This window comes from Schistocerca cancellata, chromosome 3 (assembly GCF_023864275.1).
Source record: "Schistocerca cancellata isolate TAMUIC-IGC-003103 chromosome 3, iqSchCanc2.1, whole genome shotgun sequence".
NCBI classification, from domain to species: Eukaryota; Metazoa; Arthropoda; class Insecta; order Orthoptera; family Acrididae; genus Schistocerca; species Schistocerca cancellata.
The window spans coordinates 635,870,090-635,942,178 of NC_064628.1; positions in this window are offsets into that span (position 1 = coordinate 635,870,090).

A 72,089-nucleotide genomic window follows, 5' to 3' on the forward strand; every position below is an offset into this window, starting at 1 on the left:
TCCTCATTTCAAAAATTGTTTTATTTGAGGCAATTAATAGTGAATCTATTACAGAATAGATGATATCGAGAAAACCACTGCTGTTATGAATCTGTACCATATGGGAGTTATGAGGAAAAGCCCAAATGAAATTTGTTCATTCTTATATAATTTCTTGTGAGATGTGTCAGGTGAAGTATAAGAGCTATATATATATATACACTACTGGCTATTAAAATTGCTACACCAAGAAGAAAACCACCTCTGGCTGTAATAACGGCCTTGATACACCTGGGCACTGAGTCATACAAAGCTTGGATGGCATGTACAGGTACAGCTGCCCATGCAACTTCAACACAATACCACAGTTCATCAAGAGTAGTGCCTGGCGTATTGTGACGAACCAGTTGCTCGGCCACCATTGACCAGACGCTTTCAGTTGGTGAGAGATCTGGAGAATGTGGTGGCCAGGGCAGCAGCCGAACATTTTCTGTATCCAGAAAGGCCCTTACAGGAACTGCAACATGCGGTCATGCATTATCCTGCTGAAATACAGGGTTTCGCAGGGATCGAATGAAGGGTGGAGCCAGGGGTCGTAACACATCTGAAATGTAAAGTTCACTGTTCAAAGTGCCGTCAATGCGAACAAGAGGTGACCGAGATGTGTAACCAATGGCACCCCATACCATCATGCCAGGTGATACGCCAGTATCGCGATGACGAATACACGCTTTCAATGTGCGTTCACCGCGATGTTGCCAAACACAGATGCGACCATCATGATGCTGTAAACAGAACTTGGATTCATCCGAAAAAAATGACATTTTGTCATTCGTGCACCCAGGTTCATCGTTGAGTACACCATCATAGGCACTCCTGTCTGTGATGCAACGTCAAGGGTAACCGTAGCCATGGTCTCTGAGCTGATAGTCCATGCTGCTGCAAACACGTCGTCGAACTGTTCATGCACATGGTTGTTGTCTTGCAAATGTCCCCATCTGTTGACTCAGGGATCGAGAAGTGGCTGCACGATCCGTTACAGCCATGCAGATAAGATGCCTGTCACCTCGACTGCTAGTGACATGAGGCCGTTGGGATCCAGCACGGCATTCCGTATTACCCTCCTGAACCCACCGATTCCATATTCTGCTAACAGTCATTGGATCTCGACCAAGGCGAGCAGCAATGTCGCGATACAATAAACCACAATCATGATAGGCTACAATCCAACCTTCATCAAAGTCGGAAACATGATGTACACATTTCTCCTCCTTACACGAGGCATCACAACAACGTTTCACCAGGCAATGCCGGTCATCTGCTGTTTGTGTATGAGAAATTGGTTGGAAACTTTCCTCATGTCAGCACTTTGTGGGTGTCCCACCAGCGCCAACCTTGTGTGAATGCTCTGAAAAGCTAATCATTTGCACATCACAGCATCTTCTTCCTGTCGGGTAATTTTTTTTTTTTTTTTTCAGTTAGTTGTCAGAATAGTGGTGTCAGAATAAATTCAACATTTTTATTAGATTCTTCTCAGCATTAACACAGACAGGGCAATTTAAGAGAACTCGACATGTCTTTGCAATATGTAGAAATTGTTATATGTCCTGGGGGACTTCAGTACAATTAAGGGAGTCTCGAAAAAAATGGCTCTAAAGTGTTCATAAAATAATAGAACTTATTAATAGTACAAAAAACAAATCCACCATAATGAAATGTATTATTCAACAGCAGTCACAGATTATGGAACTTGGTGGTTGGAATATTATAAGAAAAATTTCGTTTTTGAAGAAACTAACAAAAAAACCAATGCCTCAAGAGAATAAAGTTAAGTACCTCATCTAATCATTTCCCATTTCAATTACAGGCCAGACCTTCGAGGTGTGTGGTAGCTCTGTCATACATTAATGGTTTGTTTCAGCATATTTTCTTACTGGCTCATTGTCGACATGATTCAGTATTGCCAACAGTGACTACTTACCTTCTGAGAAAGGTCAATGATGAGTGAAACAGAGATAATAAAAAATGTTCTCATGATGTAAAAGAAATGAAATAATAATTAAATTAACATTTTTCTTGTTTCAAATAAATTTATGTTTCTTTTACAATAATAATATGAGAATAAGTGAGACTCTTTCAAAAGGGTGTAGAACCTTGAATTTAGGCATCAATCACACTTTTTATAAAATATTTTTGATTCATGTTTATATACTTTACGAATGTAATAAGACTACATCATTAAAAAAATGCTATAATTGAGATTTGGTAGCATAGAACAGTTTTTTTCAAGTTTTCTCAAAACTATGTTTATTGGACTACGGGCCTTTTGAAAAAGAGTGACTCAAATGCTAACTCAGTTACACTACATAGAGAAAATTTACAGAAAGAAAAATGGAAAGAAGTTTATCGAGGGCACACAGTAAATGAAAAATTTGAAGTTTTCTTTAAAAGCATTCTTACAACATTAGAAAGCCAGTTTTCCTTCGCAGCAAGTGAGAAAAACTTAAGGTGGAAGTCAAGAAAAAGGGTATCTAACATTTGCGATCAAAATTCATTTGCTACAAAGAGATAGTTTCATTTAATGCAGAGCGCTAGCTCTAATCAAAACTAATAAGTAAACTGTACTCAGTACTGCAGTGTTCTTCAGTGTGTTAACAAGAAGGCAAAAAATGTATACTATGTACAAGAAGATGACTAGCAGGAAACAAAGTCAGTAAGGTGAACTCCCAGATGGCAGTAGCAGTGAAATGAATTATATAAATTCTAAAACTCATTAGGTCTGCTGGCAGCATGCATGCACTGTCAGATCATGAGGCGCTAGCTTCGAGAGCGACAAAGTTCATTGTCCACCGAACCTGGACCCTGAAGCTGAGTGATCAGTTAACCTGTTATGAAACCTCAACTATTCTGACATTTCTTCATTCATTTGCGGTTGTTACTCCCTGGGCCATTTGGACTAGCAGCAACGTATGATGTGTTGGAGTCAGTGTAATCTTGCAGCCATCTTCCTATACTGTGGTTAATTATTAAATTCACTGTTACTTGCCAGTGAAGTGCACAAGTGGTATTTTCTGCCCTGTGGCTGTTAACGCTCCAGTCACCTGCCCTGGTCGTTAGTGTAGTTTTCCGGTAGTGTGCCTTTCCTCATTGTGTTGATGCTGTCCGGCATGGCATGTAGTTCGACAGCCTTTTAAGTTGTTTGGTGCATGCACCGCGGAGACTTCCAGAGTTGCTCCATCCCAACCAACTGACCACCACACACACCACCACGACCACTCAGAAATACTAGCGGTCACACCACAGATAGTACAACAGTACCAGTATCGATAAGTGCTGCTGTTGCCACTCAAGGAGGCAAGCCAGCAACTTTGTTACACCAGTAAGTAAGGACGAAACAAGACACCACTCGATGTGGCAAAATGCCAAAGAACAAATGGCATGAATGTGAGCCGCACACGGCTCGACATCTTTATGAGAGTAAGTCAAAAATTAGTTATCTGGACTTTTCATAAAATACTTTATTTGCTTCAAAGTACAGTTTGATTTACACTTTATTTTTCAATATAGTCTCCCTTCTTTGAAATGCACTTGGTTCAGCAGTCAATAAGCTTGTGTATTCCTGCCAAAAAGGTTTCCAGTTGGTTGCAAAGCCCCTGATGCAACGCTTCATGTACCTCTGTGTCTGAGGTAAATCAGTGACCTCATAAAGTGTCTTTCAGGGGTCAAACAATTGAAAGTCTGATGGAGCAAGATCTGAACTGTACAATGGATGTTACAGCAACTCAAAAGCCAATTTCTGGATGGTTTCAAGCGTGAGTTGAGCTGTGCAAGGATGGGTGTTATCGTGAAACAGCAGTACTTTTCATGACAAAAGACCTCACTGTTTGCTGTGAATTGCTGGTTTAAGTTTGCTAGTCAACAATGCACAGTAATAGTCTTTGTTCACGGCTTTCCCCTTCTCCATGTAATCTTTTCTTTCAGTATAGGCCCTTTTGCATCCTTAAACACAGTTAGCATATCATTTCCTGTTGATGCTGCAGACTTGAATTTTTTCCTTCTTTGGTGATCTGGGATGCTTCCACTCCATTGTCTGGCATTTTGATTCTGGCTCGTAGTGATAAGCCCACATTTCAACACAGGTCACTATTCTTTCCAAAAACAACTTGCTTTCTCTGTTGTAAAGGTCAACTAAGCACTGGCAGATCTCAAGATGTTACAGTTTGTGTTCTTCAGTGAATTGTCATGGAACCAATCAAGAGCAAACTTTATGGAAGCCAGGTTCATTATGGATGATGTAATAGTCAGAACCATGACTGATGTTCAATGCAGATGCTACACCATCAATAGTATCTCACCTATTTGTTAAAGTCATCAACTGAGTTCGCTCCATTTTGTCAGTCGTTGTGGATGTTGACAGGTGCCAGGCTTTCTCTTTGTGCATCACATTTCTCTGGACACTTTTGAAATTCACGTTCACTTAAAAACATTTGACCACTGCAATATACTGTTTCCCTACTGTGGTGACAGTCTATGACGAATTTCAAGCCCTTTCACTCCTTCTGACCAAAGAAATCATGTCACTGCGCTTCGTTCTTCCTTGTCCAAACTGCCAGTGGAATGGATATGTTTATGCTGCCACTGCCAGCTCACGTCTGGTGCAGTGAAGGTCAAGTGAGGCACATGGCATCACAGTAGTACCAACTGTAAGCACTCACTCATGGAACACAGTGCAACTACCACAAAAGAGTTTCTAAGAAAGTCTGGGTAATTTTTGACTTACCATCATATCTAGTAAAATATAGAACCTATCTGCAAACCTCAAGTTCTTGTTTAGCTTGCATTTCTCTGGAATTTATTATTCACATTATTGTTTCAGTGCTCTGATTCCATTTATGTTATTAGTTCTCATTAAGACACTGTTAATTAAAATGTACAGTTAATTAATGTTAGCACAGCAGTTGACTACAGGCAAAAGCCTACGAGTCAATGAGGATAATTTCATAAAGTGATCTACATCATTTGAAAGTTTAGCTTTCCAACTTTCCAGTAAAGTAATTCAAATTACAGAGAAATAATTATCTTCTGCAATAATTAAACTGGAAGTTATGAATCAGCCCCTTTTTCCATTACAGATTTCATTAAAACCACTGTTAAATTTTGGACTTTGATGACTTAGTTTTGTTACCTTCATTTTTCCATAAAAACTAACATTCTGCATTAATTAATTAGATCACTAATTAATAAATTCATGTAATCTATCATCATTTTAAATATAGTATGCATTCCTGTAAAGGAGATGGTTCGCATTACAGAAGAAAAGTAGTCTGCTCTTATTTTACGTAACCAGCAACATTTTTTGTAATTCCAGTGATTCTCATAGTTTATCAAAAACTCTGTAATACTGTATACTGTGATACTAATACTGTAATCATCAATGGAGACTTTTATCATCAAACAATTAATTGGGAAAATTACAGTTTTGTTAGCCATGGGCGTCATGAGATGTTCTGTGAAACATTACAAAATATCTTCTCTGAGAACTACTTAGAACAGATACTCAGGAACCTCCCTCATGAAGAAAATATATTGGATCTAATGGCAACAAATATACCAGACCTCTTTGAGGATGTTCACATCAATAGTGGTATCAAAACTGGTGGTTGTGCCAACAATGATTACCGAAGTACAAAGGACAACTGAAACAAGTAGAAATATATATATGTTCAGTAAACTAGATAAAAAATCGGTAGTGTCACATCTCAGTGAGGAACTTGAAACTTTCAGCAAGGGCAGGAGCATATAGAGGAACTATGGATCAAGTTTAAAGGAATAGTTGACCATGCACCAGATAGATATGTACCCAGTAGAACAGTACATTATGGGAGGGAAGCTCCATGCTATACAGTCACTGTAAAGAAACTTCTAAGGTAATGGAGATTACTGCATAACGGGGTAAAACAAAGTTAGGGCTACAGATAGACAGACGCTGAATGAAATTAATTTGGCTGTCAAGAGAGCAATACATGAAATCTTCAATGTCTACCATAACAGAATATTGTCAAATGATATTTCACAAAACCCAAAGAAATTCTTGTGGTATGTAAAGGCTGTTAGTGGCACCAATGTTAAGGTCCAGTCCCTAGCAAATGAGACAGGAACTGAAATTGAGGGTAGCAAAGCAAAAGCTGAAATATTTAACTCCAGACAGGAACTGAAATTGAGGGTAGCAAAGCAAAAGCTGAAATATTTAACTCCATTTTCAAATGTTTCTTTACAAAGGAAAACCCAGGATAATTGGCTCAATTTAATCCTCATACCACTGAAAAACTGAATAAAATTAGTATTAGTGTCAGTGTTGTTCAGAAACAGATGAAATTGTTAAACTGAACAAAGTTCCAGGGCCTGATGGAATCCCCATCAGATTCTACACTGAATTTGTAGCTGAGTTAGCTCCTCTTCTAACTAGAATCTATCATAGATTACTCAAACAAAGAGCTGTACTTAATTCTTGGAAAAAGAACACAGGTCATACCCATCTACAAGATGGGTAGCAAAAGTGATCTACCAAACTACTGACCAATATCCTTGACATTGTTTTGTTGTAGAATCCAAGAACATATTCTGAGCTCAAACATAATGAGGTACCTTGAACCGAATGACCTCCTCAATGCCAACCCACGTGGATTCTGAAAACATCAATCATGTGAAACCCAAATCACACTTTTTTTCTCACATGACATACTGAAAGCTTTGGAATAAAGCAGTCAAGTAGACACAGTATTTCTTGATTTCTCAAAAGCATCAGACTCAGTCCCACACCTATCCTTATTGTAAAAAGTATAATCATATGGGGTATCAAGTGAAATTTGTGACTGGATTGAGGACTTTTTGGTAGCAAGGACATAGCACATTATCATGGATGGAGAGTCATCGTTGGCTATAGAAGTAGCATCAGGTGTACCCCAGGGAAGTGTGTTGGGACCCTTGCTGTGCATGTTGTGTATCTATGACCTTGCAGACAATATCGATAGTAATCTCAGAATTTTTACAGATGATGCAGTTACCTATGGTGAAGTACTGTCTGAAAGAAGCTGCATAAATATTCAGACAGATCTTACTAAGATTTCAAAGTGGTACAAAGATTGGCAACTTGCTTCAAATGTTCAGAAATGTAAAATAATGCAGTTCAATAAATGAAAAACCATAGTATGCTATGACTATAATATCAATGAGTTACTGCTGGAATTGACCAACTCATACAAGTACCTGGACGTAATGCATTGTAGAGATAAGAAATGAATGATCACTTAGGCTCAGTATTGGGTGAAGCAGGTAGCAGACTTTAGTTTATTGGTAAAATAGTGGAGAAGTACAATCAGTCTACAAAGGAGATTGGTTACAAATCATTCGTGCAACCGGTTCTAGAATACTGCTCAAGTGTGAGGGGATACGGAACATATACTGAGAAGGGTAGCATGAATGGTCACAGGTTTGTTTGACACATGGGAGTGTGTCACATAGATACTGAAGGAACTGAACTGGAAGACTCATGAAGACAGACGTAAACTACTTCAGGAAAGTTTGTTAACAAAGTTTCAAGAAATGGCTTTAACAGACGACACAAGGTACATATTACAAGCCCTGACATTTCACTCATATAGGGAGCATGAGGCAAATATCAGAATAATTACCACATTCACAGAGGCATTCAAACAATCATTCTTCCTGCACTCCATACATGAATGGAATGGGAAGAAGCCCTAATAACTGGTACAATGGGCTGTACCCTCTGCCATACAGCTCAGGGTTGCTTGAATGAGTATAGATACAGATGCAGATGTAGAAACAGTAAATTCCAACCTAGCCATTTTTCAAACTATTATGTAGTTTTCTAAATAAGAATTTGTTCTTACATCCATCTATTAGACATCAAAGTAGTCAGTCCACAGTTTGAATGCAAACGAGTAACACCTGTGACGTGTGCACTGTTGTTGCTTGTCCCACACTATAATTATGTCCATCCTGTTCAGGAAAATATCAGCACCTAAAATTGCAAATCTCAGGAACTTTAATAGTTAATTACTTTTGAGTGAATTCAGTATGTAAAATTAATGAATACTCTGCCTGAACTGTGATGTGATCAACAAGTACTGTGTACTATCATTGTCATCAGATTGAGCTATGGTTAGACTTAGTGATTTATGTTTTACACTGATTTAAATGAACTACCAGAGTGTACTTGTCTTTACAGGAGCTGTGATAACTGAGAACCATAACAATTTCATATAAATATGAACTGTTTATTTTGGGCCACAATTAAAAACTTGGCCACTATAATTGTGGATGCTAGCCTAATTAATAAGTGAACTGTGCATGAAATAAAATGTGTGTGTTAATGTCATCAAAAATATGGTGTCATGTACATCAATAACAAACACTATCCCACACTCAGTTAGATTTTTAACTCTACGGTGATCAAAATTGGTGCTACTGAGGACAGACTACAAAATTCAGATCAGTTCCATCACAAAGTCTACAACAGATTGCCCAAGACATGAGGTAGGATATAGAAAATCTTCAAATATTCAAAAGTAAAATGAAGAACACCTTGTTAGTCACTCCTTCTACGATTCATCAGAATACTTGCACAGGCTACTCAGACTCCAAGATGAGAAGGAAGCATCTGTTTTTTTTTTTGTGTGTGTGTGTGTGTGTGTGTGTGTGTGTGTGTGTGTGTGTGCGTGTGTAGCAGTTTATCAGTGGCAATAGTCCACTGCTACACACAGTATTAGTTTCACTGACCTTACTGTAACAATTACCTTATAGTGTAATGACAAAGCTCTGGTGGCAGTGACATGCCTGCAGCTTTGGGACACAGAATTGAAACCCAATTGTTTCTAACTAAGCTGTCTGGGGTACTCACATTCAATATCAGCCAGGGAGCATTTGAAATGAGTTTGGGACGCGTTTCCTCCATTCCTGCTATCTTATGGGGAGTGTATTGTACAGCATGGTTTGTGTGTTGTCATTATGAGGCAAAGGAGAATAATTCTCCTCCAGCCAGTGTATGATTTTGTGTTTTAAGTAAATAAATCATTTATTTTATAATGTAATTCCTTTTTAATAAATATAATTCATCATTTATTTCCAGCAAGTAGATTCCATCTTTTAAGTGTAAGATCTGCAAAATACTGACCACAGTGAGGCACATAATCTTAGTGATTCTTAACTATGTAGTGAAATATCACAATTTGTTGCACTGATTTGTCAGTATGATACCACTATTAAAAAAAATTAACAACACAGGGTGCATCAAAAAGAATCATCTGATTTGGCATGTCTATATTTCTAAAACTAATAAACATATACAATGTATTTTGTTCTTCGATGAATGGTAAGCTCAAAAAGTTTTTTGTCATATCTTTTCATAGGTGTTCAATATTCCCCACTTGATATGCATGGTATAGACCAATGCAGTATTCAAATTGTTCCCAAACTACACAGATTCCACAGCTGCTGTTATGCAATGTCTCAGTACAACTTCATTTGGTTGTTCTGTACCCCATATTTTCATATTATGACGGTTCACCTTTCCATTTAAATAGAATGTTGCCTCATCACTACACACTAAGCATGGAAGAAAACTGTCATCCTCCATCTTGCCAAGAACAAAATTACAGAACTCCATACACTGTTGTCTGTCACCTTCGCAAAGAGCTTGCAGTGGCTGAATTTTGTATGGTTTCAAGTGTAAACGTTGACACATCACACGCTGGATGGACATCAGGGCATGTTGAGCTGTCGAGCTGCATGGCGAACAGATTTCTGCAGACTCCTCATGGAAATATGGCAGATGCATTCAACATCTGTGTCAGACACTCAGGGATGGCCCAGTGATTTGACTTTACGCAAACAACTGTTCTCAGAATTGTTCATGCCATTGTCTAACGCTCTGTGCTGCAGGAGGATCCACACTATACCTAGTACAAAAGTCACACTGAACAGTTACTACTGACCCGCACTGCACAAAATATAGAATACAAAATGCTTTCTGTTGCCTGACACCACTTTTACTAGATCTGAAGTGGGTGCACACTGCTGCTACCTAGCTGCCTAGTGGGAACCAAGTAAAACTTGAGAGTCTGCTCTTTACAACAGTACATTCTTCATGCACATATCTCATATAACATAATTATTATGATTTTCTTAAATCGGATGATTCTTTTAGTTGCACTCTATCGTATGAAAAGGATAGTTGCTACTCATCATATAACAGAGATGCTGAGTCGCAGATGGGCACAACAAAAAGTCTGTAAGAAAGTAAACTTTTGGCCACCAAGACCTTCACCGGAAATAGATGACAGACGCACACACACACACACACACACACACACACACACACACACACAAATAGAACTCACACACACATGACCACAGTCTCTGGCTGCTGAGGCCAGACTGTAAGCAGCAGCACATGATGGGAGAAGCAATCAGGCAGAGCAGGAAAGGAGGAGGCTGGGGTGGGGATGGGGAGAGATAGCAGAGTAAGGGTGAGAGACAGTAGATTAGATTGGGGCAGGGTTGGGGGGGGGGGGGGGGGGAGGGTAGCGGAAAAGCAGAGAAGTAAAAAGACTGTGGGTGTATTGGTGAAAGAGAGGGCTGTATAGTACTGGAATGTGAACAGAGGAGGGGCTAAATGGTTAAGGACAATGACCAACAAAGGTTGATGCCAGTAGGATTACGAGAACAAAGGTTATATTGCAGAGTCCCTACCTGCGCAATTCATGAAAGATGGTGTTGGTGGGAAGGATCCTGGTTACAAAGGCTGCTTCACAGCACAGAACTGGACACATAATATGATCTCTCAGCAATGTAGTTATTAGTTTGTGCCCCAACACCCTTAGAAGCCACAAAATTGTTGCTGTGGTCTTCAGTCCAAAGACTAGTTTGATGCTGCTCTCTATGCTACTCTAACATGTGCAAGCTTCTCAATCTCTGAATAATGACTGCACCTGATATACGTCTCAACCTGGTTATGGTATTCATTCCTTGGTCTCCCACTAGAATTCATATCCCTCACACTTTCCTCTATTATGAAATTGGTGACTATGTGTCCTATCAACCAATCCATCTTTAGTCCAGTTCTGCCAGAAGTATCTTTTTCTCCCATTAGATTCAGTACCTCTACAATAGCTAATCAGTCTAACCTTATAATCTTTGGCCTTCTTCTGCACCACCATATTTCTAAAGCACCTATTCTCTTCTTGGTTCAAGTTTATTATCCATGTTTTGATGTTTCAGTTCTACACAAGGATACACTCCAGACAAATACCTTCAGGAAATACTTCCTAACCATCACTAGTTATTTTGCTGCCAAAATAGCAGAACTCATGTATTAATATTAGTAACTCATTTCCTCATCTAAATCCCTCAGCATTGCTTTATTTAATTTGACTACATTCTATTACTTTTATTTTGCTTTTGTTACACACAAACGTACACCTGTGCACCTACAATGTGCTGGCTGGACAAACAATGTAGAATTAGACTGTCATTATCATCCATCAAAGTTTTATTTCTTCTCCCTGAACTTTAATTCCCTCTTTAAATTTCTCCTTGGTTTCCTTTACTGTTGGCTCAAAGTATGCATTGAATAATGGGAGGGGGTGAGGGGGAGTATAAGGTACAAACTGGTCTCACTTCCTTCTTATACAATGCTTGCCTTTGAAGTCCTTTGTGTCTCATTACAGCAGTCTGCCATCTGTACAAGCTTGTAAATGACCTATAATCGCCGGCCGCGGCTGTCTAGCGGTTCTAGGCGCTCAGTCCGGAACCGCGGGACTGCTACGGTTGCAGGTTCGAATCCTGCCTCGGGCATGGATGTGTGTGATGTCCTTAGGTTAGTTAGGTTTAAGTAGTTCTAAGTTCTAGGGGACTGATGACCACAGATGTTAAGTCCCATAGTGCTCAGAGCCATTTGAATCATTTTGACCTATAATCCCCAAGATTTTATTCCCACTAACTTCAGATTTTCAAAGGGTGCATTCGAGCCATCACTGTCTAAAGCTTTCTCTAAACCTACAAATATAAGTTTTCCTTTCTCTAAATTATCTTCTACAATAAGTCATAGGGTCAGTATGACCTTGCCTGTTCCTTCATTTCTCCAAAACCCAAACTGATCTTCCTATGAGATTGGCTTCTAGCAGTTTTTTTCCATTCTTCTATAAATAATTTGTGTCAGTATTTTGCAAACATAACTTACGAAGTTGACGGTTCATTAGTATTCATATTTGACAGCACCTGCCTTCTCTGAAACTCAGAATATTACTTTCTTCTTAAAGAGTTTGTGTATTCTGCCTGAGCCTCATTATGAACATCCACTAACTTTGGATGAATTTTCACAGTCCAAAACAAAGAAATTTATGATGCCATGATATTACAATTCATCTATGTTAATAAAACACACACAACAGAACACCATTACTTTAGAAAGTGTAACAAACAAAACTATTCTGCAGATAAAATTGAAAACTGATGTACATTATAGCAAAACTTTTACCCTTGGAACACAAACAGAATTTCACTGATATAAATAGTGGGCAGAGACATTTACTTCTTGCCCTCCAATAAACTATGAGTGGGCACAGTCTATCCCACCAACAAAGTAGTAGCCACTAAGATAACAGAGGAAAGGAGAACCATGTTGCCAATTAATTTAACAGTGATGGAATCAGATGATACAATAGAGGTATAGTGTCAAGAGTCATAGGAGAGGATGATCACTTTAATATAAAAGAACAATAAGGAACTGGACTGACACAATATCTGCGCACAGTACGTGAGTGCGCACAGTAAGTGAGTGATGAAAACTGCACTGACTGATGTAGAGACAACAAATTCTGCATTTTAAAAATATACAAATGGGAAGAAATTGATGATGTAACCATTCAGCATGAAAATCACTTAATATGACAATACTAATGAATCATTTGCTTACACAATGAAACTGTCAATTAAGAACCAATGGTTCTTTGGGGAATGAACTTCATCAAAGTCTGAAATTCAAGAACTGCACCAGAAAAGGATGAGCCCAAGCACAATCTGCTAGACTGAAAACTGAGGTATGGTGCTTCTGACAAAAGTGTAATTTGTTTCAACATGAAATATGGAATAAATAGGAAATGAAAATTAAACAACTAATTTCAAAAGCAATTTCTTAAAAAAAAATCAACTTTTCTGAAACATATCTAACAATGATGAGTAACTTGGGGATGCACATTTTCTCCCTTTGTATTAGTTATAAAGTCTAATTTCTCATAATAGCAACAATACACACCTGCTTCATCAAAACTGCAGCAACAGCCCCTTGTATTTGTTGCATTGATGAGTTGTAGCATTGATGATGTAAGGGGGTTGAGTAGCAGGTTACAGCCTACAATCACTGCAGCATCACATGTTCCATCATAAAAGCTGGAGGTAGCTTTTTCTAGTGCATAGATACTGGATGAGCAGGCAGTGTCAAGCATTATGCTTGGACCTGAATGACAGAACATAAAAGAGTTGAGAGTGTTGTTCACCATAATACAAAGTTTTGGACATTTTAAATTTATGTCAAGGAGGAAAGATGTGGACTGATACAGAATTGTTTTGATAGCTTCTGAAGTATCCTAAAATGCTTAAAATAGCAGCTACACTCTTACAAAAACCACTGCTCTGAGAAAAGAAGTATCACTTTGTTAACTTGCACTGAAGTTTGATATCTCTTACTTTTTCAGTTTGTCATCAGTTAGATTTCAAAAGAAAGTTATGGAATCAGGAGAGAGAATTAGAAGGCTCCAAGACCAGTATTTGAAAGATACAAATACAAATACCCTTCTGGCCATTCTTGTATAAATTGTCCACAATTCCCTTAAACTGCATCCGTTGAATGGGACAGCTGATTACTTATACTGTCTTTATCTTAATAAACTAATTAAACAAAATTATATTAACAACAGCAATAATAACAATGAATTATAAAAATATTTCACCATAATCTAGTTCTAAAGTATCACTCCAGTTCTCATAATATTACAAATATTAAACATAAAGCACACTAGAAAATGACCAGTGGTCAACGTATTTGAACCAAGCAATACAAACAGATCACAGAATATCAACAAGCCATTCCGACACAGTGCTCTTAGATAAATAAAGGTACAGTGCATTAATCATTGATAGTTTCAAACAGCAACTTACACTTAAAGTACACAGAGAAAATAAATATTTATCTTGTATTGATTACAGCTTTACAGAGTCAGTATAATGTAATAAAAGCTTCTACGAAACAGGGCAGTCCAGCAAAACTCTGATGTAAATGATAATTAATTGAAATCCTCAGCTGCTGACAGGTGTTGTTGATATACCTCGATGGGGACAGCTGAAAATGTGTGCCCCGACTGGGACCAGAACCCGGGATCTCCTGCTTACATGGCAGACGCTCTATCCATCTGAGCCACCAAGAACACAGATGAATAGCGCGACTGCAGGGTCTTATCCCTTGCATGCTTTCCATGAGACCCACATTCCCAACTGTCCACAATCTACATATATAATGTGCCTAATAGATATTTGCCCATCCACTCATTATTCGCACACACTAAGATGATGACTCCCGTAAAAGTTCAAGCAACCTGTGCGCATTTGCACAGATGAAGGTCAATGGCTGGGTAGCCTTTAACTATATATATGAAGACAGTAACTGTACTCGAAAGAACAGATACCATTGATGACCATGCAGCTTCTCTAGAATAAATGATAATTAATTGAAATCCACAGCTGCCAACAGATGTTGTCATCAACAACACCTGTCGAAGAATGTGAAAACAATCTTAAGCAGATCGGTATCTCAGAGAGAGAAATTCCTGACAAGAACTAATTTAGAAGATTGGTTTTAAAATGGCATCAACATCCAAAAGACACAGAGGACCTTTGTCCGAAGAGTATAAACAGGCATTTCTTGGTGGGCTCAGAAGATACTGGCAGGAAGTCAAAGCTGGAACAAGAACAAGAACAAGACCTAGACACTAAAATAAAATTGGTTGTTACCATGCGGTCCATAGAAGCTCAACTCGTAAAGAAAAAAAATGTAGGCTCTATCTCAAACACTGAACTTGAAGCATAGCTAGCCTATTCCATCAGCGTACTTCTAATTTTCCTTTCTTCTTGTTGTTTGTATTAACGTATTCAAGTATTTTGTCCATATACACAATAACATTTAAATTCCAAAGCCCCTAAAACTCAACATTAGCCAAACATAGATTGATAATTTGTGAGCCTGTTGTTGTTGTTGTGGACTTCACTCCTGAGACTGGTTTGATGCAGCTCTCCATGCTATCCTATCATGTGCAAGCTTCTTCATCTCCCAGTACTTACTGCAACCCACATCCTTCTGAATCTGCTTAGTGTATTCATCTCTTGGTCTCCCTCTATGATTTTTACCCTCCACACTGCCCTCCAATACTAAATTTGTGATCCCTTGATGCGTCAGAACATGTTCTACCAACCGTTCCCTTCTTCTTGTCAAGTTGTGCCACAAACTCATCTTCTTCCCAATTCTATTCAGTACCTCCTCATTAGTTATGTGATCTACCCACCTAATCTTCAGCATTCTTCTGTAGCACCACATTTCGAAAGCTTCTATTCTCTTCTTGTCCAAACTATTTATTGTCCGTGTTTCACTTCCATACATGGCTACACTCCATACAAATACTTTCAGAAATGACTTCCTCACACTTAAATCTATACTTGATGTTAACAAATTTCTCTTCTTCAGAAACGCTTTCCTTGCCATTGCCAGTCTACATTTTATATCTTCTCTATTTCGATCATCATCTGTTATTTTGCTCCCCAAATAGCAAAACTCATTTACTACTTTAAGCATCTCATTTCATAATCTAATAGCCTCAGCATCACCCTTACTTAATTCAACTACATTCCATTATCTTCGTTTTGCTTTTGTTGATGTTCATCTGATATCCTCTTTTCAAGACACTGTCCATTCCGTTCAACTGCTCTTCCAAGTCCTTTGCTGTCTCTGACAGAATTACAATGCCATCAGTGAACCTCAAAGTTTTTATTTCTTCTTGTGAGCCTAATTTATATGAATTATGTAATTTGTTTTATTTGGCCTGAAGTGGTGATTTAATGAACTAACTACAATTCTAAATTTTGATTATTCTAAATACAGCAAAGTTAAGATAGAGGTTCCTGTATACATCTCCTTAATGAGAGTAATTACCTCTGTTTCCATTGTAACAAATAATCCATTATGCAGTTATCAATTTTGGAAAATACTTTCAAATAAGTACGAAAGTCATACCCTCAAAATATAGTCTATGCATTATACTTCTGTACCATGTTTATCAATTTATAAATAAATATGTGATATTCAATGTTTTTACACTTATTATTGCCTCCTGCCAAAATTCCCATTGTCAAAGATGTTGATGGACTGACAGGAGGACCATCCTGACCTGACTATAAGGTAGCAAGAATTCTCTGAAAAGTAGAAATTGTAGCTCAAATATATATTTAAAGAACTAGTCACTATATGCGCGAAAATTTTTATTTGAAGTGCACAAATGTAAATTGAAGACTGTGATGTAAATAGTCCAGTGGAACTGTTATAGTGATTTATGGCTGAAGTGTCACACCAGTTTGGTGTGGCAGGAATACACAGCCGAGGATTACTGTGTTTGTCTTCTGACATTATATAAGTACCAGTTCTGAATGTCTACATATAAACTACAGGGATTGGACTGTATTTAAGTCCGAGTTCAATAACATGTAATGCAAATTATTTTGAGTGTGCAGTCAAGAAGATCTTCCCTGTTAAAGGAAATATGGATATTAACTGTCACTTCCCAATACATTATTCTCTGATGAAATTGCCACAAAAAATATATCGATTTTTCAAAGCAACAGCTCAGTTCATGAAATCAATACTATATGTACAAAGAATCTACAAAAATATTTCAAGTCAGGTGTGGTCCAGAAACGTTTTCATTACTCAGGAACACACATTTTCAATGTGTTTTGATTTTATTTCATGTTCCAGAGGTCCCACTGTGTTGGGCTTGCAAGAACATGAAATGAGACAGTTCTTATATCTACAGTAGAATGTTTACAGCATAATTACTGTCATAGTCAAATAACATCACAGGAATTCAAATTCATAATTATATCACAATTTATATTCTCATAGACACTAAGAAATTATATAGAGCACAAGGAAAATTATATTATTAGTGACCAGAAAACCATAAATAATTTTAAAGTAATACACTCCTGGAAATGGAAAAAAGAACACATTGTCACCGGTGTGTCAGACCCACCATACTTGCTCCGGGCACTGCGAGAGAGCTGTACAAGCAATGAACACACGCACGGCACAGCGGACACACCAGGAACCGCAGTGTTGGCCGTCAAATGGCGCTAGCTGCGCAGCATTTGTGCACCGCCGCCGTCAGTGTCAGCCAGTTTGCCGTGGCATACGGAGCTCCATCGCAGTCTTTAACACTGGTAGCATGCCGCGACAGCGTGGACGTGAACCGTATGCGCAGTTGACGGACTTTGAGCAAGGGCGTATAGTGGGCATGCGGGAGGCCGGGTGGACGTACCACCGAATTGCTCAACACGTGGGGCGTGAGGTCTCCACAGTACATCGATGTTGTCGCCAGTGGTCAGCAGAAGGTGCACATGCCCGTCGACCTGGGACCGGACCGCAGCAACGCACGGATGCACGCCAAGACCGTAGGATCCTACGCAATGCCGTAGGGGACCGCACCGCCACTTCCCAGCAAATTAGGGACACTGTTGCTCCTAGGGTATCGGCGAGGACCATTCGCAACCATCTCCACGAAGCTGGGCTATGGTCCTGCACACCGTTAGGCCATCTTCCGCTCACGCCCCAACATCGTGCAGCCCGCCTCCAGTGGTGTCGTGACAGGCGTGAATGGAGGGACGAATGGAGACGTGTCGTCTTCAGCGATGAGAGTCGCTTCTGCCTTGGTGCCAATGATGGTCGTATGCGTGTTTGGCGCTGTGCAGGTGAGCGCCACAATCAGGACTGCATACGACCGAGGCACACAGGGCCAACACACGGCATCATGGTGTGGGGAGCGATCTCCTACACTGGCCGTACACCACTGGTGATCGTTGAGGGGACACTGAACAGTGCACGGTACATCCAAACCGTCATCGAACCCATCGTTCTACCATTCCTAGACCGGCAAGGGAACTTGCTGTTCCAACAGGACAATGCACGTCCGCATGTATCCCGTGCCACCCAACGTGCTCTAGAAGGTGTAAGTCTACTACCCTGGCCAGCAAGATCTCCGGATGTGTCCCCCATTGAGCATGTTTGGGACTGGATGAAGCGTCGTCTCACGCGGTCTGCACGTCCAGCACGAACGCTGGTCCAACTGAGGCGCCAGGTGGAAATGTCATGGCAAGCCGTTCCACAGGACTACATCCAGCATCTCTACGATCGTCTCCATGGGAGAATAGCAGCCTGCATTGCTGCGAAAGGTGGATATACACTGTACTAGTGCCGACATTGTGCATGCTCTGTTGCCTGTGTCTATGTGCCTGTGGTTCTGTCAGTGTGATCATGTGATGTATCTGACCCCAGGAATGTGTCAATAAAGTTTCCCCTTCCTGGGACAATGAATTCACGGTGTTCTTATTTCAATTTCCAGGAGTGTATAATATTACACTCACATTGTTCAGCTATTTTTTAAGAAATCATGTAAATTATGAAATGCTTTTTTCAGCAAGAATATTTTTGTGAGTTCTTAATTTTGTTGCTAGTATGTGTGTTTATGCGTACAGGAAGACCACTAAAAAACCTTGTTCCAGTGTCGTGCACTAAGCTCAGATTTTTATACTCATTGTGCAGATTATTTCTTCTCCATGTGTTATGTTCATGAAATCTACTGTTCATTTGAACCATCTCTTTATTTTATATAGCTGGTTACCCCACAAAATAATGCCATACTCAACCAGTGTAAGAAAATAACCACACTGCTTTTACAATATTACTTTCTTCACACATAGTGTCAACATGTAAAGCAAAAATAACAGAACTCAGTCTCTTACAGATATCTAAAATATGAAAAGACTAGTTTATTTTCTTATTTATTTGCACTCCATGTAATTGAATCACCTATATCCTTTCTATTGATTGGTTCAAGATATCACATATGTTTATCCGTCTCTTTTTCTGTTTTGTACATAAGTAAATAATAATGATTTTATTAGGATTTAGTGACAAACCATTTGTCTTGTAGCCCAGCCACATGTACTGATGAATCAACTGAAATAATTACACTTGCTTCTGATGAGGTCACTAGCCATGATGCAAAGTAATAACTCTGACGGCACCAGGTCACATGGGTAAACAACAGTAAAAGATTTCAGGACTGTCACAGGCCATTTTGGCTCACTTGTCACAACTTGCTTATGTGTGTTACCTGGTCTCTGGTCAGCCTTTTTACAATGACCTTGTGATACTTGGCTATTTTCTGGACACTGAATTGTACTCTGTTATTTCCAGCCACTAATGTTTGGCTTGTACATGGACAGGTCTATTTTCCTAGTTTGGTGGTAGCTCCATTTTCATTTCAAGCACATGTTGTGCCTACAATGAGTGCACCAACAGCATGTGTATGCACTAAGAGAATGGTTTGTATTAGAGTGCTTCCCAACCTGGCAAAGTTATCATCCTCTGCAACTTATGCTTTGAGTTATTCAGTAAATCTGCAGTGCACTTCAATTGCCAAGAAGTACCCATCTCTATAAATCTTTGTTTCTGTTCAAGAAGAGTCAAGATCTATAATTTAGTATGATTTTTTGTACATCATTAAAGTTCACTGAAACCTGCATTGTTGTAGTAGCAGACATAAAATAGTTGTGATGAAGGTTTTTGGTAACAAAACACTATGCCATGCTGGAACTGGACTTATCAGGGCACTTTGCTGAGTGCTACAACCAAAATGAACAAGCAGTTCACTGTCTCAGTGCATGCACATGCTATTGGTGCACTCATGGTAAGCACATCATATGGCTGGAACAGAGACAGCACCACACTATGAAAACAGACCTGTCTATGTGCAAGCCAAACATTGATTGCCAGGAATAACAGAGCCCAATTTAATGTCAAGAAAATAGTCAAAAATTTCAAGGTCATGATAAATAGGTAGTACATATAAGTGAGTTGGGGCAAGTGAGGCTGAGATGGTACAGCAGCTCTTAAATCTACTGCTGTTGTTTACCCACGTGACATGGTGCCAGGGGGTGTATCACCACGCACTGGCACTAGTGATCTCCTGGCCATATGCATAATTATACATCCAGTGGTATTAGGAGATTCCTCACCCCATGTTCAGTGTAGAGAACAAGGTGTGTGTGGCACTGCCTGCTGTGAAGGCTGGGGTGTTTCTCCAGATGCTGGTGGTAGTGGTAGAGGAGCTGGTTCCGGGTCTGGTTCAAGAGATGCAAGAAATGATGGTACTTCAGACATTTGGTTTGCGACTGATTCCTGTGTGAGCTCTGAGTCTGACATCAGACCTGATTCACATCAGAGGTCATCCTGTGTGTCATCTGAGTCCAGATCCCAACAGGCGTTCAACAGCTGGAGACCCTGGAATGTCAGGTGTCCACCACTTGGGATGTTGTATTGGAACTGTACCCTACATCTGCTTTTGTCTGTCCTTGGAGTAAGTGATGTAGAGAGTCCCCACTAACTTGGCAGTCCTGGTGGCAAAGCGTACCCCAGATGGCACTAATATAGCTGGTTCCACTGCTTGCAAAGAATGCACCTAGGTGTCACCACCAGGACTAGCTGGTGCCCTTACTGTGAAGATGTGGAGCCACATATACAGATAGGCATATGCCAGAATGTGTCTCAGCCAGGGCACCAACCTCAAGAGGCATAAGTTTCTCTACTTCTTTCAATGACAGACACCACAACAAATCTAGAAAAGAATGATGGTGGCATCCTTGCAGAACCTGTGGAAGATTTTGATCTTGTATCATGTTGCCTATAAGAGGATAAAAAGGAGATTGGTGCAGAATCATAGGAGTGGATGTTAAGATTTTTTTCCATCTGCTTCATAAATATTTTTACAGAATGTTATGCAGTGCCATTAGATGCATAGGGTAGGCATAGGTCATAACTGGTAAGTTTGGGATGGTACCAGTTTCTGAGACTGACAACCCTGACAGTTTTGAGCCACTAGTGCAACCTCCTCATCTACAAATGGCCAATACACATACTCTTGGGCAAGATTCATCATTCTGGAAATGCCCCAGTGGGACTGAAGCAGGAGTTACAATGTATAGTAGTGTAGATTCTCAGACTATCCAGAATCACTGCTCAATACTGACTGACATCCTCATTCAATAACAGGCATGCTTGAAAAGATGAAGGGCAAGGCATCATGACAAGGGAAAAAAAATCTGCTGAGATTGCTGAAGGAAGGTCATCTGGCCAGCTGGTGTGCACAATATGGCAAATATGTCTCAATAGTGGATCTTGGAGTGTGGCTGCTGGAAGTGAAAGAAAACTCTTCCACTGACTGTGTTGATTTGAATCAGTAAACAAGCAAACAATTTATTTGTTATCAATTCCTCATCTGCTTTTATAGGGAATCTTGATAGTGCACTGGTATATGCATGCTGAGCTGACATACTTTGATTTATCAAAATATTAGTAATTCAATAAGCAAACAGCCTGGTGTTGTAATCTCTGAGATGTTCACTCAGACAACTTTGACCTAGGGCCAAATGCGGACAAAAATGTTTTATGGTCTGTGACCAGATGTAATTAATTGTAATACAGAAAAATGCAGAACTTCTGAATTCCAAATATAATTGTAAATGTCTCATTTTCTACCTGTGAATAATTTTCTTGTTCTTTCTAAGCATGTTAAAGGTAAACACAATATGCTGTTCCAAACCATCCAAGTAACTGTGCAATAGAGTGACGCCAATGCTATTTGTAATAATATTATGAAAAGGATAGTTGCTACTCACCATATAGTGGAAATGCTAAGTCACAGATAGGCACAACAAAAAGACTGTCACAAAATAAGCTTTCAGTCAACAAGGCCTTTGTCAAAAATAGACAACAGACTTACACACACACACACACACACACACAAATATGCAACTCACACACTCATGACCACAGTCTCGGGCAGCTGAAGCCAGATTATGAGCAGCAGCAGCAGTGCATGATGGGAGAGGCAACTGGGTGGGGGTAAGGAGGAGGATGGAGTGGGGAGGGGGAGGGATAGCAGGGAAGGAGTGGGGGACAGTCAAGTGCTGTTGGGGAGCATGCAGGGATGAGGTGGAGAGAGTGTAGGGCAGCTGGTGCAGTCGGGAGGTTAGGTGGTGCTTGGGGGAGAGAGGAGGAGTGAACAAAAAAGGAGAGAAGTATAAAGACTGAGTTCATTGGTGGAACAGAAGGTTGTGTAGTACTGGAATGGGAACAGGGAAGGGGCTAGATAGTTGAGGACAATGACTAACAAAGGTTGAGGCCAGGAGGGTTATGGGAACATAGGATTTTTGCAGGGAGAATTCCCACCTGCACAATTCAGAAAATCTAGTGTTGGTGGGAAGGATCCATATTGCACAGGCTATGAAGTAGTCATTGAAATTAAGAATGGCATTTTGGGTGGCGTGCTCAGCAACAGGGTGGTCCAGTTGTTTCTTGGACACAGTTTTGGTGGCCACTCAGAGATTACAACACCAGACTGTTTTCTTATCGAAATACTAATATTTTGATAAATCAAAGGATGTCAGCTCAGCATGCATATGCCAAATTGTTGGTTATAGAAGGCAGCACAGTGGTTGTAGCTTAGCTTGCAGTTCACATGACTGGCTTCAGAGGTAGCCCTGCCTTTGATAAGAATGTGATGTTTGTGACCGGACTGGAGTACAGCCGACTGAGCGTTTAACATATTTTTGAAATCCCTACAAAGACATAATGCTCTACCTTGATTGCGAATGATGACTAGACATGATGCCCATTTGCTGTAAGAAAACAGCACTTGTAACCCCTATAAATGACCAAGTTCTTCTTCAACTTTATCCTGCAACACTAAGGGTATTGGGTGGGCTTTGAAAAATTTTCTCACTGTCAACTCTATTAATGCCAGGAGGGCAAAAAAATAGTAGCATTACCCAGGCCTGGAGTAAACATGGGAGTGTACTGGAAAGACAAAGAATCCATTTCTGCACATGGGACAGCATTATGTATTGCTTGCACAGGATGTTGGTTATAAAACACTAATCTTGTATAGGCATCAAAGTGAAAAGGATTTTCCACAGAAGGTTCTGCCACTACAAAGAATGGAAGATTTCAGGTAACTTCCTTACACATTAATTCCAGAGCTATCTGTCCTAGTACCAGGATTTCATGGTACATGCAAGGCCACAGCTTAGTGGAGATCCGAGACGGAGATACATAGGCTGATTAATAATAGAGACTGGAACTCCTGAATCAAAAAGAAATAAAACTGGAGTATCATGAGTCATTGCTGACAGCAGAAGATGGTGTGGTACTATCCTAGAATTTTTGATGCCATTTATTTGCATAGGCACACTCATCCTCTGATGGCTCAATTAAACACCTGCTATTTGACTGTAGCCAAAATGCTGTTGACACAAATCATTATAGTGAGGGATAAAATGTCCAGCATGTAAAGAAAAAAAAATCAAAACAGTTGGTTAGTCCACAAAAATTTCAGTAACTGAACTGAAAAACTGATGGCACAGGGTCTAATGCCTGTCTGGTTAAGTGCAGGCTGCTCCACTTCTACCTGAAATGTGCAACAATTTTGCAGTTTCACAGATAAATAGTCTGGGTCAAACCACATTCGCTGATCAGTATGACAGTTCTGATACATAACATTCTGTGGAAAAGGTAGCCTGAGCTGCTTGTGAAATGTCGAAAGCCCTAGCAACATGCAAAACTTCAGCAAAAGAAGGATCCTACTGCCTTAATGCTTGAGCTCTCACTCGACTGTCTGTTGTTAATGTGCTCATCATGTCATGTATTAATGATTCTGTGTATTATCTTCCACAAGAACACATAAAATTGCATTTTCTCTCAGACCCTGCAGATCAATGATATTGCTCTGTAGTGCTGGAGGAGCTCTAAATGAGTGGCCACCCTCAGCATTGTTGTAACAAAGTGTTCACTTAAAAGAGAGTTAATAGTGGTTAGGAGCAACACTGGTCATTCTGCTAATTGAGGTCATTTTGCTGATTGGCCAATTTTTGCACAATAGAGGTCTGAGTTGCTGATAATAAAAAAACCTCCATGACTCTTGGGGTGCTCGGTGTCACTTTCTTGAAAATGAAATGCTAAACACTTTTAGTATACTTCCCAGTCTTCTTAAACCTCATTAAATGATTGGAAAGCCAGGTTGGACAGAAGTGATTGCAGACATGCCAGATCCAACACCCTCTACATGAGCTTGTGCTCGTGCCAAAGCTAGACTGTGATTCATACATCTACATGATTATTCAGCAATTCACAATTAAGTGCCTGGCAGAGGATTCATCAAACCATCTTTAAGCTACTTCTTTATGGTTCCACACTTGAAACGCACCTGGGAAAAACAAACACTTAAATCTTTCCATGCGAACGCTGATTGCTCTTATTTTACTATGATGGTAGTTTCTCCCTATGTAAGTGGGTGCCAACAACATATTTTCACAGTCTGAGGAGAATGTTGGTAAATGAAACTTCATTAGAAGGTCCTGCTGCAGCAAAGCCACCTTTTTTTTACTGACTGCCACCCCAAATCATGTAGCATATCTGTGGCACTCTCTCCCCTATTTCATGATAATAAAAAATGAGCTGCCCTTCTTTGAACTTCTTTGATGTCCTCCATCAGTTCTATCTGATACAGATTCCACACCATGCAATAATACTCCAGAAGGGGGTGGACAAGTTTAGTATAAGCAGTCTCTTTGGTAGATCCATTACATTTTCTAAGTGTTCTGCCAACAAATTACAGTCTTTGGTTTGCTTTCCCCACGACATTATCTATGTGATTGTTCCAATTTAAGTTATTCATAATTGTAATCCCTAAGTGTTTAGTTGAGTTTACAGACTTTAGATTTGTGTGATTTATTGTGTAACTGAAATTTACTAGATTCTTTTTCACGTCCATGCGGATGACTTCACGCTTTTCATGATTTAGAGTCAATTGCCACTTTTCACATCATACAGATATCTTCTCTAAATCATTTTGCAATTTCTTTTGATCATTTAATGACTTTGCATGACAGTAAATGACATTATCATCTTTAAACAATCTAAGATGACTGCTCAGATTGTCTCCTAAATTGTTTACGTAGATCACAAACAACAGAGGGCCTGTAACACTTCCTTCAGGAATGCCAGATATTACTTCTATTTTGTTCAATGATTCTCTGTCAGTTATTATGGGCTGTCACACAATTGAGATGATACTTCATAAGCACACAATTTAATTAGAAGTTGCTTGTGAGGAACAGCATCAAAAGCCTTCTGGAAAGCAGTGCTTCCCAATCTGGTGAAGTTGAAGTGTTCTCCATCACTAATACATGAGTTTTTCAGTAAATATCTACAGTTCCTTAATTGTCGAGAGGTAACAATCTCTAAAAGTCTTTGCTTCTGTTCAAGAAGAGTTAGAATCTGTTATTTTCTGTGACTTATTTGTATTTCATTGACATGCGATAAAAACTGTGTTGTTGAAGGAACAGACTTAAACAATTTTGACTGAACCAATTAACTACATATGAGAGCATGTCATTAATGAGTTTCTCAAGCCAGCCATTATTAGATACATTAATTATCATATCGTAACATCCATTGCTAATAATTTGGAGTGAGACCAGATACAAGGCTAATGGACTACAAACACAATAAACTGCTGCTCATCCTTTGGATATAAGTGTTTCATCTGTGAGAGTTCTCTCCAGATTCACTCAATAAATTATTAAAATCGGTTGTAACAAAATCAACCAGAAGAAAATGCTAGCTATAATTAAGAAAATAGAACCAAAAGTCTCTGTTAGTTCTGCTAAAATCACTGAGTATAGTCAAGGATATTAGCAGTGCTAATGGAGACTTTCTAAAAGAAGTGTGCACACTTTGCAGCAAATCCCTCATGGCATCTGTAACTGTCCACTGTGAGAAAGTGTCTTGAACAAAACTAGAAATGGCAAAAGTGCAATCCCAATTTGAAAAAGAGATAAAACTGATGTATAGCACTACAAGCTAATATTATTAATATTATAAGAGATTAGCAGAATTCATAAAAAATAATTATTTCTTAGCAACATAACATAGATACCATAAATCTAAATCAACAAAGACTGCCTCATTTGCATTCTTAAATGAAACTTTAACGGTGATAGACAACAAAGAGCTAATTTCTAGCAGGAATAAACTTTTATCCTCCACTGGAATATGTAGTCATAGTTGACCAGCCAATGAGCTGACAAAATAATACTTACAAAAAAGAGAGCAAATAGTTGATCTTGCACTACAAGAAGAAAATAGCATAAGGTCATGCTGCTTGTAAAAGCAGAATATTAAATATGGTGTACCATAAGGCTCCATTCTAGGAAAATTCTATTTACTTTTTGTAAAGTAACAAGAAACAATTAAGCTATTCCAAAATTCATCACATTTGCAGACAATACAAACATGTTAATGAAAGGGAGGACCATAAAAGAGCTGCAGTATACAATGGAAAAGTGCATCACACACCTTATTTCAAGACAGTCAAATCTGTGACCTGCAGTGATACATGCATCCCATGACATTAGTTTTTACACCCCAGCCATATGATCACTAAACATTGTGTTTCCTGTGTAGTCATGGAATTTTAACTATACAGCAGAATTGGTCCTTACACGGCCTACATCTCAACAGGAAAGGGAAGGGGAAACTTGCTGGGGTAATAGCAGGAAATTTAAGGGGGGGAGGCACTGCCATGAATGGTAAAATACCAGTGGTTACAGGTGTTGGAGCAGCACCTTTTTTAGGATAGGTAAGACAGAAAGATGTCAAGTTCTACGAGAGGTCAAGATTGAAACAAATCTTCAGTTTAGGAAAGAAATTAAACAGCACAATTCTAGCACATTGGATCAGCAATCACAGCTGTCAATTATAAATTTTCACCAATCACCAGAAATTTTATCTCCACCAAGTTGTATCTCAGTCCTAGGTAATTGCATTGATGAATTAAAGTCACCCAACCCAGTTGACATAATTTGCCTCTCTGAACACCATGTGACCATTGGTATAGGAACTAGGCCTAAGTACAATGAGAAACTCAGACAGGAGAGTACTGCAAATGTTAGAATAAGGAAAGGTTCTCATAAAAGTATAATTAAAAATAATGTAAGTATATTTCATCAAAATATTGGGAGTTTAAAGAATAAAATAGATGAGCTTCTGGTTTGTTTAGAAGATTTAGAAGCTGAGGATGAAATACATATACTATGCCTGTCTGAGCATCACATTGTTACTGATATGGATAAGGTAAATGTAAGTGGATATAAGCTCTCTGCACATGTAATGAGAGAAAATATGGAGAAAGGAAGAGTTGCCATATATGTCAAAAGTTATCATTGTGCAAAAAGTATAGAAACAAAAAAGATTTTGTGTAGAGAAACATATAGAAGCACGCGCCTGTGAGCTTAAATTAAATAAAGGCACATTTATAATTGTAACTGTATATGGGTCCCCATCAGGAAATTTTCATCTATTTCTGAAAAATTTGGACTCCTTGTTGTGCTATCTGTCAGACAGGGGGAAGCAAATTATTATTTGTGGGGACTTCAATGTAGATTCTCTGAAAGAGGGTAATAGGAAAAATTACCTTGAAGTATTACTCGGTTCATTCAATTTGACACCTGTTATTGATTTTCCTACTCAGGTGGTAAAAGATAGCAGCTCACTGATAGATAACTTCTTTATAGACCAAGATAAGTTTAACCAGATAAATGCTCAGCCTGTTGAGAATGATCTTTCTGATCATAGTGCACAGCTAGTTACAATATATGAAATAGCTCCATTCATCAATACTAAACAGTCCTCCAAAGTAGTACATTCAGTCAACGATTTAACAATTGCAAATTTCAGGGAAAGCCTACAGCAATTAGACTGGGATGAGGTGTACCATGAACCTGATGCCAATTTAAAATATAATTTATTTCATGACATTTTTGTAAATGCATTTGAAAACTGCTTCCCCAAGAAAATAGTTAAATATACTCGTAAGAAACCTTGTAACAAACCATGGCTTACTAAGGGTACAAAAATGTCTTGTAACCGGAAAAGGGAAATGTATCTGACAGCAAGAAAGAGTAGTTACCCAGAAACTATCAAACATTATAAAAACTACTGTGTTATACTAAGAAAAGTTATTAAAAAATCCAGTAGTATGTGTATCATGTCTGAAATCAGCAACTCTGATAATAAAATTAAAACAATTTGGAATATTATTAAAAGAGAAACAGGTCAACCAAGAGCAGAGGAAGACAGTATTACCATCAAATTGAATGAAAACTCTACGAACAAAAAGTCAGAAGTTGAAAATATTTTTAATAATCATTTTCTAAATGTTGTGGATATAGTAGGATCCAGGTGTTCATTAGAAGATGCTAGGCTGTTAATGGAAGAGGCCATACCTATGCAATTTGATACAATTGAAATCTCACCCACTTCTCCCTCTGAAATTAGGAAAATAATAAACTTGCTTAAAAGCAAAAACTCACATGTAATTGATGGCATTTCCAGCAAAATACTAAAAGCTTGTTCTCAACAGATAAGCAAGATTCTCAGCCACCTGTGTAATAGCTCTCTGGAACAGGGCATTTTCCCTGATAGACTGAAATATGCTATTGTTATACCTTTGCATACCGTCCAATCTCCCTTCTAACAGCTTTATCCAAAATTTTTGAGAAAGTAATGTATTTAAGAGTAGCTTCACACATCTGTAAAAATGAAGTACTAACAAAATGTCAGTTTGGTTTCCAGAAAGGTTTTTCAACAGAAAATGTCATATATGCTTTCACCAATCAAATTTTGAATGATCTGAATAACCGAACACCACCCATTGGGATTTTTTGTGATCTCTCAAAGGCTTTAGATTGTGTAAATCATGAAATTCTGCTAGACAAGCTCAAGTATTGTTGCATGAGTGGGATAGTGCACAAATGGTTTAATTCATACCTAACTGGAAGAGTGCAGAAAGTTGAAATAAGTAGTTCTCATAACAAGCAAAGATCAGCACATTCCTCAAACTGGGGAACTATCAAGGGTAGGGATCCACAAGGGTCAGTCTTGGGTCCTTTGTTGTTCTTAATATATATTAATGACTTGCCATTCTATATTCATGAAGAGGCAAAGTTAGTTCTCTTTGCTGATAATACAAGTATAGTAATCACACCTGACAAACAAGAATTAACTGATGAATTTGTCAATACTGTCTTTCAGAAAATTACTAAGTGGTTCCTTGTAAACGGACTCTCACTGAATTTTGATAAGACACAGTACATACAGTTCTGTACAGTGAATGGTATGACGCCATTAATAAATATAGACCTTAATCAGAAGCATATAGCTAAAGTAGAATATTCCAAATTTTTAGGTGTGTCCATTGATGAGAGATTAAATTGGATTAAACACATTGATGATCTGCTGAAACGTTTGAGTTCAGCTACTTATGCAATAAGGGTCATTGCAAATTTTGGTGATAAACATCTTAGTAAATTAGCTTACTACGCCTATTTTCACTCATTGCTTTCATATGGCATCATATTTTGGGGTAATTCATCACTGAGGAATAAAGTATTTATCGCACGAAAGCGTGTAATCAGAATAATAGCTGGAGTCCACCCAAGATCATCCTGCAGACATTTATTTAAGGATCTAGGGTTATTCACAGTAGCTTCTCAGTATATACTCTCTTATCAAATTTGTTATTAACAACCAAACCCAATTCAAAAGTAATAGTAGTGTGCATAACTACAATATTAGGAGAAAGGATGATCTTCACTATTCAAGATTAAATCTAACTTTGGCACAGAAAGGGGTGAATTATACTGGCACTAAAGTCTTTGGTCATTTACCAAATAGTATCAAAAGTGTGACAGATAACCAACAAGTATTTAAGAAGACATTAAAAGAATTTCTGAATGACAACTCCTTCTACTCCATAGAGGAATTTTTAGATATAAATTAAGAAAATAACAAAAAAATATTAAAAAAATAAAAAATTTAAAAAAACGCAAAAAAATAAAAAAGTTGCTATATTAACTTAAGTATGTTGTTAAATTAACTTAATTATGTCATGTATTGGAAAATTTGACTCGTTCCACATCATTACGAAATATTGTATTCATGATCCATGGAACTAGTATTAATCTAATCTAATGTAATCTCTAATCTAATTAGCTAATGTTCAGGTTAATTCCACATTTTCTTAAGTTGCTGCTTCCATAAGTGTGCACAAGGAGGCTTGTTGCAACTACCTCTTTGAAGTACAACTATCTCTTTGAAGTTCACGGTTTAGTGCCAACAATACTTTATTTGAATTGAATTAAAAGGAAACATTTAATTTTTTGTGGACAAGTAAAATAATTTTATCTATGTTATGGTTATTAATTTTCAAAGATATTTTGTGTGTGATAACTTAATGTTGAAGGAAAAATATTGAATTTTGTTAAAATATTCTACTGTTACAAACAAACATTAATTTTTCAACTCTTTGCATTCAGCATGTGTCCACAGAGACAAAGTACTTTTAGTAAGTAGAAAAGTCCTAGAAAAGTCAGAATTGGAGATGTTTTACTCTAGACTAAGAAATAAAATAATTAATTTAGTATGTAGTAATGTTATTAATGTACCACAGGTATACAATATTGCCACTATGAATAATATTAATCAAAATTTGATAATTACAGGCAACTAATGAGACAAAAAACATTGAGAGATGTAAAGATGAGGCTAGAAAATGAAACAGTGGTTCAAGCTAATTATGGGTTGTAAGAGCTCATGCCTACATATCCAAAATCTTTTACTGAAGGTGATTTCATTAAAGAAAATCTGAAACCTTTTCAGACAGTTGATTGTCTTGGAATATAGTTACATCATCGACATGCAAAGATTTTTTCATTGACCCTGATGAGAGTACAGACATTGCATACATAGCTGAATTAGCTGCCTAACTCCATGTTTGTGAAATGGAGTTCAACATATTCAAGAATTATCAGAACTTTTTGAACTTGTAACACTAACACAGACAGGATACATCTATCTATGATTCCAACCATCTACAAAAATACAATCTACTTCTGTCAAAATCAACTTCTGTAGCTACAGATGGAGCTACTTCTACGACCAAAAGAAACAATTGCTTTTTGACATTGCTGTACATGGAACAAGTGATGATGGACCCTAGTTTCAACATAGGGACTGCATTAAATATCATAGTACATAAACTGGTCATCGTCACTAATAACGGAACTTCACAAGAAATAAATGTGTGTGTTAGTATAATTCAAATTAAGGATGTTGTGCATCTTCTTGAGGAAACACCACCCCACATTCATTTAAACTTTCATCTTCAAGGTGATCAGAAACTTTTGCTGCCAAGGAGAGACTACAAAATTCTGGTCAGTAATGCCACAAGTCACAGGGAAAAAACCCATTAATGTTGTTATTGTTCTCCGTTTTAGTACTGTACATGGAAAATAAAGTTACATTTCTATGTAAATGAAAGGGGCTTGAATTTTTTTTGTGATAAGAAGAAAATATGAATTTCACTGTTGTCATTGTTGCTAATGTACTGTATTTATTTTACATTATATGAATTCACAATTGGTCAGTTTGGTCTTCAAGTTTGACACTTGTGCTTTACAGATTGATTTTCCAGAAATAGGTTATCATTAAACATCCAACAGCACTACAAATCTCAATAACCAAATGGGTTTTCCTTAGACCCTTTCTCTGATATTGTAAAATAAAATGTTACACTTTCCACTTTCAAATGAATTCGGTTTTAAAATTGCATATTTTGTCCACTCAATAATGCAGATAATTTCTGTTTCACACCCAATCATCATCATCATCAGGATTTCCTTCCAGCAAGCCGGGTAGGAACTTGGTGAACGATATGCCTCCATTGATTTCTGTCCTGGTATAACTTTCCCCTCTCCACTACATCCCATGTTACTCCTCTCAAGATCTTCCTTAACCGGTCTGTCCCTCTCTTTCTAGGCCACCCAATTGGTCTTCTTCCTGGTACCTCCACCTCCAAATACCGGCGTAGTCAGGTGCATTCGCTTCACATGACCAAACCATTTCAATCTCAAAGCACTCACCCTCTCCTCTGTAGTCAATGTCACCTGCAGGTCTCTCCTTACATAATCATTCCTGACTCTGTCTCTCCTAATTCTTTGTACAGCTGACCTAAGGAACTTCATTTCACATGCTTGTATTTGACTCTCCTCTCTCTTATTTATGACACAGGCCTCTAGACTACACATCATGATTGGCAGAAGATACGTTTTATACGTGGTCTGTCTGGTTCTTAGAGGGACTTCCTTGCCCAAGATTAGATTTCATACTTGGTGGAAGAAGCTAGATCCTTTTGTTATTCTGTTTAAGACTTCCAGTTTGGAATTTCCATCATGTGACATGATGCTACCCAGATATTTGAAGCTTTTCACACATTCAACCTTCTACCCCTTCAGTATGATGTTACAAGATGTGGGTGTCCTGCACATCTTCATTGCCACTGTCTTATTCCTACTCACAGTTAACTTGGATTTTTTAAATTTTGTCTTCCAGTCATCTGGTCTCCTCTGAACCTTCGTTTCTGTCTCTCCCCAAATGGCAATGTCATCAGCAAAAACAGAAGCATTGAGATCTTCATTGTCTTCTTCCTTGAATTCTTTCATTTTTGTGTCCATAAATTAGTTGATGCTGTGGGAATTAGATCAGGAAATGAGACGCTTAAAGTGGTAAATGAGTTTTGCTATTTGGAGAGCAAAATAACTGATGATGGTCAAAGTAGAGAGGATATAAAATGTAGACTGGCAATGGCAAGGAAAGTGTTTCTGAAAAAGAGAAATTTGTTAACGTCGAGTATAGATTTAAGTGTCAGGAAGTCGGTTCTGAAAGTATTTGTATGGAGAGTAGCCATGTATTGAAGCGAAACGAGGACGATAAATAGTTTAGACAAGAAGAAAGGAAACAAAAGAAAAATTCGGAGTAGGTATTAAAATCCATGGAGAAGAAATAAAAACTTTGAGGTTCGCCGATGACATTGTAATTCTGTCAGAGACAGTAAAGAACTTGGAAGAGCAGTTGAATGGAATGGACAGTGTCTTGAAAGGAGGACATAAGATGAACATCAACAAAAGTAAAACGAGGATAATGGAATGTAATCGAATCAAGTCGGGTGATGCTGAGGGAATTAGATTAGGAAATGAGACACTTAAAGTAGTAAAGGAGTTTTGCTATTTGGGGAGCAAAATAACTGATGATGGTCGAAGTAGAGAGCATACAAAATGTAGACTGGCAATGGCAAGAAAAGCATTTCTAAAGAAGAGAAATTTGTTAACATCGAGTATAGATTTAAGTGTCAGGAAGTCGTTTCTGAAAGTATTTGTGTGGAGTGTGGCCATGTATGGAAGTGAAACATGGACGATAAATAGTTTGGACAAGAAGAGAATAGAAGCTTTCAAAATGTGGTGCTACAGAAGAATGCTGAAGATTAGATGGGTAGATCACATAACTAATGAGGAGGTATTGAATAGAATTGGAGAGAAGAGAAATTTATGGTGCAACTTGACTAGTAGAAGGGATTGGTTGGTAGGGCATACTCTGAGGCATCAAGGGATCATCATTTTAGTATTGGAGGACAGTGTGGAGAGTAAAAATCATAGAGGGAGAGCAAGAGATGAATACACTAAACAGATTCAGAAGGATGTAGGTTGCAGTAGGTACTGGGAGATGAAGAAGCTTGCACAGGATAGAGTAGCATGGAGAGCTGCATCAAACCATTCACTGGACTGAAAATCACAACAACAACAACAACAACAAGTATAATGAACAGTAAAGGGGAGAGCAAACTGCCTTGCTGAACACCTCTCGTCTTAAACCATTTTGATCTTCCACTTCCTACTTGTACACTGCTCTCACAACCATCGTACAGCATCTGGACTTTTTTAATGAATGAATCAGGAACATTATGTTTTCTCAATCATTCCAATATTTTATCCCTTGGTACACTGTCATGTGCTTTTTCCAAATCCACGAATACTACTGTCAGGTCCTTTCCTTTTTCCCAATACTTCTCCATTAGCTGACGGAGGGAGAAAATGAGATCTATTATTCCCCTATTACTTCTGAATCCATGCTGTTGTTCCTCTAACTGGTGTTGTAGAATTTTCCGCAATCTTTTTTCTATGACCTTTTCCGTTATCTTAAGGCAGTGTGATAACAGTGTGATTGCTCGGTAGTTGGTTCATTTCTTTCTACTACCTTTCTGGAACAATGGTATTATAATTCCTTTTTTCCATTCATCTGGCATTTTGTTTCCTTTCCATATCACCCCAAGCACAAAGTGTAACCACTGTGTTCCATGGATTCCTGCAGCTTTAATCATAACTGCTGTCAGCTCATCTACTGCAGCCACCCTCCCATTTTTCATCTTTTTCAGGGAATTCTCAGTTCTTAATGAATAGATTGGATCCAGCTCCTCCTCTAATTCAATGACTTTGGTGTCACTTTCTTGTGCACCTTCCCCATTCAGTAAGATTTCAAAATAATTCTTCATCTCTTCTCTGATATCTTCTGTGTCCCTGATAATATCCCCATATATCAGTTTTTGGTTCCCTTTGCTATCCTGCTCTAGTTTCTGGGTGAATATTTCCCTACTTTTCTCCTTTTCTTCTTTCACAATTCTCTTTGATTGGAGTTTCTTTTGTTGGTATTCCTTCTCCAGTGTTGTTACCTTGTGATAATCTTTCAGCACCAGCCCCTGGCTCGGATTTCTTTATTCAAACTCCATGTTTTTCTTTGCCATATTACGTTTTTGAATTGCATCTTTCACTCTGTTGTCACACTAACTACTTTCTTTGTCTTTCACTTTTCCCTCTGTCCAGCTGCATATCTGCACAGCACTGTTAATGATTGATGTTTTAAATAGGTTCCACTCTTCTTCTATACTACCCCTTTCTGTTTCTGGAAATTTTTGTGCTACTAGATTTTGGAAATTGTTCTTATTTTCTTCTTCTTTCAACTTCCACGCCTTAATTTTTGGCATTCTTTGTACAGCATGCAAACTTTTCATTTTATAATTTAGATCAGCTACTAGTAACCTATGGTCACTATCTGGTATGACTTTAGTGTCCCTTACTTTTCCTCCAATTAATTTGTCTGTTAATATGTAGTCTATAACTGTCTTAAATTTGTCATCCCAGCCATATCTAGTAATCTTATGGCTACCTTGTTTCTTGAAGAATGTATTCTTCACTAAAAGATGAGTCCTTATGCACAGATTTAGAATTTATTCACCCTCAGTACTTCATCTTCCATATCCAAAAGGGCCCATCACCTCCTCATATCCAATTCTATCCATGCCGATCTGAGCATTCAGATCCCCAATTATCGTAATGTTATCTTCTCTTACTTGGTCTTCCAGTTCTTCAAGGAATACGTTTTTTTCTTCCTCACTGCACCCTTGCTGAGGTGCGCACACTTGGAGTATAGTAAAACTATTCTTTCCCAAATTCACTCTTGCTCTAATTATCATTTCACTTACAAAGCTCACTTCTGTAACTGGGTCAATGTCTTTATGAAACACAAACCCCACTATATTTTTTGCCTCTTTATTGTGATCTGCCAGTATAATTTGTACCCACCTCTCAGCAGTTTAGAGTTTTCCCCTTCCACTTGGTCTCACTCAAGCCAAGGATATGAATCTTTCTCCTCTCCATCACGTCTTCAATCTCTTCAGTCTTTTCTATCAAGGTTATTACATTTGATGTTCCCACTCTCAAATTGTTCTTGTCTTTTTGTTGGGTTCTAGTCTTCTGTTCTTCAGGCTGTGAAGAGCCGTCATTCATTCCAGAGGTACAAGAAGCGCTGTCTACTTAGGTATTTTTAATCCAAGGCTCATTATTTTACTGAAAGCAATAACAACTTTTTCTCATCTGCTGGCCTGCTAAGCCTAACATATAGGTATGAGGATTTTCTTTCGGGGTTTACTCCCTCAGCCTTTGAAGATCACTCTTCATCTCAAGGCAGTGGTTCCACTTCTCATTTTCCCTTAAGAGGGAAAGGGTGCCTCCTCTGCCAGCTGCGCCATACCAAAGATGATCTTCTCCGTCATAGCTGCCGTTAAGGTTCAAAATGGCTCTGAGCACTATGGGACTTAACATCTGTGGTCATCAGTCCCCTAGACCTTAGAACTACTTAAACCTAACTAACCTAAGGACATCACACACATCCATGCCCAAGGCAGGATTCGAACCTGCGACCGGAGCGGTCACGCAGTTACGCGGTTCCAGACTGAAGCGCCTAGACCGCACAGCCACACCGGCCGGCGTGTCGTTAAGAACTTTGCCATATCCCTGGCAAGAGTTGATAATGGTAAGGAAAAAGGAGAGGTTTAGGATAGGATAGGATAGGAGGCAGGCTAATGATAAATCGTTATGGGACACACTTCATCTGTCTTCTCCCCTTTGGCCTGTCCGGCCTGGATGACCCTGCTAGTAGCTATGCTACCGCTGGCATAGCCCTCTGGATCCAGAGCAACCAAACCTCCTGATCCACATGGATAGCGCTATGTTTTTTCTTTTTTTTTTTTTCCCCACCCAAATGAAATATAACTTAAATAAAATGTTTTAAACTATGTAGGTAAAGAGGGGAATCATAGTTACTGTAGGTTTATTTCTTTTCCATGCCACAACCTTTAGAGAGTTGAAGAGATACTCTGTGACAGATGAGGGCACAATCATTTGTTGTGCATAATGGTAACTTGAAGGAAAGAACACAACAGTTAACACAAGTGACCCCAGTGAGTGAGTGGAAAAAAACCTAAACAGGAGAATTGAATTTTTTTAAATGGGCACCAGTAGTGTGATTGTACTTAATAAATGATGTTTCTTGTTTTTGCAATGTAAGAATACAATTAATTAATTTTTCTGTCATTTTACAGAAACGAACATGTTTAGGTTTATTCTGCATTTTTATTAGACAGACACTGGCCTATGGACATGGAAATGATTATGGGATAAAGTGAGATATTAAAAATGGATGGAATTAAATGGGATTGTTTTAAGTTGTAAAGATAAGATTCAGAAAGACTGTTTGCAATTGTGAAACATTTGTAAATAAATGTATATTCGAATATAGTGTAAGTAATCAGATACATTTCTGTTCTATTTCATTATTCATATTTTCTTCAAAATATTCCAGTTACAGCTTTTAGTGAATAACATTTCTGGAGTTTGCTGTCGCTGTGATAGAGGAAAGCACTAATTTCAAATCAGACCACACTCCACTTAACATCATTCCATATATGACTTTAATTTACATAGCCCTATGTCTTATTCTTGACTTTAATTTACATAGCCTTGTGTCTTATTCTCAAATTAAATAAAAATAAATCATCCATTGCACAAGACTAGCTGACATGAGTGTGACTTACATCATGGCAGTTGCAGTTTACCATAGGGTGGGGCATTCAGCAGGTAATGTCACATGATTTGTGAAGTGATTTTACATCTGAAAAAAACCGAGAAAGTCCTATGAACATGTGTCCGATTTTCGATCCTTAGATAGTTGGAGTGTTAGAGGACTACACACATCCATGAATGGATCTGAAGGCAAGTGTGAATATTACCTACCAAAATTCTGTGTAGACACTATGATGGACAGAATAATGGTGAGGCAGATGAATGATCCATCCCAAAACAGGGTTCTCCAACATATGGCAACACTGTGTCATCACATTGAGGCAACAGCTGCAAGCATACCCAGTGAGTAAGTGGGAATTGGATCAGTGAACAGAAAGGAGGTCATATGAATGTCATGTTACAGTGCTGTTTAATTGAACAAGTCCACTGTGTCCACGAAAAACACCATCCCGCATATGTTCACCCAGAAGAATACACAGACACATTATCTGTGTGTTGGTACTGTAATGGCAGTGCCCTTGTGGCTGCGATAGAATAACAGAGACGTTTCCCTGATTGATGAACCTGTACGCCACAGTATCCTGAGGTTTTCAAACATTACATGAATCCAGAAAACTACTCTGTGTACATGTAACATCAGAACATGAGGCTGTCTAGTCAGCTGAAAAAGGGATGACGCTACTGCAATGGTGCACTGGAGTCACACCACTAGTACATGGCGCATTAGCAGTCAGCTCCACAAACTTGAGTGTAGCACACATTACATTCTGAGGGTTTATATCCATTCCATATGCAGCCTGTGAAACATCTGTATCAGATGACTCAGTAAGCAGACAACAATCTTCTGAATGGTTGGCCATACACAGAGACATCATGCAATAAAGTTTATTTACAGACAGAAGATCTACCTGCACTTTTTTGCCTGCATTAAAGATCAACAAAACAAATATGCAAAACACAACAGGCCCTCCAATGCATTGACAAGTGCACTGAGTTGGGTGAGGGACTTTTTAAACACCTCTTGTAGGGTGGATCAGTCGTCAGTCCCTCCATTATTCTATCACAGCGCTTACACAGCATTTTGGTAAGTAAAATTCACGTTTGTCATGCATATATGTAGTCTTAAACTGGACACATGTTCGTCGGACTTGTTTGGTTTATTTCCAGATGTAGAATCACCTCACAAATCAGATACTGGTTTTTGGCCTGGGATCTTGGTAAACAATTTTCAAATACTTACTACATATAGTACTTTGTTTGCCTCATGGAAGCAGTCCAGTATACACAGTTTTTGTACTCTTATAACATTCTTTCTGGAACCTCTTCATTTGATATCTTAATATCAGTACCCAGGATCAAGGCAATCTGTCATCCATCAACAACAGAGGCATCTGCTTTCCAATATATTTTACTTAGTCCTCTTCAGCTCTTTGGATCATTTTCTTGAATAACAGTGTCCACTTCTCCTATGCTTGCCAAAGCATTTTATCAGTGTTAAGCTCTTTAACAATACTAGCACATCAACAACTTACTTCCCCTTCAGCATGAAACAAATCTCCCTTACAGGCTTTCCACCTGCAGACATTGCACTAATGAGTCGTATTTCTTCTAGACCACATCAGGCTGCCTTCATAACTACCATATTTCATGTTATCCACAACTATGTTAATATTATTTTCAAAATGTATGTAATCAAGAATCACATATTGTGTATAAATGTGTGAATTGCTTCATAATTACAACCTAGTTTTGAAACTTCCTTGCAGATTAAAACTGTTACCAGCTCAAGGCACTAACTTGTAACTTCTGATTTTTGTGGAAACATGCTCTACAGACTGAATTATCTATGCCTGACTCACAAACCACTCTCGAAACTTTAGTTCCACCAGGATCTCTCTCTTATTTCTCAAACTTTATAGAAGTTTTCCTACCTGCCTTGTAGGACTAGTAAGCCAGAAAGAAAGGATATTACAGAGAAATAGCTTAGACATAACCTAGGGTATTGTTTCCAAACTGGATTTTCACTCTGCAGCTGAGTTTGTGCTGATGTGGAACTCAGCTTTAGTTCCACCAGTACCTCTCTCCTCAAATCAGCATACAGTCATCTGCAGAGTGAAAACATCATTCTGGCCAACCTAGATTATTTGAAATATGTCACAGAAGCTCCTTGCTTGCTTACTGGTTAAGGTCTATGCTACAGGGAAGTTATAGTAATGGTAAGTCCTGGCAGAATGTGCATGATTTAGGAGCAAAGGTAACAACTTTGGCATGTCACTTTGCTGTGGACAACTGTTCAGTTTCACTGGCTGCTTCACAACACCTGCCATCTTGATCCGTCCCCTCCATATTAGCTACAAAGATGGGAACTGTCCTTGCGACATATCTTTCATTTGTCTAATCCTCCAGGCTTCAATCTCCACAAGCCCCATAACCCCTCCACCCTGCTCTAGCTTTACTCATTCTGTGCCTACACCCTGTTTTCTGCAGTCTCTCCTTCTTCTATTCTGTCACCCACTCCCAGTCCACTGTTCCACATCATCATCATTGTGCACTGCACTAGCTCACCAGTGCTGGAGCCCATATCGCATTCCTATCCTTTGCATCTGCTGCATCCCATGAGTCATCAGCCATTCTTCTCCAACCCTCCTTCCCACTTCTGCTGCCTTTCTCCCCTCCCCCATTCAACCCGACAAAACCCCCCATTCTAGTCAAGCTGTAGAACTGCAGTTACAGTATTGTGTATTCAGCCTGTACAGAAGTGTGTGTGTGTGTGTGTGTGTGTGTGTGTGTGTGTGTGTGTAACTGTCTATGCCTGTGGTAGTAAACCTGGTCCCTAATGTCCACTACTGGGCATTCCAGCTTTCTTGGTGGACAGCAGGCAGTAAAAATTTTAAACACATTTTCATTAGGTTTTCATAAAATTTTGATGTAAAGTTTGTTACTTTCCTGCTTCATAAAGCACCACTGCTGTGGAACCATTGTGTGAATAGAAAATTTTACTAGTAACAGAATACAGAAGTGGGCAGTAGGTAAAAAAATGTTCACTACCCCCAGTCCATGGCAAAAGTTAAGCTATTTTCAATCTTAATTTATAGTATGTACAAATACGTACCTTTGAAGTCGAAGATGTATGATATTCTATTTGCAAGAAGACTTCTGAAAGAATGTAATGCCCCTGTTTTGTTGAACAAGTGCAGACCAGAAAACCAGTAAAACTCAGAATCACAAAAGCACAGTCCCACAAAAACACCAGTACGAGAGCCTCGGAGTGTTAGAGGATTCACACCTGTAATATGAGGATAACAGATATAAAAATAAGTGTTACTAAAGAAGGCTGTAAAAAGGACATTTGCTTGTCTATATGACACATAGAGTTAAAATATTTGGATAGAAAGACAGACTATGTTTGAACAAGATTAATTTATTGATTATTATGTTATTTATAGTTGTTAGTTACGTACCAGCATCAATTATAGCTTCACACACAACTTCAGTCATTATGCGAGCTTGTGGATCCATTTTATCAGCTATTGCAGGGGGAAGATTAAAGAATTCTGCGTCAAAATGTGAAAGGTTGTTTAGCTTGCCTATATGAGGTTCTTCACCCCACAATCCTGTGAATTAATTGAAAAAATGGTTGTACAATAGTAAATGTTTTCACATACTCTCTGTAAGGTAATACAAACTACAAATCTTTTCTAATATTATTTCTACATGAGATACAGTGTGTAGTATATAGATCTGCTCCAAAGTGTGGACAAGTAACAGCCCCATCCCTTTTGCACTTACTTCCCCTGACACGTGACACAGCTGACTTCCCAACAGGTGAAGTGCATCACTTCATGTGGGTTTCAGTTTCAGTGCAAGAGAAAAGTTCAGAACTATTTTTTGGGTGGGGGTGGGGGGGCGATGGGGTTACTGTACTCAGTCCTTGCTGGGCCCTGTCTCCCCCATACAGGGCACTCTGGCAAGCCATGTACAGTTAAGTCAAGCAGTGGTGATATGTCACGTGTTTCCTAGAGAGGAGTCAGTATCCAAGGGTAATGATAGTACCTGAGCTACATTTGGTACTGTAACTCATGTTTGTGTCTCTTGGCAGCTAACTCCAATACAGTTATTTGCAAAAGGGCAATTTTTATTTGCCTATGTGTCAGTTTGTCACACTAAAAACAGGGAAAACTATGGAACACAGCAAAGCACATCTATTGCAATCCATTTATAAGAGGGTAAGCATCTAATATCACCAACATCCACCTACAATGTGAAGTAGCCTCTACCATGCTCTTCACAATAGTTTACAGGGCATGGGTGTAGATATGGAGGTATGCTGAACATTACACACTAAATGCAACAACATTCTGAATTCTAAAGCTCCTACAGCAGCAGCAGCAGCTCACATTTGTGCATTGCTCCTAGTTTAGTCTTTATGTAAGCATAACCTAGCTTCACACTTAATTCCTACAGTTATTTTATCATCGAAAGAGACACATTCATATATAGAGATTGCTAGTGATTATGACCATTACAAGATCACAATGAAGGGGTTGACCAGTGTTCATAAATGGTTGAAAGCTGCACTAGACACTACTAACCAGTTCCATATGACCACTGCTAACTGCACTAGTGATGGAGTGGCAGGGCAATCTCATGTTGCAAATATGTTGTGAAGCTTGAGAGCTACTCTTTTTGTCAATGTGACCAGCAGAGAACCCCCAACCCTAGTCTGGCACCACGTGGCCATCTGATGATGGTGCATGGGATGTGTCCAGATATGAACCTGTTTCACAAGAACACTGTATGTGATCAATGGCCAAAAGACAACCCACATACTTCTAACAAACTGACTGGAAATTTTGCTTCCTGCTAGTAATCAGAGAGTGCCAGTAGACCTTATTTTTCCTGCTCATGCAGCAGTTGCTCCTCTGTCATGGTCAGGGCACCGACAGAGTGGAAAGACAGAGCTTACACTTGTAGGCATTGTTGGTGCATTATGGCCTCTCTTGGGGTAATTGTATTGCAGAAGTGAAACAAAACAAATATGCATGAAGTGTATATCCCAGGAGGAACTGTCTGCCAGGTGGCAGAGGCCATCCTAAGAGCATTTGAGAGCACAGGATGCAGTCAGCTGCAGAACATTTTTCACATAGGGACGAATGATGTCTTTTTGGAGACTGGTGGAAGTGGTGAAGGCAGCTAGCCATACTTGTGAGGACTCTGCACAGCTGTACATTTACAGTGTCATTCTGAGGAATGATCAGAGCCCTCTGGTCTGGAGCTGAGTGTAGAGTCTAAACCAGAGGATTCTTCATTTCTGTGACAAATCGCTGTAATTTACTTGACATCCATTACACAGCAGAAACTTGTAAATCTGCGCTGAATGTGTCAGGTGCGCACTACCACAAAAAAAAATGGCCAAAAGTGTTGCAAGGAACATGTGGAACATACTTTTCATCTTTAGATTGGACAAAATCCAAGCCTCCCACAGAAAATGGCCACCAGATAAACCAATTATTTCAGAAGGCCAGATAACAAATTCAGCACACGAGAACTGCAAAGTATTTGCTGTTAACTGACATAGTATTCACAGGGTGTAAGTAGTCTGAGGACACCTGGGGAAGTACATAAAGTGGTCTCTCTACACTTCCTTCATGCTTACCCCTCTCCACTTCCCAACTCAACAAAATGTTGTTCACACATCATCTCTCACAGACAGTCACTGGCCTCATCCAATCTGACATACACACTATGTTACACCATTTCCCTGCTGCTCTCTTCCCACCAAATTCGAGAAGTGAATTAAGTAGGATGAACTTAAAAAGGTCTATTTTATTTTAAGTGCTTTGGTGAATTGAAACATAAGCTTAACAGTTTTTCCCTGAACTATTCACACATGAAGCAGCTATTTCTCCCTGCATTATTGTACATAACAAATATTGCTTGATACCCAAGGTACATGTTAATGAAATATAAAACTAAATCCTATCGTATGAGAATCTGTATTTAATTTGTACAGCAATGTTTTTATGATCAGAACCAAAAATATTAAAATTAATTAATCACAACACTGAGCAATGTCACAAAAAGTGAAATAATATCTTATAGTAGTATTAGTAGTATTAGTAGCAGCTTTATTCATGCCTAGATCTCTTTTTACAAGGATGTCAAAGTATTTACAAGACCAATTTAAAATAAGCTAATTCATATACACATACATCATTTACAGGCTTCTAGTCAGAGACAATCATTAGATTTAGTCCTGGTATGCAATACTTCTTTTACAAATAACTTATTAAATAATGTTATGCCACAATGTTCACTCATATCTCACTATCAATCACTGCACACACTATACACACATTGTTTCATAACACTTCACTCACTACACACCCAAACACACACACTGGCAATCTCTGGGCCATTTTCTGTACTGCAACTTCCAATTTGGCATCCTGAAAAACTGAGTCAGCATCCCTCCATAGTGAGTGAGATGCTGAGTTCAGAAAGAGGAAGAGGTATTAGTACTGTGCTATGCATAGCTTGGGGTAAGTTTTTCTAGAAAAGGAAAAAAGAAGAAAAAACATTGTGTGAAGGTGTTATGTGGAATGTTGGATGTTTTATAATCATTATTATTATTTGTTTGTATGACTTTTTTTACCAAACCCCTACTCTGTTTTATCTAAGTAATCCTTCAACGTATTAAATGTATTGCACAACATGTACTTTTTAATTGCTTTTTTAAATAAGTGTATTTTTGCGATTTCTTCGATCTCTAGATCTTATAGTTAAATGTTTCCCTGAGACATTTAAGTCTCTTTCTATCATCTACGATAAAAATGGCCCAGATATTGCCAGTATGTGGGTTTGTGTGTATAGTGAGTGAAGTGTTATGAAACAATGTGTGTATAGTGTGTGCATTGATTGATAGTGAGATATGAGTGAACAGTGTGGCATAACATTATTTAATAAGTTATTTGTAAAAGATGTATTGTATACCAGGAGTAAATCTAATGATTGTCTCTAACTAGAAGTCTGTAATTGTACGTGTATATGAATTAGGTTATTTTAAATTGGTCTAAACTTGTAAATACTTTGACTGTAACTTCTATGCAATACTTGAAAAATGCTCGTTTACATAGTTTACTATTTAGAGAAGTGGATTATTTATTACCTTATCCCCATCCCTTAGTAGTATGTTATTCTTCATTTGTTTGCCTCTCCTTGTTTCCTTTCTTATATCATCCCAGACTGCTTTGCTTTTATTCTCTGCATTATATATTATTTTGTCATTAAATGACTTTTTTGCAGCAATCAGCACCTTCCTATAGATCTTTTTGTATCTATGATAGAAATTTAAGAATTCTGAATCACTGCAACTCTACGATAATGATCGAAGCAGATGAAATGAATTAAAATCTGTGCTGCGACCCTTTTTCATGAAATTGAGGTATTTAAAAAAGTATTTGGGAGGACTTCTTAATACCTGCTGCTATCTATCTGTTTCTGTGAGATGTTGATACAGACATGCATACTTTTGGAAATGCCTTTTCAAAGTTCAATTTAAACAATGTGGAGAATTTAGAGAATTTCATATTCAAATTGGTTTCCTTGTGCACTTCATCCCAGCTTTGTATTGTGAGTTCTGTTGAAAAATCTTTTATTTTGATTTTCTGGCAGATGGCGTTTGTAGGCTTGTAGTTTAGGGAATGATTATACAACTGCACTACAAAACAAAAATGAGTAGACAATTAAAATGAAGTACATAAGCCTGAATATCTGCGTAAAATATAAACTAGCCCTACTAATGAAATGTAGTGCCTGGTTAGCCACGTAGCAAAGAGTTTGCAAATGCTATGGGCCCCACACATTAGGGGATCCGGAGCCTTGGCATAGGACAGATATGAATGGTATTCTATGTAGCATCAAACGGAGAGACGGTGGTGTCCAAACCTAAAATGAGTAGAATGAGATTTTCACTCTGCAGTGGAGTGTGCATTGATATGAAACTTCATGGCTTATGAAAACTGTGTGCCAGACCGAGACTCGAACTCGGGACCTTTGCCTTTCGCGGGCAAGTGCTCTACCAACTGAGCTACCCAAGCACTACTTACGCCCCGTCCTCACAGCTTTACTTCTGCCAGTACCTCGTCTCCTGCTTTCCAAACTTTACAGAAGCTCTCCTGGGAACCTTGCAGAACTAGCACTTCTGAAAGAAAGGATATTGCAGAGTGAAAATCTCATTCTGGAAAGATCCCCCAGGCTGTGGCTACGCCACGTCTCCGCAATACCCTTTCTTTCAGGAGTGCTAGTCCTGCAAGGTTCCCAGGAGAGCTTCTGTAAAGTTTGGAAAATAGGAGACGAGGTACTGGCAGAAGTAAAGCTGTGAGGACGGGGCGTGAGTCGTGCTTGGGTAGCTCAGTTGGTAGAGCACTTGCCCCGCGAAAGGCAAAGGTCCCGAGTTCGAATCTCGGTCCGGCACACAGTTTTAATCTGTCAGGAAGTTTCTAAAATGAGTAGTAACAACTTTAGCACCTTTCTGAAACTGAGTGCTGGCCACATTATGTGTTGGAAGTTGACAACATCGCAGAACTTACAGGGGAATTTCCTAAAGTTGTTTGAGCTAGTTGTAAAAACCCGATCAAGTACAAGGGTTGTCCAGAAAGTAAGTTCTGATTGGTCCCGAAATGGAAACCACTGGGAAAATCCGGTAAATCTTTGCATAGATGTGTTGGGCAGTGTCTCTAGTATGCCCGTCGATCGTGTCGCGTCGCTCTTTTCAGTGCTGAGTGAACAATGAGCACGTAAAGATGCGTAGGGAATAGCGGCCCCCACCAAGTATGTGGGCCTGGTTAGAGATTTCGCCTGTGTCATTCAGCCCACATAACACAACTGTCGAGCAGTTCCTTCTTCATGCCAGTTCTCGGCCGCACACTGCAGTGGCAATGAAGACGCTCCTGCAGCGTTTCCGATGAGAAGTGTTTGATCATCCACAATACAGTCCGTAATTGGCTCCCCCTGAGTCTCATCTCTGCTGACAAGAACCGCTGTCTATGAAGACAAAATTTTTCCACAAACAACGAGCTGCAGACCACTGCAGATAACTGGCCGAAAGCACAGGCGGCTGCTTTCTATGACGAGGATATTGGAAAGCTGATACAACCCTACGACAAAACTCGAAGTTGGGGCGGCGACTATGTAGAGAAGTAGGTGGAAGGTGTACCTAACTGTTGCAAATAAAACGTTTCTGGTTTTCACTGTGGTTTCCATTTCACGACCGATCGGAACTGCCTTTCTGGACAACCCTCGTATATATCGTTATACTGATTGTAATTAGAAAGAAAGTAACCAATGGTTTATTTTTGTGAGTCTGCTATTAGACGTTCTACAGTGTATGAAGCTACTTTTCGTAGAATACTTTTGATACGAGTCGTCCAGAGCAGGGGTACCCAACCTTTTAGCTTACCTGGGTCACACTGGAAGAAGGCGAGTATTTTTGGGCCGCACATAAGGTACTTACTTAATACTAAAAATAACAATAAAGAAGTTCGATGGAAGTGGTTGCTGTTCTCAGGGTGTTCTCAAAGTTTCATCTGAGATTTTGGTTCTAGTTTTACTCTTGAAAATAACTGTTCTTAAACGTAAGTGCTTCCAAACAAAGATGATGTATACAGGGGGGTCAGGAACGGTGTGGAAAGCTCGTAAGGAGGTTGCAGGTTAGGGTGCGCTGAGAAGTAACTGTTAAGGAAAATATTCGATATGCTGCGCCGTTTCCGTGTTAATTACCGTGTTAGCTAATCAAGGAGTTGTGCGTGCAAATTCAAGCGCCCTGTCTGATACAATTAGTGCAGATGTTCTCATAGCGTAGATGATAGCTCACGACACTGCTCCGCCTTTCGTTCAAGTTTCATTGTTACTACCGTCCCATGTCCAATTTTTGTAATGTTCTCTTCTTTGGTTTTAGGAAACCATCGCAGGCGTGCTGCTTGAATTAGTGTGTGCAATTGCCTGATAGGCGAACATAATGCTAATCAACTCGAAAACAGCACAATGTACCGATTTTTTTTTCTTAACTGTTGTGTCTCAGGACAACCTACTCCGCAACGCCCTTACAAGCTTTTCTGACTGTTTCTGACCACCGTGTGTAGCGCATGAATATGCAACAATGGATATTTGTCTCTGCGCGGATACGATTTGTAAAAGTCCGACAAAGATATATGATCAGATTGTTCTTTTGGCTGGATGCCAGACTGCAGCTCTATGCATTCCATCTGAAAATCTTTGGCAACGTACCTGTAGAGTTTGTAAAAGGTCTAGCATAAATACAAAAGTTTTGGTTATTTTCTTCCCGCACCCGGGTTCCCGGGTTCGATTCCCGGCGGGGTCAGGGATTTTCTCTGCCTCGTGATGACTGGGTGTTGTGTGCTGTCCTTAGGTTAGTTAGGTTTAAGTAGTTCTAAGTTCTAGGGGACTGATGACCATGTTAAGTCCCATAGTGCTCAGAGCCATTTGAAATTTTTTTTTTTTTGTTATTTTCCAAAAGTTCTGAAATCGATTTTCAAATTCTTGCATCCGATCGAAAAGTATGGGTGCATATTTCATTCCTTTCTTAGGATTATGTTTGGGCAATATGCTGAAATGAAGAAAAAAATTGTTTGCATTTACTTGTGCTTGCCACAATTACAGTTTCATTCGGAACGTATTTATTGTTTGAAACATTTTACTGATAAGTAGATTTCTGTATCTGCCCACCCAGTTGGTATCGTCAAGTTCCAGCACAGGTTTTGCTTTTGATATCATGAACAATTTAGTTTCATGAATTACGCAATAATTTTTTTTTTATTTTTCATCTGGCCTCAAGTGAGCCACCTTGCTTCTGTAAAATATACGGTATCATTAATATTCAGCATCCAAGCTTCTGAGGAATTTCTGGAACTGATGATGATTTGGTCCCATAGGAAGCTAGTCCGTGGGCTGTCCAATGACAAATTTTGTACAATTATCAGCTATTTTAGAAATGCCACGCTACAGTAAAAAGATTTCGTGAAAGCTCATTGTAGAGATGTTAATGTTAAAATGTGGCTCTTATTTACAGCAATGGATGCAATATCAGGTCAAACCTGTTATAAAAGTAATACGATACTTTTAGATAGCAAATATTGGCAGTAATTCCAGTCCACACGAATATTGCTAACTTCTACCAACTTGTGATCAGAACTAAGACGAGAAAGGTTCTTTATCACAATTGTACAGAAATAACACAGAATATCCTTGTATATCTACAAATTAATTTTTTACTTGCTTTGGACCAGACACCCCTGATGGGCCGCGCGTTGGACACCCCTGGTCGAGACTGAAAGTTGCTTTCTTGTTGATGGACTGTTGTTGCATAACGTATTGTCGTTTCCCGGTGTCTGTGTTCTTTACGTGTTGTTCCTGTGCCGATCGCTGCGGACTAATGGGATACAATACTACTGTTTAACAACAGAAGATGAAGAAAGCACTTAATGTAGGCGATCGATAATTTTGGTTCTTAGCTCACAAAAACAAGTATGCGCCTGCCGATACTCAACTTGAGAGTCAAACTGAGACCAACCAGAAGTATGGCAGACACTCTTAGAACGAATTATTGCCGTTATAACTTTTTTACCAAAATGAGGTCTTGCCTTTCGGGGTAGTGATGAAATTATTGGGAACCACACAACGGAAATTATTTATGTTATTAGTCTTAACAGCCAAATTTGACATTTTTCTTGCTCAACATACACATATTCACGCAAACAACGGAAAGGGACAAACGTCGTATTTGTCAAAAACAATATGCGGGGAATTTATCCATCTACTTGCATGAGTCAAACGGGATCAGAATATTGACGAAATTAAGAAATGCAAATATTATTTCGTTTCATTGGATTCCAATACAGAAATATCGCATGTAGACCAACTGACTCTTGACAGTGCGCTGCGTCCCGTCATCTGGGCCACTGGAAAGATTTGTAAAATTCCTGGACATGGAAGGCCATCCTGCTGAGCATCTCGCACAAAGCTAATTAGATTTTTTATAAATGAGAATGACGTGATACCGAATACTGTCGTGGGCAAAGCTATGACAATGCCAGCAACAAGAGTGGGACGTACAGTGACGTAGAGGCACGAACTAAGAAGAAAAATAAATATGCAAAGTACACTCCCTGCGTTGCAAATTCATCATATTTGGTTGTCAAGTGTGCTATAGAACGCTGTACAGGAGGGGTGTCCAAAACGCGGCCCGCATACGGCTCAAAGTATCAAAGCGGTCCAAGAGGTGAGCATCTACCGCACGCCCGGTATAAAAAAAATTAAAAATCCTTTTATGTAAAGTGATAAACAGAATATTTTCGATCTGAAACTCTTGCGATACGATACTATTCTCTCTCTCTCCTTTCTTTCTCAGCGATTACTGTTAGTAGCGCAAAGATTAAGTATACTATGTACAGCCCAAAAATACTTTTCTTCTTCCAATGTGGCCCAGCCAAGCTAAAAGATTGTGCACCCCTGCTGCACAGAAACATCTTCCCCCCCCCCCCCTCCTCCTCCACCACCAGATCTGCCTATCGATGAGGTCTGCTTTTGAAAACACTGAAAGAAATTAGTTAAAAAATTCCGTCTTTGGAGAGGTTGCCGGATACTAGGTGATCGGTCCGAGGAGATGCTACGAAAGTACTTTTATGGGGTTTTTCCAATATCAGGCAAGTCTTGAATGACATATCTAATAACATGGATCAAAAAGCAGAATTTCATTATCAGGCTTACTGGCTAGTTACGAGGATGGATAATTTGAAAACGAAAATAATGACTGCCGCTTGGAACGAAATTCTAGAAAGCTAGCAAGGGACATGTGCTTCGCTGCGGCCGTCTGATCAAGACCTGTAACACAGGTGCGTCGAAGCAGTGCGGTCCACATTTTCAGATATTGAATCAAACGCCAAAGTGCTGAACGTCTATGAAGAATATTAGCAACAGATTTTAAGACGACGCAGGCGAAATACAAAGTACGAGCATTCCAGCTGGTTTACCACACTCGATGAAGATGGAGAAAATCAAACACCTGGACAGTATTTCGAAATTCAGATGTTTGTTGTCTTAACTGAAATGTGTTGCCTGCATTAGCTAAGCGCAAGGAAGCATACCAACATGGGGCTAGTGGATTTGGAATATTTCGGCAATTTAAATATTTAACAGTAGAAGAGATTTTGGAAAGAACTCCAATTATCTTCAGTGCTTACCCTGCCGGCTTGGAAGAAAGCCTAGGTGCTGAGCTGGTGCAGTTTTATGAGCAGCTCAAAACAAACTTGGGTGCTGCTTTTGACAGCAAAAGGCACACGTCCCTGCAAAGGCGATTTTGTGAACTTTTCGTGGAAAATTCATTAGAATCGTGTTTCCCAAACGTAGAAATAGTCTTGTGCGTCTACTTGTCTTTGATGATCACCAGCTGCAGTAGAGAACGTTCTTTCTCAACACTGAAGCGCATTAAAAATGGGTTGAGGAACGCCATGGAACAAGAACGTCTAAACTACCTTATCTTAATGAACACAGAAAGTGATTTCCTTAGATGCATTGGTTTAACTAGTGTTCTCTCTAAATTTACCCAACTTAAATAGAGAAAAGCTCGTTTTGTAAAGTGCTGTTTCATTTCGTATCCTAAAATATGAGGCCTAAAGCAAACTAAGGACCTTTTCTTAGAACATGCTACGGGCCCCGTGCTAGCTGAATCCGGCACTGATGAAATGTACTCGTATTTGTGTACTTAATGGTTTTTGTTTTATGGGCGTCTGACTATGGACTAAAGGTTCGGCTCCAATGCGACGACTGTAGTCGCTAAAGCGCTGAATTCAGGGCGTATCCCGTGTAAAAAGGTCTTGATCAGACGACTGCAGCAAAGAGCTAGTCGCTTGCAAGAGTTCTAGGATTTCGTTCCAAGCAATTCCAACTTTACCACAGTGTACATAAGTGGAAGAAAGCACCAAGATGCCGACTGTCTCTCAAGAAACCCTGTGCAAGACCATCAAGACTTTGATGAAGATAGTGACTGTCTCGTTGCACTTCAGGATCTCTCTTCTGAGCAGAAGAAGGACGCCAACCAAGATATCTCAAATTATGCTTGCCTTAAATCGGTCAGAGGATGTGAAAGGACAATTTAAGGTAGTTGATGGATTACTTTGCAAGAAAAGCTTTGATCCGTTTGGAAAGAGGTGGCTACCAGTGATTTCTATGTGAATAGATATTCTACAGAAATTCCATGACACGCCTGAGGCCGGACATACGATAGGATCCGCAAGATATTTTTCTGGCCAGGTTTATTGAGGAGTGTCCGTCACTATGTGTCGCACTGTCGAGAGTGCCAGAGGGAAAAGGCAGTTACTCAGAAACCACCTGGCCGACTCATACCAATTCCACCAGCCGAAACGCCTTTCCAGCGTGTTGGGATTGACCTCCTCGCACTATTTCGAACGTCTGCTAGCGGCAATAGATGGATTATAGTTTGCACTGATGCCATTACAAAAGCCGTGAAAACTGTCGAAGCGTTCAAGGTAGCCAAATTCGTCGTGGAAGACATTGTATTAAAACACGTTGGCCCAAGTACGGATCGAGGGAAAGTTTTTCACTCGAATCTTGTGACAGAGATAAACCGTCGGAGCAACATTACTCATCACATGACGACTGCCTAAAATCCGCAAACTAACGGGCTTACTGAACGCCTTAATAAGACCTTGGCCGACATGCTACCAATGTTCGTCAGTGTAAAGCAGGGCAACTGAGATGAGGTGCTACCTTTCGTGGCGTTTGCCTACAACACCACCAAACAAGACACCACAGGATTTACGCCATTTTTCCTGGTGCATTGGCGTGAGGGGACTACGACGATGGATACTGTGTTTCCGTTACATTCTGACGACGTGGACGACGACTACATCGGGCAGGTGTTAACCAGAGCTGAGGAAGCTCGGCAGTTAGCTCGACTCCGCACGCTGCAGGCTGAAGAAAACGATCGCCGAAGATACGACGCGAGCCACCGCCCTGTTGTCTACCAACCTGGTGACCTTGTCTGGGTCTTCACTCCTGTTCGGAAGGTTGGTCTCTCTGAGAAGCTCCTCAGGCGCTACTTTGGACCTTATAAGGTCGTGAAACTGATGTTACTTATGAAGTAGATGATTCCGACCCTGCCACAAGATGACAAAAGATCAGACATACGGTCCACGTCCTTCGAATGAAGCTCTATATCTATAAGGATCCGGCAACCCAGGGTAAATTCGAAGCTCCACCGACAGGCAACAAGCGGAAAGGTGACGAAGAGCGTAGCAGCAAAGGAAGTTCTAAGAAGATCCCCTCCAGGGCGAACATCAGTCATCGGGAGTCGGAGTATGCAGGACCGATGACTCGTTCCCGAACTAGGAGGACGTAACACCGAGACGCTGTTCTCTTAATGACGGAGCAATTTCGCAGAAGCAGCTGAGTAGCACAGTCACTGTGGTGTAGTGGTTATGATAATAGAATGTTGCAGGGAGGGTCGTGAGTTGAAAACTCACCTGAACTGTAACATTTTAATTTCTATATTCGGTTCGAGTACATTCTAGAAGTATCCACAAATGTCAAGAATCATTGTACTGGAATTTTCTGTAGCTGTATATATACCGTATGAGTTCTGGCCGGAGGCAGTTCGCTCCACGCTCTTGTATGTGCAAGTGCTGAATAAACCTTCGTTAAGTAAAGTTAGTCTTCGTCACTCATCTAATTACACCTTCTTCTACGTGACAATATAATATATCAAATCAAAACACCTTCAGCCACCTAAATTTCCAATTTTATTTTATTTTTGCTACCAGTTTCAGCATTACACAAAGTTATCTGCAGGTCCCCTGACCGACGCTTAGGAAAAATCCCACCTCTCGTACAACCGAAATATGAGCTAGCATACAGTTACCTGGTATCCGTAGACTTCTTTTTAACAACTGCAAGTGATGGTCGAAGGGATTGCTTTGTTAAAAAGAAGTCTACAGATACCAGGTAACTGTATGCTAGCCCATATTTCAATTTACAAGACTGTATAGACTGTAAATGACGATCCAAGGGATCACACTGTTAATAAAAAAGTTTACGAATATCGGTGACTGTATGCTGGCCCATATTTCGGTTGTACAAGAGGTGGGATTCTTCCTGCACGTTGGTTGGGGGCCTGAAGATGTCAAAGTGTAATGCTGAAACTGGTAGTAAAAACAAAATGAAATTGAAAGTTTATATGGCTGAAGGTGTTTTGATTTGACATTTTGTATTGTATATTGAGAGCCAATTAAACAACAAGTTCAGGTCAACTCCAGTCAACATCAATGTTTTCTCCAGCAGCAACGCTAGCAGTGAAGCTCTTAGTGCCTCGATAGTAAGTGATTTTAACGGCATAGCATTTAAATTACGATCGTGTGATGACGTGCATTGTATTATTCAAAAAAACAAAGTTTTGCAAACACCTGGGTGTTATGTGATCTGATATGTTTCGCTGCCAACCAGATACATCCATTGCGTGAAAACGTGACGAATGTGTTCAAATGACATTGTGCGAAGTATTATACAACATAGCCCATGTGTTGGCTTTGAGTAGTGTAATTTCATACTAGCCCACAGGTGGGGTTACATATTTGGTGAATTTAGTGTGTATAGAAAACTATTATTTGGTAAATATTTGCGTATGTTAGGTGGTTTTGATGGAGGAAAAAAAACATTTGCACATATGAAAACCATTTAATAAATTATTACTGTTTTTTTTAAGAGTTGCAATACATATACATTTTTCTTCATTAAAAAAGAATATGGTTTTTAAGCTGTGATTAACAGCTATGGAATGGATTGCCCGAATATGACTCTGTGTGGAGTGGTCTAAGTGTATTGCTGACGAGCGTTGTGTATTAGTATATGGAATGAATCAATAATAAATCCATTTTTTCTACTAGGTGCAATCCGTGTTTAGTTCATTTATATATGTTATTAAGCTTCCCTAAGAATATATGTGTTTGTTTCCATAATATATATAATAAACTAACGGCAGGCCTAATCCCTACAAAAATGCTCTTTTAGTGTTGCTGAAACAGATGCAAACACACTGAACTATACAACGGCGTCGATTGAGATGGATGTGTATGTATTTCCTATCATACAGATCAGAGGTACGCGTTCACAGACATCCACTACATTACTATACACCCTAAAGATCCACGATGATGACACTTCCAGTCACGTGATCATTGCGTCACTGTTGTGGGTGTAATCCAATTGACTGCGCATTAACATTCCAGTTTCCCAATTCTATCTTCAAAACTTAAGTGAGTGGGGTTGTGTGTGAGTGCTCTGAATGACGTCGTTGGATTCCACACCTGTAGGCCCTAATGATACACAGAGATTTATCTGGAGTCAGAGTTCCACGCTGTGTCACAGCCAAGAGAACATCAACTGCCCTCCCCCTAGCCATTCTCCTAGGTAATAAAATTATGGCTCTTGCCGTGTACCTGTCTGTCTCTAGTCATGTGGAAAAAATAGTTGCTATACACCTCTGTATATACTCCAAGTTCTCGTTGCAGGTGTTGTGCCAGACAAGTGGAATAAGATAATGTACTACCTAGATCGTACACTCTTCTCTTATAGCATTTACATGAGCAGCTCGTTGCTGACTATCCTGCATTATTTTCGCGCTGACTAAACGATCGAAATTCTTTACCTCACCATGTCATTTGCCACATCTGCTGCCGACTGTACTAGTGTACCGCAACGGTGAGCTAGAACAGAAACAGACGTATTCCATCTTTCAGCATTGGCATGGATAAGGGTTAGACCAAACTCTCTTTATTCGAAAGTGTTACACAACCAAAGATTGCGACAGGGAGAGTATACAAACGCCATCACGTGAGCATGAGCAGACCCGTCCAGGGAATTTCGATTTAATGGTCAACTTTAAACACATTGCATGCATCTGCCTGCACATCGCAATACTGCCACGCGGTCTTAAGGATTCCCAGATTCATTGTCGTGGAGACAATGGCTTTTCCACATCCTTAACATTGCTTTTATATCAGAAATAAACTTTCTTCTGGTTTAGTGTGTGTGTTTTACGCACTCTATGTTAAGAATGTAGATGGTACTTCCCACCCCCTTTTTGCTATTTCATTCGCGAATGTTGCACTAGAGGACCAACTGTTCATAAGCCTAGATTCTGTCTCTAACTTTACCATGCTAACTTTACCATGATGCTCATTCCGCAAGATATACGAGGGTCGTTCAATAAGTAATCCCCTACTTTTTTTTAAGGCCATTAATATACGTAGACAAACCTCCTTTCTCGTGCTTCACATTTGATGTTTGTTCTATGCACCGGTGAAGTTTCGAACCGTGCTGACAGATGACAGAGCCGTAGTACAGCGTCAAAATGGCGTCTACATACGAATCACGTTACAAGCAGCGTTCAGTTATTGAATTCTTGCGTGCAGAAAAAGAAACCGTGGTGAACATCCATTAACATTTGTGTGCAGTGTATGGCGATGCTGCAGTTGATAGGAGTACAGTTGGGCGGTGGGTAAAGAGTGTTACAGCCTCAGGAAACGCAGAAAATTAGCCAAGCTCGGGACGTCCTGTCACAGCCACTGCTCCAGACATGCTGAATCGTGCGGATGCCATTATTGGTGCCGACCGGCGCATCACAACTCGATAATTGACACTACAGTTGTCGGTCAGCATTGGAAGTGCGTCTGCAATGATCGAGGCTCGGATATTCAGTGGTGCTCAAGATGGATTCCACGAATGCTCACAGCGGACCACAAGATTCAAAGAAGGGCCATTTCATCTGAATTGTTGGAGCTCAGATTCTCTACGGGGAACACACTTTGAAGATGACGAGATTCTCAGCTATGCAGTGAAAACATGGCTACGCCTACAAGACAAGAGCTTTTACCAGCAGGGAATACATACTCTTCCACAACGTTGTCATACGGCCATAGAACGTGATGGAGACTTCGTAGAAAAATAGGACATGGGCAAGACATGTTGATGTACCGTATATTGTTATCAGATTCTGACTCTTAACAATTAATATGCTCTGAGGGGAAAAAAGTGGGGCATTACTTATTGAACAACCCTCGTATATACATGGTTGACAAAAAAATACGGAAAGCAATACTTTACCTCCCCTAATATGGTGGGAAAAATGTCGCCATTCAAGAACACGGAGAAATACAGGTCTGCCACGGTTTTCAAGGGACTCGTTAACCATTGTTCCTTCAGGAAACGGTTATGGAGGTGGATAGCAATCACACAACTTCTTTCCAAAGGAAACAGCACGAGCTCGAAAACATTGAGAACTGGTGATTGTGGTATTCAGGGGAGACGTGACAAAGTGGGACAAACACTGCTACATATTTGGAGAAATAGGTGTGGAAGCGGGGTAAATATGAAACAAAATTGGCCAACTCTTGCAATGACTTCGTATGGACGATTACCACGCAGCAGTTTATGGAATTGGACGAACTTCGACACGTGCGTCATACGTTTAATGACACTCCTTGTGTAACAAAGGCAACATCATAGTATTATCCTGCTTTTTTTAATGCGACCACACAAAAAGAAATCTAAAGCCGATATGTCTGGTAAACCAGCAGACCAAGCAATGAGAAATCACATTAGTCTACAATTCATTCAGTTACAGCTACGCAACCTGATTTCTTCACAAAGAAACCACACCACACATTCATTTTGGGCAACAAGTGGCCTTTCCTCACATTGTGCCAGATAAGTGGAATGTAGCCACATCTGAGAAAGAAATTAATTGATGATTCACGCCAATATCTCAGCTGCAAAAGCTGCTTTACAAGTTCCGTCATCTGGTTGCAACACATATCTTATCTGGAGCATATATGTAGAATTCTGCATGCCATGGTCCTGCAAGTAGATTTGTGAGGACTCATTTTGTACAGCTCCGACACTTGTTTAACTGATCCATGATAGAACACACTGTCGGTCTGTGTAAACTTAATACTCGCAACAATATTCCTTCTATAAGGTGCTTCTCTTTCATATTGCCTCGTGATAATACACGCCATTTTACGACAGGGATGATTGCAGTGCTCACTACCTGCATACACACTTGGTGTTTTATTCTTTCAGTTGTCGCAAACCACAAGTTTGTAAAATTAATATTGATAATTGTACAGAGACTCTAGACCCTCCCTGTATATTGATGATTATGGCTCTGATAACTTGACAACTGCTCTATTACAGAAATATAATTAAATTACTTCAATAGCGTATTTACACACACTTCAATATCGATATGTTCTACCTCTGATGGATACAATTGTTAGTGGCGATGTACCATAGATACGCCTAATACCTACCAAAATCCTTTGCAAACATATTGTCTGAGGTGTTCTGTAAGTGCATACCATATATTTCCTAAACATCTATACACGTACTCATAGCAGTCCGAATAGCTGGGCTAGCACGCACTGGGTTTGATTTCTGAAGGTGAGTGCACTGCTCAGTATTCCAGTTGCTACGTATCTTGATTGTTTTCAGATAGTCTTCTAGAATAAGTGATGTTTGACTATTGAACACTGCGTGTCATTCGTTGTGCGAAAGCATTACGTTCTCTATCTTCGTCAAACACTCGATCTGAGGATAAACCTATGCATTTCGATTATGCATTATACAGAATAACATAATCTTAACAGGTAAAGTATATAATGGCATTCAAAATGGGAAAAGTTGATGTATATCGCTGCCTTGTGGTATAGAATAGAATAAGATCCCTGTTGATAGCGTTTCATAGTGATCCTGCGTTTTAGATGGTGTATTATGGATCGTGTCGGTATGAGCTATTTGAATATATGCAGTACGACTATCGAGAATAGAGGGGAGAGTGCAATGCTCTCGTATTAATTTTATATCTCATATATATTTATGGAAGCAGGTTAGGTATCGATAATGTTTCTCTGCATACAATGTGAAGTAGAATAAGCGTGGCTGTCAGGCGCTGCTCAAACGAGGGCTCTTATGACACGGCGCATGCTGGCAGTGTCTCACACAAGTTTAAAGAGCTGCTGTACAACACATGGCAACACGTTGTGGAAAATTTGTGAGAAGCTTCTATGGGACCAAACCGCTGAGGTCATCGGTCCCTAGGCTTACACACTACTTAATCTAATTTAAACTAACTTACGCTAAGTTCTGTATATTCACTGCACCCTGTAATGTAAAATGTGTCACGTCACTCCACAGAATATGGAGCCAGAAACCGAAGAGCAAATTCAGAAAGTTGCTGTGGATCATGAGGTTTTAGTTGCTGCACCGTCTGGATCTTCTGTGGGTACGTCACCCGTGTTTTCGAATTTCATTACCATCTTTTTTTAAACCACTGTATGACATCGGACCAGTCCTCAAACCTTTCAGTCGGCGATACTTCTCAGTGCAGCATTCTAACCGTTGCCATTCACATACGAGGGTGGTTTGAAAAGGTCTAGGAATCATCACGAGAGGTCAGCGCTACCGCAACGAGTTGTTCATGTGATACTCACTGGACTGTTGCCTGTAAACATATGCCACGTCAGTGCTCTTGGAAGAGAGCTGTGGCGGTGACGTGGCCTTGTTGTTGTTCCCGCGTAGTGATTTGCGAAGATGGAAAAAATAGAGATTCGAGCAGTGATTAAGTACTTCGTAAAGAAATGTAAAAAAAGCAAAGGACATTCATGCCGATTTCCAGAATGCACTGGGCGACTCTGCTCCTTCATATTCAACTGTTGTCAAGTGGACAAACGAATTTAAATTTGGTCGGGAGAGCTTAGACGATGATCCGGGCAGTGGTTGGCCAAGATGTGTCACTACTCCAGACACCATTGCCAACGTGCACAAAATGGTCATGGAGGATCGCCGATTGATAGAGCGTGAAATTGCTCACGCTTGGCAGATGCCAGCTAAAAGGGTATATCACATTTTAACTGAAGAATTAGAAATGAACAAATTATCAGCAAGATGGGTGCAGCGATTCTTGACGCTCGCCCGCACACATGTGCCGTCGCCATGGCAAAATTACACGAACTAAGGTATGAATTGTTGCCACACCCGCCTTATTCACCTGATATGACTCCGTCAGACGTTCATCTCTTCCCAAAACTGAAAATTCTTCTTGGCGGACGAAGATTCGCTTCAAACGAAGAATTGATAGCCGGAGTTGACAACTATTTTGCAGGCCTGGAGGAAACTCAGTTTCGAGATGGGAACATCGTTGGACCAAGTGCATTCATGTACAAGGAGACTACATTGAAAAACAAAAAAACAAAAAATCAGTGATGTAAGTATTTTTTTTCTATTCGATTCCTAGAACTTTTCAATCCGCCCTCGTAAAACATTTTCATTCTCTTTTCGACTGCCATACTCTTCAATCACGTTATGGCTTGTCAAACGACAGCGTGTATGTGATACAGTGATACAAACAGTGTATAGCGCCACATTTGCTCCTGGTGGCCAAAATGTGTACTAATTTTTTCAGCGTAAATCAGTTCCACGTAAAGCCTGTCTACCAAGTTTCTCTGCCATGCAATAATTAAAGCCCACACAGGACTCCGCGAGTACCTACACTTTAACAACAACCCAGCATGACACACTCATGTTCCTACATGAGTAGGACGAGACACTCTCATGTCCCTACTTTTTTGGCTTACTTTTATAGTTTTACTGTCTTTTCTATCATATTACATAATTTTTAATTTCCGGACTTCTATCTTACTAAAGGTGGCAGTCCCAATCGCATCCTCATAAGGAATTTGCCCTCGCCTCGTACAATAACATTGTCTTTCGCCGCTCTCCAAAAACTCTTCCTGGAATTAACGATAACATTTTTAATACCGTACCGATTCACTGAGCAGCTACGTATGTCACACTTATGACATCTAATATTTGGCAAAAAATATGGCTGCGACTCAGACAGAAGACCATCACCAGTTTCTTAGACAAAGAGTGTAAACAGACCTACGTCGGCACATAAGTTGGCACCTTCTCCTAGACGCAAGCTTCATCTCGAACTTTACAACAGGCGAGAGGCAGGATACTGTTATACTGACGTAACTATACTGGAGGTCAAAGGATATACACTACTGTTTGTAACAAGTGAAACACTCAGAAGCAATGGTCCGCAGCACGCCACAATAAGAGGACGTGTAGAAAAGCAAAACCACAATAAGTGATTTAAACGGTAGAGATGTGGCGTGCACGTATGGCCTGCAGCGCCCTCTTTTGTGTGACTGGACAGGTCAGTCTTACGGTAGGATCAATCATGGTAGTGCCATCATACAAAGTGGAGATGTGTAACCAAGTGTCACTATACTTCTCCGACATCACAGGGTGGAATATCGACATGCGAATGCATTCGAACGGGGTAGAATGATTGATCTTCGGCAACGGGTCTATCGTTCCGTGATATTACGGCTCGCACAGGGCACTCTGCTACAACAATGAGGCGTATACGAAGCCAGCGAAGAGAACGCCGACAGTGTATGGACGACAAAATGTGTCCAGTGCGATATGACCACCATCTTGTCAGCTTGGCCCTAACGGACAGAGCAGCTTTGTCGGAAGTATTGGCGCGATGTTTCAGCACTGAAACGGGTGTGGTCATGTCTGCATCGACGGTTTGGCGGCCTCTTCTGCGGGCTGAACAGATGGCATACATGCCATTGCATTGGCTTCCATTGTCCAACGCCGCAGACTGCAATGGGCACGTGGACGCCGACAATGGCGTGCCGAGTGGCAAAATGTAGTGTTTACGGACGAATCTCGCTTCGACATGTCCTACAGCGATGGCCGCATATGCGTTCGACGCCGCCGTGCTGAACGCAGTCGGGCAGACTGTACTGAAGAGCGGCATAGCGTACAGACGCCAAGTGTGATGGTTTGGGGCGCCATTGTCTATAATACGCGATCTCGTCTCTTATGTCCTGAAGGCGATATGAACAGCTGCCTCTACATCATGGAGGTTTTACAGCCCGAAGCACTGTCCCCCGTGCAGGTCGTTCAACATGCCATATTTCAGCAGGACAACGCCCGTCCGTATTTGGCAAGGAATGTGCAAGCCCTCTTCGAAGAAAGGCGGATACAACGTTCCCTGCCACGACATCTAGTGGATTTGTAGTATGTGATGGCACAACTCTGTACTGAATTTCCACAGTCACAGCACATGTACAGGTCTGTAAATCCAATCATTTGTGTAGTGTCATGTCCCTAATCGATGGAATAATTTTCACTTGAACATGCGTGTTTCCAGCAGCGCAAGACCTTATTTTACCAGCTGCTCTGGACATGATATCTGCCACAGCCTATGATTGGCGAGTCAGCTGCCAAGCAAATGGCGAGTGTGCCTTTGTCAGACAACAACATTAGTCGTCGAATACTCGATATGATTGAATAACCAGATCGTTGAAAAATTCAAAGGTAATGGTAGTTTCCCTACTGAGTTGGATAAATCTACAGACAACCACAATGATGCGAAACTGATTTGTTACGTGCATTTTATACATAACAACAAAATTCATGAAGGTCTTCTTGTCTGCAGGAAAATAGGTCTTGGAACAAAATCAATAGTCTTTTATAGAAGAAATCAACATTAACTGGGAAAACTGTGTAGTCGTGGAGGTCGTAGTATAGCTGGCTACTACGCCGGACTGCGAGCTCTGATTCGTAAAGGGGCTCCTTATACTGTTTGGGCGCACGCTTTTAGTCACCGAGAAGCACTGGCATCAAAAAAGTAGGAGCCGTATGCTTCACTAAGCATTTCAACGAGCGATGGAAATGGTGAACTTCATTACGTTTGGGCCACTTAAGAGGAAATGTTTTCAGCAAATGTGCGGTGGTATGGGCTTTCACGTGGAAATGTCTTGAAAAGAGTGTGTGAACTCATGAATGAACTTTATCTTGTTCAAGACAAGCCTTTGAGTTCCGAGAAGTTCGTAGACAGTAACTTTTTTGAAGCTCACGTGCCTACACTAACATGCCAAAACATTATGGCCACCACCCCCGCGACGTTGGATGCCGCCTGGTGGCGTTCGGGCAAGTGACGCGGTGACGAAACTATGTAAGGGGAACAGACACGCACGGGGGATCACCCTAATGAAGATATGGGCTGCAAAAGGGGAAATCCATTGAGATAACCGATTCTGACAAAGGGCAGATGGTCACTACGCAGAGCCTGTGAACGAGTATCTCGAAAACGGCAAAGCTGATCGAGTGTTCGCATGCTACTAGGCGCTGAATGATTGGACGTCCACGACTCTTCACAGAACGTGGAGTCTGGAGGCTTGTCTGATCTGTAAAGTAGGATTGATAGCGATCTGCACATCTCTGCCGTAAGAGCACAATGCTGCTATACGCACAAGTGTTTCCGAGCCGACCGTTCGTTCACCGTACATTGTAGAACATGGAGCTCCATACCAGACCACCCCTCCGTGTTCACATGTTGACCCAACGACATCGTCAGTTACGATTTCAGTGGGCACAGGACCATCAGAATTCGACTGTCGATCGATGGAATCGTGCCGGCTGGTGGTGAACCACATTTTTGCTATACTAGGTCGATGGTCGTCTCCATAAATGACGTCATCGAGAGGAACGTCGGCTCGAAACATACCGAGCGGGGTGGCGCAGTGGTTAGACGCTGGACTCGCATTCGGGAGGACGACGGTTCAATCCCGCGTCCGGCCATCCTGATTTAGGTTTTCCGTGATTTCCCTAAATCACTCCAGGCAAATGCCGGGATGGTTCCTCTGAAAGGGCACGGCCGACTTCCTTCCCTAATCCGATGAGACCGATGACCACGCTGTCTGGTCTCCTTCCCCAAACCAACCAACCAATCGAAACGTGCAGTGCACCACGGATGCAGACTGGTGGGAGCAGTATCATGCTATGAGAAACATTCTCCTGCGCTTATATGTGACCTGCGGTAGTAATCGATGACACTCTGACAGCTGTGAGCCACCTGCGTCCCTTCATGCTTGATGTCCTCCCCGACAGCGATGTCATCTTTCAGCAGTATAATTGTCCGTGTCTCGGAGCCAGAACCGTGCTACAGTGGTTTGAGGAGCATTACAGTGAACTCACGTTGATGTCTCGGTTACCAAATTCGCCTGATGTAAATCCTATACAACCCATCTGGGTCACTAACGGGCACCATCACCGCGCACGAAAATCAGCGACCCTTATTTACGCGAATTCCATGACCTGTGCATAGACGTCTAATGCCACATAATCCTCAAAACGTACCAGAAACCGTCGGATCCCTGATACAAAGAACCAGTGATGTATACAGTCCCAAAGAAGGACAGGCAAGATATTAAGCAGGTGGTCATAACATTTTGGCTCACCAGTGCATGTGACATCTTTGAAAAATGCAGTTCGTTGAATGTATTCCTTCAAGGCATTGAGATCAGCATTCTGCAACTGTCAGACAAAACTTCAGCCTTTAAAAAGAAATAACTATTGTGGAAGAAAAAGATGGAAAATATGGATTAACATTATGTTGACTTTTTTTTAACTAGGTTTGATATCTTTTGCAACATACTGTTTATGTGAAGTAGGTACATCAACACTGGCAGTCATCAACACGAAATATAGATCACGAATGAATGTGGAGAAAGAAAACGCGAGTCGCAGTATGTAATCTTGGGCCCAGATTTGAAGAACGGACGATGAAGAAGCAAAAAAATGTTCAAATGTGTGTGAAATCTTATGGGACTTAACTGCTAAGGTCATCAATCCCTACGCTTACACACTACTTAACCTAAATTATCCTGAGGACAAACACACACACCCATGCCCGAGGTTGGACTCGAACCTCCGCCGGGACCAGCCGCATATGAAGAAGCAGGTTTAGCCTTTCCACTGATTTCGTTGCGGGAATAAGATTGAATAAAACTAAACGGGTGTTTATGTTCAGATCAAGGGAGTCATGGACCCAAAAAGTTTGAAAACTAATGGCCTAGACTGTTTCCCCTTAATTACTGAATGTGCGGCTGATCCCGGCGGAGGTTCGAGTCCTCCCTCGGGCATGGGTGTGTGTGTTTGTCCTTATGATAATTTAGGTTAAGTAGTGTGTAAGGTTAGGGACTGATGACCTTGGCAGTTAAGTCCCATAAGATTTCACACACATTTTTTTAATTACTGAAAAGACGTTGTCTCTTTTCGGGGACCACATGTTAATCTGGCCTCTCCATAGAGTAGAAACTCCTCCGATACTGTTGTATCTGTTACACGGATATCTCTAACGTTGAGACACCTAAGCTGTCCCACTATGTCAAGGTCCAAGGCTCTTTTGCGGGGGAGGAGGGTGGGAGTTAGCTGCGAGTCGCAATTTATACGCAGCTGTCACCGGCGGACGCACTAGGAGGCAGAACTTCAATGTTTTGTAGCTCACGATAGCGGTTAAATGTCCAACCGAGATCGCTGTTGCGTACGCCAATTTGGCGTGCAACTTTCTTTTCTGACAACTGTTAAACCTCCAGCACAGCGTTGTGCGAAGCAGGTCGCAAGCGGACACTTGAAATGAAACCTGCAGTAGAGTGACAGCATGCGCATGTCTAAGCTTGAATGGGCACTTCCTGGTATGTTCAGAGTGAACATTATCGGACACGACTGAAGATACCAGGCACCCTACTGAACTGCTCTGAAATTGCCGGTTTATGTTTATCTCAATTACACATATGGCTGCCCGTAACGATTTCTTGCTATCAAATGAGTATTGAGATTTCCTATGAAAAAAAGACACAAATTACGCAAGTAAAAAGGGTGGTGCAGAATGTGTTTTGGACAGTTTAGTAGATGCAGTTGAATAGGTAGAATTCATCGACGTAGATTTCCAAAACGAGTTCCACACTGAACCATGTCGTCAAATAGTTATGAAAATACTATTATATGGAGTATCGCCACAGGCACGTGATTGGCAGGAACAATTTTTGACTAATACACCTTTGGTACGTCATTGTGGAAAGCCAAAGTTCGACAGACACGGAAATAACGTACGATGTTTCTCAGAAAATATAAAATATTTATCACAAATTGTAAGATGAATTATTATATTGCTCGCTGACGATTTTTACAGGAAATATGGTCGCTCTATTTAAGGAAATCCAAAACGACCTGGCCAGAATTTCTTCTTTGTGGAATGAATGGCAGTTCTCTGTAATTGCTAATAATTTTTTACCCACCTGGCAAGTGCTAGAGGACGTGTTGGAGCAGGCTTTCTTTTAATCCCAGTGCCCAGCAAAATACAATGGATGTTATCGTGCTAGAGATGTGGAAACTGAAACAGTATGCCATTCTGCGAACACGATTGGCAGTGATACTATTGATATATTAGTACAGTGCCTATGTGGCTTCCTGTCGGCCAATGGACAGCAACAACAGAAAGCGACAGCTCGGTAACCATTTGTTCGCACCTTGCCCGACTTCCCACGTCTTCTGTGGCGAACCTCATGGCGTTGTCTGCTACTGCCATCTAGCATTGCTACTCACGAAGAGAACACGGTTAGTGCCATAATCCGATGTCCCAGAAACTTCACTCAGAGGAAGAAGGGTTAAAATAAGCCAACACGTGTACAGGCTTATCCGTAGACACTCGAACATTTCTGAGAAAAGACGGTCAAAAATTTCGAAGCAATTTAGATGCCTTTTATCACGTGATAAGTTCAACTGAAGTGTTGGAACTGTCGGTAGCATCCCGGATTTATATACTATTTACACTGCATGTTCAAAACTCAATTATTGTTTTCATTTTATTTTTCATATATCTCCCCATGACCGTAGAATGATACTGGACGAATGTTTCTCATCAAGTTGGAGGATTTAAGAGCGTTATATTAAGTGTGTTTCACAACGAGTCTCATACATTTGTTATATAATATATGTGAGAATGGTCCATTACTGTCTGTCCACTTTGAAAAATAAATCTGGAATGATGTGTTTCCCTTACTGATTCCCTCAAATGACAAAACCAGCTGGACAGGTCAGGATCGATAGAACACAAGACCCTCCTTGCAAGCTGCAGGAATAAATAGGTAGACTTGCTGGCCAACCGAAATCCATTTCTCGGGAACAAGTATGCAACACTACCTATATTACTGACAAGACACACAACACAAATTTCACTGAAAACAGTGTCTGCTCCGATAGCCGAGTGGCGCCGGCACGGTAGCTCAGCGTGTTCGGTCAGAGGTTTAGCTGCCCTCTGTAATAAAAAGAACTGAGTTAATGGATAAACGATGAATTTCAACAAGCATCGCGGGACGTCCGCCCCGAACAAATACAACAAACACTAACGAACGAAGTGAGATCTAAAAAAAAAAAAAAAAGTTGTCAGCGTGACGGATTGCCGTCCTATGGGCCCGGGTTCGATTCCCGGCTGGGTCAGAGATTTTCTCTGCTCTGGGACTGGTTGTTGTGTTGTCTTCATCATCATTTCCTCCCCATCCGGCGAGCAGGTCGCCCAATGTCGCCGGCTCGGTAATGAAATAAAATGAAATGTCGTGTGGCTAGGGCCTCCCGTCGGGTAGATCGTTCGCCTGGTGCAGGTCTTTCGATTTGACGCCACTTCGGCGACCTGCGCGTCGATGGGGATGAAATGACGATGATTAGGACAACACAACACCCAGTCCCTGAGCGGAGAAAATCTCCGACCCAGCCGGGAATCGAACCCGGGCCCTTTGGACTGACAGTCTGTCACGCTGACCACTTTTTTTTTGTGTAGTCTCATTTTTGTTCGTTTTTTCGTTCGTTGTATCTGCTCGGTGCGGACGTCGCAAGACACCCGTTTCAGTTCGTCGTTGATCCATTAACTCGGTTTTTTTATTACAGAGGGCAGCTAACCCTCTGACCGAACACACCGGCGACCACACAGCTACCGGGGGCGGATGCCGGCACGGTAACTCGGCACCTCAGCGTGTTCGGTCAGAGGGTTTAGCTACCCTCTATAATACAAAAACTGAGTGAACGGATCAACGAACAACCTGCACGAGTGTCATCGGACGTCCGGCACGAAAAAATTCAACGAACAATGTAGAACAAAATTAGATCAACCAAAAAAAAGTGGCACCAAGGTGGCCGGATCTGCCCCGCAAGGGGCCTGCTGGCCAATGACGGCAAACACTTATTTCCATTTTTACTGCAGACAATTAAAAAAATTTCTCAGTCATTTATTATTTTACACATTCACATAGTGATCTCCTACAGACATGGGTAGATAAATGAAAAAAATTTAAAAAACTAAAATGTAAACAACAATCAGGTTTCGAATATGTGGAGCGATAGTGTGAAATTGCGACGCTAGATGCAGTGCTACCACTCCGGCTGGACAAGTTACGTGCTATAATTCATATAAAGTACTTCAAAAACTTTGACTGTCGTTTTTTCAGAAATGTTCGAATATCAACAGATAAATCAAGATACTATTTCGCTTACATTGATCCTTTTTTCCAGTGAGCGAAGTTTCTGGGAAATCGGGTTATGTTACTTAACGTGTTCTCATCGTCAGTCGCTGCTGCAACACTGGTTCCTCTTCGCGATTTTCGTCCCAGTTAATACGTACTGTTAAATCGAATACCGCAGCAGACACACTCTGGGGCGCTCTATCAAACGGAAACTTGAAACCGTACTATTAAAAAAAAAAACGTTACACTTGCAACTCGAAAGAAACAGATGCAAAATAAGCGGCTTTTTTGGGCTGACACAGTGTGCATATTGCAAAAACGAACATTAATTATCTGCCGAAACACCAGAGAAAATGAGACTGACGACTCTTAGGAGAGACATCTGGTATATGTCGACTTAAAGACGTAAATCGTGGTAATTGCAGGTTCATTGCAGTATTACACACCTACTGATTCGATGCCAAGCGACGGCTTCAGAATTGTCAGTTGGGAGAACGTCTGGAACGGTGCCTACTGAGCTTTGGGAGGCGAAATGTCAAGATACTTCAGTAAAATCAGCAGCAAAATTTACACACAGCCTTCCAAAGTGGCATCAAACTGAAAGGTTTGCGTCAGAATGGGAGGTAAAAAATGCTTACTTACTTGGTATTCGAAACTGTTATACACAAGAAGAGGGCATAAAGCTTTAAATGTATTAGTTCACAGATATGAACGAAGTATTTCAGTCTGCCCATTGAAGGGACTCTGTATCTTGGCACGTTCACAATCTCCAGTGACTGAAGAAAACACCATTGTTCCATGAGACACATGACAAGTCTGGTCATAGAAACTGCTGCTGGTGAAAGACTTACCACTCCCCCAGCGACACCCGCCGGCAGTTACCATGTTCTCCCCACTGTACAGCTTCTCTTTTAGCTCCTCTACTGAGTCGCATCCCGGGAAACGTCCGGACATGCCGGAGATGACGACCGTTGGCCTCTCAGGGGTATCCATCTGCGAAAGACAACAACGAAAACGGTTTCACACATAACTCTTGTGCCACACCATCTATTCACATCTTATCACATTAAGGAATGCATTACACTCTTTCCATGTCTTCTACTTTTTAAGTTTGAGCGATGTCTTATGAAAAGTATCCCGCCCATATAAAAGGAGGTGAGGAGTGTTGTGTTGTTAATATGCTACGGAACAGACAAACCGGCTACAGGAGGTGCCACAGTGGTTTACGCATCACCTCACTGCAGCATCATCATATCCACCTACCACCACGCAAGTCACTGGAGTGGTACTGAAGACCACCAGGGGCGGAATCCAGTTCGAGCCGCCTACAGACCACCTCGCAGACACTTTGAGACACTCGACACGCTGCTGCTAATATTGTCCGAACTCCTACAGGAATCAGTAATTTGCAATAGAGGCTGTTAATGGACTAGGAACGCTGCATTGCAGCATGTGGTGAACTGGAATTTGAGTTGGGCAGGGACTGTGTCCGGATGACTGAAGCGGTTAAGGCAACCTCTCATGAGAACCTGTAAATCTCGGTTCACGTCCCCATCCAACACATACACTCCTGGAAATGGAAAAAAGAACACATTGACACCGGTGTGTCAGACCCACCATACTTGCTCCGGACACTGCGAGAGGGCTGTACAAGCAATGATCACACGCACGGCACAGCGGACACACCAGGAACCGCGGTGTTGGCCGTCGAATGGCGCTAGCTGCGCAGCATTTGTGCACCGCCGCCGTCAGTGTCAGCCAGTTTGCCGTGGCATACGGAGCTCCATCGCAGTCTTTAACACTGGTAGCATGCCGCGACAGCGTGGACGTGAACCGTATGTGCAGTTGACGAACTTTGAGCGAGGGCGTATACTGGGCATGCGGGAGGCCGGGTGGACGTACCGCCGAATTGCTCAACACGTGGGGCGTGAGGTCTCCACAGTACATCGATGTTGTCGCCAGTGGTCGGCGGAAGGTGCACGTGCCCGTCGACCTGGGACCGGACCGCAGCGACGCACGGATGCACGCCAAGACCGTAGGATCCTACGCAGTGCCGTAGGGGACCGCACCGCCACTTCCCAGCAAATTAGGGACACTGTTGCTCCTGGGGTATCGGCGAGGACCATTCGCAACCGTCTCCATGAAGCTGGGCTACGGTCCCGCACACCGTTAGGCCGTCTTCCGCTCACGCCCCAACATCGTGCAGCCCGCCTTCAGTGGTGTCGCGACAGGCGTGAATGGAGGGACGAATGGAGACGTGTCGTCTTCAGCGATGAGAGTCGCTTCTGCCTTGGTGCCAATGATGGTCGTATGCGTGTTTGGCGCCGTGCAGGTGAGCGCCACAATCAGGACTGCATACGACCGAGGCACACAGGGCCAACACCCGACATCATGGTGTGGGGAGCGATCTCCTACACTGGCCGTACACCACTGGTGATCGTCGAGGGGACACTGAATAGTGCACGGTACATCCAAACCGTCATCGAACCCATCGTTCTACCATTCCTAGACCGGCAAGGGAACTTGCTGTTCCAACAGGACAATGCACGTCCGCATGTATCCCGTGCCACCCAACGTGCTCTAGAAGGTGTAAGTCAACTACCCTGGCCAGCAAGATCTCCGGATCTGTCCCCCATTGAGCATGTTTGGGACTGGATGAAGCGTCGTCTCACGCGGTCTGCACGTCCAGCACGAACGCTGGTCCAACTGAGGCGCCAGGTGGAAATGGCATGGCAAGCCGTTCCACAGGACTACATCCAGCATCTCTACGATCGTCTCCATGGGAGAATAGCAGCCTGCATTGCTGCGAAAGGTGGATATACACTGTACTAGTGCCGACATTGTGCATGCTCTGTTGCCTGTGTCTATGTGCCTGTGGTTCTGTCAGTGTGATCATGTGATGTATCTGACCCCAGGAATGTGTCAATAAAGTTTCCCCTTCCTGGGACAATGAATTCACGGTGTTCTTATTTCAATTTCCAGGAGTGTATTTACAACTTTCATCACTGCATTACCACAACGCCCTGTGCGGCTAGAAATCCCTTTCCTCTAATTCCCAATTCTCTCTGTCACATAAAGATGTGTACCAGTCGTGTCATGGCGAGTGGGGTCCGTTCTGCTGGAAATTGGAGTCAGTCAGGGACAATGTACGGATGGCCAAACCAGTTACGCAACCGTTCATGAGAACTGGTAAATACGAGTTCAAGTCCTAGTCCAGCACAAATTTTCAACTTCCACCCTGTGCAGCTGGATGTCACGAAACCCATCGCCGGCCGGAGTGGCCGAGCGGTTCTAGGCGCTACAGTCTGGAACCGCGCGACCGCTACGGTCGCAGGTTCGAATCCTGCCTCGGGCATGGATGTGTGTGATGTCCTTAGGTTAGTTAGGTTTAAGTAGTTCTAAGTTCTAGGGTACTGATGACCTCAGAAGTTAAGTCCCATAGTGCTCAGAGCCATTTGAACCAAACCCATCCCTTTTTTCCCCCATTCTCTATTTCATAGAAATATTATTTCCATATTTTTGAGTGCCCTGTGAGGGTAATAAATTGTTATCTGCAATTTAGTTATATTTTTGTTTATTTTGGTAGTACTGTAGTTTTACGTTGATAACGCTTGCTTTGTTTATTTGTTATTATATCTTTGCAATTTTCAAGCCGCTAGGTTAGTTTCGTTATCGCTGCCGTGCTGTTAATTATGGCTGCTCCGCTATTTGCACCAAAGAAGAGCAACGTTCAGTGATCCGTTTTTTGTTGTCGAAAGGCGTATCAGGGGGCCGAAATTCATCGAAGACTTTCGGTACAGTACGGGAACAGTGTTTTGCCACGACGGAGTGTCTACGAATGGACTGAAAAATTCCGAAATGGGCGCACATATG